The following is a 72,089-nucleotide window of genomic DNA, read 5'->3' on the forward strand; positions in this document are numbered from 1 at the left end:
GTCTTTCATTTCAGCATAAAAACCATTATGCAGCGCAGAAATGCAGCATGTTATGCAGCAGATTTTCAATCATTCACCTCCTTGCAGCAGTTCTGCCACATAGAAAACTTCTGTGGTAATGTCCTAGATGTGTGCTTCTCAAACTTGAAAAACGTACGAGTGTGTGCCTGCGAAATATCTCTTGTACACCCCGACAAGTTTCACCCCCCTCCTATTGTCTCTGTCTCTGTCGCTGCCCAGCATTGCTATGGTGGTGTTGACGATTGTGCAGTCCCGCGATATGCTTTCAAGCGTGGAGATTATGTTGGGCTCCATCACTTTTATTCATCTGCTGAATGGTCTAGTGTTTTTGATGTCAATGATGTTGACGAACAGGTTCGACGTTTTACCGAAATTGTCGGGAGTGGCGTGGAAAAGTACATCCCTTGTTATAAGCCTGTTCATTCCAAATTTCCCCACTGGTTCTCTAAAGAACTTCGAAGTTCCCCTAAACTTAAGGACAGCGCCCACGAAAAGGCCAAGCGTTCTGGGCTTGACAAGTGGAACGCGGAGTTTAGTCGGTATCGCTCACTTTGTAAAAGCCTCTACCGGTGTGACCACCAGCTTTGTATAGAGCCGTTAGAGGCTTCTGCGTCTCAGAAACCGGCTGACTTCTGGAGGTATGTACGCAGCCGTTCTAATGCGTCTAAAGAACACATTAGCCTGCCTAATTCCGATGGGGAACAGGTTGAGGATGTTGCCACGAGCTTTGCTCAGTACTTTCATTCTGTCTTTCAACTGCCAGATGGTCACGACGAACGCCTATCGTTTAATAATATGTCTAATTTTAGTACACTTATGTTCCATGAAAAACTTGTCAATGATAGCCTTAAACGGATGAAACCGTCATTTTGCTGTGGTGCAGATGGACTTCCCGCAGCCCTCATGAAGGCTTACGGCAACATTTTTGTGCCTGTCTTAACTTCCATTTATAATAACTGTTTACTTTTCGGCAAATTTCCTCGTGCATGGAAGATTGCTCGAATTTTTCCAATATTTAAGTCTGGTGATAAGTTAGCCGTTACTAACTATCGCCCAATCTCACTCCTTTGTGTCACCTCAAAACTCTTTGAGTCAGCTCTGCACAACGTTCTTGCTGCCTGCGTCAACAACGTTCTATTACCAAATCAGCACGGTTTTTTCTCGGGTCGATCGACGGTTACAAATCTTGCAAGCTTTATGACACAATCTTCGGCTGCAGTTTGTGAAAACGACCAGTTGGATGTTATTTATTTTGACCTCAGTAAGGCGTTTGATGTAGTGAACCATCAATTATTAATTAACAAGCTTACTTCGTCCGGTGTTGACGCAAGCCTTGTTGCTTTGTTGTCCAACTATCTCCTTGACCGGTCCTTTTACGTAGATGTAAACTTCAAAAGGTCTAGTGTTTACACTGCAACGATTGGTGTACCTCAGGGTTCTGTGCTGGGTCTACTATTGTTTTCTATCTTTATCAGTGATGTGTCAACAGTGTTAAACAAAATCGTCATTTCTTCTCTATGCTGATGATGTCAAACTATTTGGGCACATTAGCAGTTTTCAGGACTGCTGTGCCTTGCAGAGGGATGTGTCGAAATTATCGGTCTGGTGCAGCAAAAACTGTCTAATTTTAAACCCAGCTAAAACAAAGGTTCTCACGTACAGCCGGAAAACCCATCGTCTACTGTTTTCCTACAGTATAGAGGGAGCTCCTTTGCAAAGGGTTGAGGAGATTAGGGACCTCGGGGTTCTTTTCGACAGTACCCTCTCTTTTTCTTCTTATATTAGACTCATCACCCGGCTAGCGCTCCGAAGTCTTGGAAATGTGTGCCGGATTACAAAGGAATTCTCTTCTCCAGATCCATTTCTAATGCTATACAATGCAATATGTATCCCCCAGTTAGAATATGCTTCTGTTGCCTGGAACGGCATCTCCAAATCTAGTAGTGAATTAATAGAACGTGTGCAGAAGAAGTTTTTATTCATATTTAAGCACCGTCATCACAATCACAGTTTTCATCCTGATTCTGACTTACCCATAGTTCCTTCCATACCTTCGTCGACCTGCAGACGTATGCGTGCAGACTTTACATTTCTTCACAAAATTGTTCATGATGACCTTTCTTGCGCGGACCTGCTTAACTGTTTAGAGTTTAGTGTTCCACAAAGGCCCACCAGGTCGCATCGGCCTTTCTTGATCGCTGCGCGCAACTTCAATCATTCTCCTGTGCGCAGAATACCGAATTGCTACAACCGCTTCTCTGAACGCCTTGACATCTTTCAAAGTTCCTTTACAATTTACCGTACTGCGCTGTTGAATACAGTATGTTAAACATCTATGATATATCTGTCGTTCGTTTTTCTTTTTTTTTTCATTGCTGAAATTCCGTGTCTCAGCGGTTCTGTTTAACCAATATAGTTGCCTATTTTTGAAACTGTTTACTTATCATGCTTGTCTTATCATTTGTCTCTATACTCTTGTCATTGTTTTTGTCGTCTTACTGTCAAACTTTGTTATCTGCTTGTTGTGTATTCATTACAGTAAGCTGAGCCACAAAGGCATCTTCTTTGTTCTTTTTTACCTGTACCCAGGCTCCGCCTGTGCTTTATTTCTGTAATTTTCGCTACTTCAATTTGTGTGTGTCTTGTCGTTGTTTGTTTCTAGCAATATGTTTCTTGTATTTTGTTTTCATCCGTGCGCCAGCACTCAGGCCTCTGGCTGTTCCTGGGCACGTAAATAAACATGATTGATTGATTGATTATCATTGTTATTATTATTATTATTATTATTATTATTATTATTATTATTATTATTATTATTATTATTATTATGTACGCGGCCGTTCTAAGGAGTCTAAACAACACATTAGCCTGCTTAATTCCGATGGGGAACAGGTTGAGGATGTCGCCACTAGCTTTGCTCAGTACTTTCATTCTGTCTTTCAACTGCCAGATGGTCACGACGAACGCCTATCGTTTAATAATATGTCTAATTTTAGTACACTTATGTTCGATGAAAAACTTGTCAATGATAGCCTTAAACGGATGAAACCGTCATTTTCCTGTGGTGCAGACGGAATTCCAGCAGCCCTCATGAAGGTTTACGGCAACATTTTTGTGCCTGTCTTAACTTCCATTTATAATAACTGTTTACTTGTCGGCAAATTTCCTCGTGCATGGAAGATTGCTCGAATTTTTCCAATATTTAAGTCTGGTGATAAGTCAGCCGTTACCAACTATCGTCCAATCTCACTCCTTTGTGTCGCCTCAAAACTCTTTGAGTCAGCTCTGCACAACGTTCTTGCTGCCTGCGTCAAGAACGTTCTGATACCAAATCAGCACGGCTTTTTCTCGGGTCGATCGACGGTTAAAAATCTTGCAAGCTTCATGACTCAGGCTTCGGCTGCAGTTTGTGAAAACGGCCAGTTGAATGTTATCTATTTTGACCTCAGTAAGACGTTTGATGTAGTGAACCATAAATTATTAATTAACAAGCTTACTATGTGCGGTGTTGATGCAAGCCTTGTTGCCTTGTTGTCCAACTATCTCCTTGACCGGTCCTTTTATGTAGATGTTAACTACAAAAAGTCTAGTGTTTACCCTGCAACAAGTGGTGTACCCCAGGGTTCCGTGCTGGGTCCCTTATTGTTTTCTGTCTTTATCAATGATGTTTCAACAGTGTTAACAATCTCTTCTTTTCTTCTCTATGCTGATGATGTCAAACTATTTAGGCACATTAGCGGTGTTCAGGACTGCTGTGCCTTGCAGAGGGATGTGTCGGAATTATCGGTCTGGTGCAGGAAAAACTGCCTAATTTTAAACCCCACTAAAACAAAGGTTGTCACCTACAGCCGGAAAACCCACCGTCTGCTGTTTTCCTACAGTATTGAGGGAGCTCCTCTGCAAAGGGTTGATGAGATTAGGGACCTAGGGGTGCTTTTCGACAGTACCCTCTCTTTTTCTTCTCATATTAGGCTCATCACCCGGCGAGCGCTCCGAAGTCTTGGAAATGTGTGTCGGATTACAAAGGAATTCTCTTCTCCAGATCCATTTCTAATGCTATACAATGCAATATGTATCACCCAGTTAGAATATGCTTCTGTTGCCTGGAACGGCATCTCCAAATCTAGTAGTGAATTAATAGTACGTGTGCAGAAGAAGTTTTTATCCATATTTAAGCACCGTCATCACAATCACAGTGCGGGTCCTGATTCTGGCTTACCCATAGTTCCTTCCATTCCTTCGTTGACCTGCAGACGTATGCGTGCAGACCTTACATTTCTTCACAAAGTTGTTCATGGTGACCTTTCTTGCGCGGACCTGCTTAACTGTTTAGAGTTTAGTGTTCCACAGAGGCCCACTAGGTCGCATCGCCCTTTCTTGACCGCTGCGCGCAACTCCAATCATTCTCCAGTGCGCAGAATACAGAATTGCTACAACCGCTTCTCTGAACGCCTTGACATCTTTCAAAGCTAGTTTACAATTTACCGTACTGCGCTGTGGAACACAGTATGTTAAACATCTATGATATCTCTGTCGTTCGTTTTTCTTTTTTTTAATGCTGAAATTTGGTTTCTCTGCGGTTCTGTTTAACCAATATAGTTGCCTGTTTTTGAAACTGTTTACTTATCATGCTTGTCTTATCATTTGTCTCTGTACTCTTGTCATTGTTTTTGTCGTCTTACTGTCAAACTTTGTTCTCTGCTTGTTGTGTATTTCATTACAATAAGCTGAGCCACAGAGGCATCTTCTTTTTTCTTTTTTACCTGTACCCAGGCTCCGCCTGTGCTTTATTTTTGTAATTTTCGCTACTTCAATATGTGTGTGTCTTGTCGCTTGTTTGTTTCTTGCAATATGTTTCTTGTATTTTGTTTTCATATAACTATCCGTGCGCCAGCACTCAGGCCTCTGGCTGTTCCTGGGCACGTAAATAAACATGATTGATTGATTGATTATTATTATTATTATTAATATTATTATTATTCCTTTACTTAGTGGTATTTATATCATGCAAACAAAGCATCTCGAAGTTATGCTGAGTAGTCATTGTAAAAATTACGTGATTTTACACCTTTGTTGGAGGCAAAAACGCAAAAAAACAATCTTTATGTGCTAATTTTATTTCTAAAACGTTTGGTGTACCTTCCTTCAGTGCCGTTTTTCTTTTGCTTGCAATATGGACGAGGCGGTATCCTGTTGATGCAGTTTTATATTTGCTGTTTTAGAATATATAGATGTGGCTCGGTGTAAGGAAAGCATTATCAATATGCAATGTTTGTTACGTTCTGGGGCCAAAATGAAGCCGGTATACGCCATGCTTCTGTGGGCCAAAGCTTAAGAGCTCCTGGTTTACTGCGGCACGTGTTCTTGGTGTAAAGCAGAGTTCCCTTTCCGCAGAACTTCCTGTATGCTTGCACGCATTCCACCGGGACGTTGTCGACCAACTCAGTTTTGACCCAGAGAATGCATACTGAAATGAAGGACACATATCATCTGAAATGCTAAAACAGATGTTTTAATGATTACAATCACGTCGTGAATACGGAAATACGCTTGTTGCAAAAATATTTTAGTAAACATCGTTATTTTAGAAGACTCGTCAAACATTGGCTGTTTATCCATCTCTGCTATCTCTTCTTCAAAACTGAGGCTGCACTTATGAACCGTTTTGGCAGGTTAGCGGCGCAGGTCAGTTCCGGGGTATTGTCTCCTCTTTGTCGCGGCCATTAAAATTAGCTTTGCGGAAAATTTAAAAGTCTCGCCAATGAACTGTTGCTTTCCATCCAATGGGAATATGTTTTGGCAGTGTATATTTTTCTTCGCTGCTTTGCCGTCAAAGGATGAAAGTTGTCTCCCGCTCTTTCCAAGTATCACGCTATTCCATTTCTTCAACCGGTCACCCTCATCACCTAGTTTTTGTGCCTTCTATGATAAACGCATTTGAAGTTGGTAAACTGAAATTTTCTAGCATTCGAACTGCTCGCGCGCCGTGCTTTAGCACCTTTTTTATCGAAGCAGCCCGGGCCGACATTTATTGATTGCATAGTTTATTCTGATCTTCTACCTCATCAATATAGTTTTGAGGGGCCATGAAGAGAAAATGGAAGTTTCGGTCATCCGAAAGATAGCCTCGTGATTATACAACCTACCCAGCCTTAAGCTCAATGTATATGCAGCTACTCCGCAACGGAACCTATGACTTACAAGACGACCCCAAAGCCACCGACAGTAGTCAGGCGCTTTAGGGTTGTCTCACACGACAGTGTTAAATTGGCATAGCAGCATTGTCTTACGTGACCCTGTTTATCCAGCATACTCGAAGTTTCAAGAAACGATTACTTTCAACCGTAACAAGAATATGCTAGGTGCTAATCCGGTAATAAGCAAACAGAGCGCAGACAGAGGGCCTGAGTGGTATTGTGACGCCATCTAGAGGAGGAACGGCAAACGAAGCAACATAAGACGTTTCGTCGTGCGATGCAGCCCTAGTCGACATAAGTAACATTCGCTTCAAATATCTGTCCTGGATATGTCCTCGCTGCGGCACGAAAAGCAAAATTTAGCGGGAGACTGGAAATTTTGGTTGAGGATATGTAATTTTTTAAAGAATAAAACATCGTTTGCTCTACTACAAGCGCTTGGAGCACTATACAATATCTATGCTTTTGAATAAAACAAACGCGTTTTTTCATCATGGCCGCTCTAAAGCTTTGTTTCTGCAATTCTGCTTCTAAAAATTAATCCACTGTGCTCCCTATTTCAAAGAACGGTGGTTCTCTCGGTACCGTACCTGTATTCTCACTCAAATACGGCCTTCATTTATTTGCCCTAAATATTGTTGACATTCATGAGCATTACGGCAGTTCCAATAGATTTGACTGCTCTTACCTATATATAGTTCGTGTTCTATCAATCTATCACGATTGTTCCGGCAGGGCAGTTAAATCAGGTGTGAAGTGGCACACACAAATACAGCAATAGAGACGAAATTTGTTGTGTTTAAGAAGCTCAGAAAATACTATCGTATGCAAGAGATAGAGCAGAGATTTCCTCCACAACAACTCTATCCTCACCTAAGTTTAATTTGCTTCTCCTAATTAGCAACTTCTACGTGGCGCTGCAAACGTTCTGCAATTCGCGTCTGTGGTCAGCACGTGGGTGTATACTGTGCGACGACAGTTACGCAAAAATGACCGTTATTCGTGCTTTGCCAAAAGTTCCTAGAAACCTTGTTTAGCGTTTAACTTGAAGGACAAATACATCACAATAAGGATGTTTTCGCATTCGCTATAATAAATTATCAGCCAAAGAAAAATACCACTAAAATAAAGCCGCTAAAATAAAGCTGCTGTTCTGCTCATTCTTTTTTTTCTTTTTTTTCCTGTCATGCCCTGTATCCCCCCCTGTGTACCCTCAAAAAAATGTACCTGAAGACCACAGAACCTGTCGTCTCTGTTGCACAGCTGGTGCTTTCTTATCTTTTTCTTTTCTTTTTTCAGTGTCGCATTTTGTGCCCGATTATGATTGTTGCATACTGGAAATGTTTTCGGCGTATGGGCATAGGTTATGCCGTTTTTCTGGTGATTTTTCTATTGTGTGTTCTGCAAATTATAAACTCTCATTGGTGCGCATTGGGTCGGTAAAGCCAGCTCTTTGGTTGATGTCGCCTTTGGTTGATGTCGCCTTCATATACTATAATGATTGTATCGGTTCACTTTGCCGCGTGTGCACTATTAAATCGTCTTTTCTTTTTTTCGTGTTATCGTCTGCTAAATTCAACTTATATTGCAAACCTCGTCGCAATTCATTGTGCTGCTTTGCTTTGTAACGCGTGAATCAATTTTGTATGATCTGTAACACTTCACCAAAAACCCCCCTTACTCAATGCCCTGTAAAGGGGCCTGTAAGGAATTTTAAATAAATAAATAAATAAATAAATAAATAAATAAATAAATAAATAAATAAATATTACATCAGGATCACCAAGCTGGCGTAAAAAAGACAGCCGTATATACATTTGCTTAGAAAAAATTGTTCCTTTGAAGTTTCATTGGGCTACTGAACTCAAACGTGCGTCAACTCTAAAACTAAAAAAAAATGAGCGCTCCTCGCCCGTAACTGCCTCTCCGGTCTCATCCGCCTACGTCTTAGGCTGTTGTCTTCTTGTCTCGGTCCTCCCATGGTAAGCGTAATAAATGTTTGCCTTTTGCAATTCAGTTTTTTAGGGTTTGCGTTGCTGGCGCAGCCACTCTTGGGACTTCGCGTTACTTTTAATCATCACCCTCGAACCACAAACACGAGGCTAGGGTGCGTGCCAGTTTTGCAGGTTGTTTATACAATGAGGTTTTGGAGCTCTTATTTGCTTTAAAATAAGGCCTAGGTCTGTTTTTTGTTTGGAAAGCTTTTGTTATTAGTTTTGTTAGTTACGTTTTGCCCCGGATATGCCTAATGGTTTGTTTTTGATGAACGATGTTGGCAATTATGAAGAATGCTACCAGACTTCGCAATTCGGAAATGAGTTGCTAGTAACGCCTTTCTCAATGTTTTCTTCTTTTGTGGCAGGGTGATTGAATAGTACAGACAGACAGACAGACAGACAGACAGACAGACAGACAGACAGACAGACAGACAGACAGACAGACAGACAGACAGTCAGAAAAGCGGGTAGGCAGTCAGGCACGCAGGCAGACAAACAGACACACAGACAGAGACACAGACAAGCAGCGAGGGAGGCAGGCAGGTGGGCGGGTGGACAGGATGTGTACATACATACATGCATAGACAGAGAGACAGGCACACAGACAGTCAGACGGACAGACAGACAGGCAGACAAACAGACAGACAGACCGACAGACACTGACAAATACACGGGGCATGCTGGCGGCCCGATGCCCGGGCCAATAGACAGACAGACAGACAGACAGACAGACAGACAGACAGACAGACAGACAGACAGACAAACAGACAGACAGACAGAGAGACAGAGAGACAGACAGACAGACAGACAGACAGACAGACAGACAGACAGACAGACAGACAGGCAGGCAGGCAGGCAGGCAGGCAGGCAGGCAGATGCGGACCGCTTTTAAATAGAGGCAACCGAAAGAATACCATCGTCCTTAAAATTAGCTCACTTCTTCCTCGCAGTCATTTAGACTGCCCACAGGTAAATCGCTCTCTGTTTATCACTTGCTCGGTAGCTGCACTGTCCAACAATGTTAGCAGCGTGTAATAGAGATCCTTTTTAAAGACGATAGACTTTCCTGGGCTTCTTGAACGCAGAAATATTGCCCTGTCCGTATGTCTGTTTTTCTGTCACCCTGTCTGTCTGCCTTTTACTCGATTCAGCCACCCGGCCACAGTAAAACGGAATCTGCGCAATAGTTTTATTTACCCACAGCCAAATCTAAACATGTAAGTCAGGTGTCAATGCTCCTACTTATCTACATTGTTTAACAAGGGCATGACATTACAAAAATATAAGGCAGAAAAGCAATACATTTGTGATAGTCACAGTGTTTGTTTATGAAAAATTTATAGATGCGTGGTTTTTTCAGTAGCAAGTGAAATACTACATCAACTGCAGAAAAACTCTCCGCCGCCTGCTGTTGCCTGCGATACTACAGCTCCTGGCGGCATTTTAAGAAATCAAACGGCAACAGTAACGAAAGGTTCTGCCAGATATGTTCCACGTTCCGCTTGGAACGCTTGTGGAATAGGGCAACCTCGTTGTATAAACGTTAAAATAAGGTGCCTCGATTGGCGCGCGTCTCCGCCGGCCAGTTCTGGCACCGAGGCACCTGACCTGGAACAGTGGAACGCGGTAAATTTAAATTGACTTGAGCAAACCTCTAGCGTGTTATCTTAAGAGGAGCGTGACGGAGAGGAACAGCCTGACAGGTGAGCGGGAAAGAGAAGGTAGGCATTTACTTGGCAGGGGCGCCAGTCGACTACCGTTTTTTGTCGACATTTGCAACAAAAGGAAAAGATGCACAGCATTTTTCGCCTCATGTCACCATATGTGAGCCTGTGAATTTGTGCCCTCTCCGTCAGAGTGCCACGAGTTGTCGTGCGTTGTTTGAATCCTACAAGTTATATGAAAATTCCTTGGTTAAAGGTTGTACGTATTTTGCCAAAATCTAGAAGCTAAAAAGGTACATCAGTCATTTTCCTGCTGAAACAACCATGTTTCAAGCTGAGCTAAGTGAAAAAGCTCAACATGGTTATTCCGCAAACGTTCTCAACGACGCAAGGCACTAGATGTATGTGCTAAAATTTAGGCCAGTTTTCATTTTTAACACGCCAGCGTCTTCGAGTCACACCTGCACAGACTAGCAGGTTGCTGTTACGTGAACGCTTTATAATAAAACAGATAGTGGAGCAGGTTGCCGATTGAGGGCCATGCCATCCTGCACTGTGCACTTCCCCACATTTTATTTTAAGAGTGAGTTCTAATTTTTGATCAAAATGTAGGGTGGATTTGATTGTCAGCTCCGCAATGTCACTATAAATACGAGAAATGGTCTTTAAAACAGCACTACAGAGGAGGAAAGCATCTGAGAGCTGACAATACGTAACTAGTATTTTGACAAATATTGTTAAACCATTCATTTTTAGGGACAAGAATTGCAATTCTGGCGGTGACCTCCTTATGTGACACGGTGAAAGAAGCGGAAGGCCTCTGAACGTTTTAATCATCCTTCTGATTTTGAAACTATATAAGGTGCCAGGGGTGGTATATGATGGTGAAATTTTTCTTTAAAAATACACGGTATTCATTAAACTGAATAATAGTAGCCAAGGAGGTGGAAGGCTACGAAACTGATACCAGATGGCGTGCCGACAGGTAGGATGCAAAAGGAACAGCACCTATGGGCAATGCTATGCCAACATTGCTTTTTATGTACCACGAAAATAAAGTTGCTATCCGTCTTAACTGCGATCGTTAAAGACAACGAAATATTGCCCCCTATTCCAAAACTTTGCGGTTGATCAGATTTTGACGCGTTGTTCCACCGAAAACCCCCAGGAAACATATAATGCTTTAATTATTAGTTGACTTGCGGGCACCCATCAGCGCTGTGGAGTAGTTGCGGTAGTTACAGAAAAAAGATTACTTGCCCAGATTCATGGCTCCTTTTGCTTCGCGAGTTAACCATTCCACATGCATTAAAGGTTTGATTACGCTTCCTATTATATTGAATTTGCTTACTGTTTATAGGAAGCTTAACGGTTCCTAGCCTCATTGAAAGGGGTGGTGGAAACAAACTATCACGGCCAGACTTTTCAATGCTTCTGTCGCCGGTGCAATTGTATCGGTTTACTGGATTTCGAAATTTGTTTGTGCGCAATCGTCCAATGTGAGTAACGACTCGTGGTAACGCTACTGGTGTATCGTGTTCTCAAAATCAGCGCCGTTTTCAAGTACATAGGATAGGCCATAAGGCAAATGTACGCCATAAGGGTAACATGGCTGCTCGCATAATCCACAACTAGCTAGACATGAGCATTGACAGCTGCTTCGTAAGACAATCAAACAGGAGAGAAGAACATAGGAAAACGTTGACCTCAGCTGGAGCTTACAAACATAATGGCTAATAATGTAAAACTACATTAGGTAACATACCTCCCGGACGCTCAATATTTCGTCTAATAAGGCACTAAACGATTCACCTTCGTCCAACTACCAGCGTAGGTTTCATTATTTAAAAATAGTATTTGCTTACCCCTATTCCACGATTTTCGCCTTGTGAAAAATTGAACGAGCCCGTAAACTATTTCTTGTGGTTTGTTACGCATTTATATAGAATTTAGGAATACTCCTGGGTGCGGGGAGCTTCTAGAACCGAAGGGTGTCCCGGGAAATACTTCTCAACCTTCATTGCCGTACCTTTTTGGGAGCTGCTTCATATCACAAAGGACTTGCCATTGCAAAGCAAACGTTTGACAGCAGAACTGTCTATAAAGTTCTGCTGAACGTTCTGCTGAAAGTTCTGCTGAATAAAAAGGCTCGCTGCTTACAGAGTTGCTGGAAGCGGTGGGAAACGTTCTACCTACGAACACGGCGCATCGCAAAAAGAAACGGCGAATCCGCTGAATATCACACATAGCCACAATAAAATATTATCGGTGGCATATTATACCACGGAATTTTTATGTGACTGCGTAGTAAATCCTTCAAGCAACTGTCGTAGATTATTTGTCCACAAATGTTCGGCATTACTCAGCCCCAATGATTTGTCATCTTATTAGAGGAGAGTGTAAAGTGTATATATTTCTTAAAGCGAGAGGTCTGTGCAGCCGTATCTTACTCTTTTCGGCATCTTGACGTTGGAGAATGCAGCAGTTCTTGTCGTCCGAGAATGGCATAGTAGCTATCCAAACTGTGCTCGATTCTGAAACGCAAAGTATATTGCAAGTTTATGAACTTTTGCAAAGTTTCTAATGTCTCAGGAAAAAATTCATCTCTCTACCCTCTGCTGAAATTCATAACACACATTTTGTTATTGTAAGCCATGCACTATGATAACTTTAATGTGTAGTATTCACGGCCGAACACCCCCAGCACTGCCACCGCATAAGGCCCTGAATCCGCAGAAGAATGTAAAATTGAGAAAACTAGCGCATTTACTTAATATAATATTGTAACAGGAGATAATTGCATGAACGGCAGTTTCACCCACCGCGGTGATTCAGAGGCTAAGGCGATGCGCTGCTGAGCCTGAGGTAGCGGGTTTTATTCCCGGCCGCGGCGGCCGCTTTTCTGGTGGAGGCGAAAAGCAAAAACGCCCGTGTGTACGAGATTTCGGCGCACGGTAAAGATCCCCAGGTGTTCAAAATTAATTCGGAGCCCTCCACTACGGCGCGCCTCATCGCCTGCGTTGCGTCGGCGCTTAACCCTACAATTAATCAATGGACAAAGGTTCTGAAAAACAAAAATTAAAAATGAATTATTTCAAGGAACTTAGAAAGTTAAGATATGCATCTTGTGAGCCTCCTCTAAAAAAACACAAGATTGAAAATGCCTGGAAAACAACGCCGGCAATTCGAATACAAAATAGCAAAAAGGAGAAAACTGTGAAACGCCATGTCCTTCCACAAAAATGCACATTTGGCGGGAGCAACACAGTTATTCGTTACAATAGCGTGAATGAAGACAACAGGTCGAACAGAATTTTGATCAACTGAAAATACAGAAAACGGGAAGATTTTTTATGAGCTGCTTATTTGGCGTACATCTAAGCAGGTTAACGCCGAGTGGATATTAAATACTAAATAAAAATATTTTGTTAGAGATTGAAAGTTGCACAGAAGGAGGAAAATATATTAATTTTAATGATAAAATGGCATAATATTAACAAACATAATACGTTTCTTAATTGGTCGCAGAGGTACCAAAGTACAGAATGGTGACATCAGCCTAAGCCAAGCAAGCTTTTCGGGGTGTACCCGACAAGCCTGGGAAGCTTTTCTTTATTGCATCGGGGCACTCCCAATTCCAGGCTGCAGAACTAGTGTTCTGGGGAAGGTTTCGAGTTTGTGTCATTGTTAAAGCGCGTGATCTTTTAATCTGTGGGTGAAATAGGTGCAAAGAAGTAGTGTTTTAAAGTGCAGAGTACATTAGGGGCCAGGCTTGTCTCCGTAGCTCGTCTGCGGTCACAGTATCTAGCCACGGCAACCGCGCGGCGTCACGCTCTCAGAGTCAGCGGCGTCCCTAACACAAACAGAGGCTTCAAACAGATACCTTCATATCCTTCTAATAAAGTTCCCGTCAAAATGTCAATAGGAGACTTTAACAAGAGGTTAATAGAGGCAAAATTGTTCGAAACTCCTCGAATCGCTTGTATGCCTCTGTTACTTAGTGCAAAGAAAACTGCAGGTACATTTAAGGGAAAATATATCTACTAGAGGCAGAGGTAGAGGCAGATACTCTACTAGAGGTAGAGTATCTGCCTCGCGTGCAGAAAGACCGCGGTGCGAATCTTGATGGCGCCAAATTCCCACCGTATTAAAAAATCGTGGGCTGATGGAATTGCAGAAGACGGCTTGGGGTGCAGCCTGATTCAGGCGACCGTTGCCGCTGACGCGCTCCCTCACCAGAGCTGGATTGGTCATCCTGGTGTAGTAACGGCAACAACCTCCCATGGGTACGCCAACTAACCCTCGCCCTCAGTCTGCAGTGGCAGCGAAAAAACTGACCACGCGGAGGTCAGACTTGTGATGCAGCCGAGGGTGCTAAGAATCCCTGGATCCGGACGGGCCGTCATTGGGATATGAGCCTGACAACGGTTAACACGATAACTTTCGTTAGCGAGGAGAGTCTAAAGTTGGTGTTCGAGGAATTAGAGGGCAATAAATGGGACTAGAAACAGAGGTGAAGCCTCTACAGGGCTGAACATGGGACAGGTCTAATGTTACCGTGGTCTAGTGGACAGAAAAAAACGGGGAGTTGGACTTCTACACAATGAAAGCATACCTGGTAATAAAGACGAATACTATACCTTTAACGAAAGGGTAGCCAATCTTGTAAGTAGGCTTAATAAGAGGTGCAAATTCAAGGTGGTACAGGGCTACGCGCCTACATCAGGCCATGACGACAAGCCAGTTGAACGCTTCTCTGAAGATGTGGAATCGGCAATGGCAAAAGTAAAAACACAGTATACCGTAGGTATGGGATACTTCAATGCTAAAGTAGGCAAAAAGCAGGCTGGGGAAAAGACGGTTGGGAACTATGATCTGAGTTGTAGAAATAACCGATGGGACTGACCAGTCGAGTTTGCGAAGGGAATAGGCTATGCATCATGAATATTTTCTTTTGCAAACGGGAGAGCTGGAAGTGCACGTTGAGGAGGTCGAATGAAGAGCATAAAAATAAAATGGACTTCAAACTATGCGATAACCCGGGCGTCTTGCAGAATGTTGAAGTGCTCGGAAGGCTGAAGTGTAGTGACCAGCGTATGGTAACATCTCAAATTAGGCTAGATTTCAGGAGGGACTGTAAAAAGCTAGTACGAAAGAAGCCGATCGATGACACAACAGTAACAAAATGAAAGTTGAAGAATTCAAGATCACGCTGCAGAACAGACATTTAGCTCTAACCGAGGAAGCAGAGCTTACGACACAGGATGCCAGGGGCAATCCTACACGCATTATCATGGAGTGTGCGTTAGAGATAGAGAGAAATACGTTCTTTTTTGGAGACTTAAACGAAAGCACTCTTAGTGTTTGTATGAGTGCTGGAAGCACTGAGCAGGCGTCTAGGCATGGGGAAAATCAGAGGTATGCGCTTAAAAACAAGCAAGGCACTGTCATCACAAATAGGGATAAATAGTTGTAGTGACCGAGGAGTTCTATGGAAATATGTACAGCAGTCGCAAGATCCCCGATAATATCGACCGCGGGAATAGTTCAGAGGAGATAGACATCCCACCAGTAATGACAGAAAAAGAAAGAGGGCTTTGGAAGAAATAAAACGGGCAACGCACGTGGTGAGGGTCAGATAACATCAGACCTCTTGAAGGATTGTAGGCAAAATGTACTTGAAAAACTGGCAATCCTGCAGACCCAATGCCTAAGGACCGCGAGTGTACGAGAATTTAGGAAGAACGCGATCAACATCCTAGTCATCAAGAAAGGTGAAATGAAGGAAGTGAAAAATTACAGGCCGATGAGCTTACTGTCAGTCGTCTACAAGGTACTTACCAAGGCAATCGCTAGCAGAATTTCGGCCACCTTACATTTCAGTCAACCTGAGGAGCAAGCTAGGTATCGGGAAAGCTACTCAACAATGGGCCATATTCACACGATGAAAAAGTAAATAGCGAAATGCGCGGAGTGTACTCAACCATTTTATATAGCCTTTATAGATTATGAGATAACATTTGACTCGGACGAAATCTCAGCAGTCATTCAGTAATTGCGGTATCAGGGTGTAGACGAACATTACGTGAGAATAATAGAGGATATCTACAATGAGTCCACAGCTACCATCGCACTTCATAAGGAGAGCAGTAAAACACCTATAAGGAAGGGCTTCAGACAAGGAGACACAATCTGCCCGATGTTATTCACAGCATGTTTGCGCGAGGTATTGAGGACTTTGGATTGCGAAGCGGTGGGCGCAAGGGTTAATGGAGTAACCTCAGTAACCTCAGATTTGCTGATTACGTTGCCTTGCTAGGTAAGTCGGTGGAGCAACTGCAAAACATGCTTACCGCACTGGACAAGCAGAGTCCAATCGTTGGCCCGAAAATAATATTCAGAAAACTAAACTAATGATGAATTACCTCGGAAGAGCCAAGCGGTCTCAGATAGGTGGCGAGGCAGTGAAAGTGGTAAGCGAATATATTTACTTAGGCAAAGTTGTTACCCCGGATCCCAATCATGAGGCTGAGATAATTAGAAGGATAAGAATGAGGTGGAGTGCATTCGGCAGGAATTCTGAGATAATGAATGGCAGCCTACTATTGTGCCTGAAGACGAAAGCGTATGACAACTGCATCTGCCCGTTGCTCACCTACGAGGCAAAAACTAGGAGGCTCACTAAAGGGGTTCAACCTAAATTGAGAGCGACTGGGGGAGCAATGGAACAGATTATGACACGTGTAACATTAACGCACAAGAATTGAGCGGAGTGGGTCCGATAACAAACACTTGCTAAGGATATTTGATTAGAAACTAAAAAAAAGTAATGGTGTGAATAGGACATGTAATGCAAAGGCAAGATAACCATTGATCATTAAGGGTAACAGAGTGGATCCCTAGAGAAGGCAAGCATGGGAGGGTTTGCCAGAAGGTTAATTGGAGATCTATGGTAGACATCTTTGCCCTTCATAAGCTGTAATTAGGCTGACGATGATGGTGATGGTGACTTATATCTACTTAATCGGAAGTTCCTGGTTCATTTACTTAAGAGTGCACGCTGGGCTGGTTTTTACGACAGTAACCGAAAAAGTGGCTGTGGAAGGAAAATACCGACCCGTTCAAATTGGGGCACAAAGCCTCCAGCACGGGCGGGATAAAAACAAGGACAAAAAGAACAGAGGCCCCGCTCGTGCTGTTCGAGGCAAAACAAGAAAAAAAATATAAAGTACGGGATATGAACTGCACCAGGAAAACGCACACCGGTACTGCGAAGGCGGGAAAATGTAATTCTATTGAACAGTGAGACAGAGAAATGTAGAGCGTGGAGGTTGGTAGCAAAGATGAAAGAACGGCGGCACAGCTCCTTTGGTGAATCACTGCTACGACTAGACAGGTATCATGTTCAGTGGAACTGTTTAAGGTTTAACAGCAGAGCTGTTAAACCTTTGGTTTCCGCTGTATAGCTTTAACAGAAAAAAAATCCTGTGCCCGAGTACGCGGGTTGGATTCCCGCCAGCGGTAGCCGTTTTCCTGATGGAAGAAACATCCCCCCCGCGAGGGGCACGATCAAATGCAGAGCATTTCCGGGGGCGCACTACGTTAAGTAGTTTGCGTTACGTTAATGTTGTTGCACTTGTGGCAACTGCTGACGATAGAGCGCGGCGATGAGTGCGTTCCAGCCTCGCCGACACCAGCCTTTATCACGCCACGATCGCGCCACGCGCGCGCGATGCTGACGTCACGATCATGCCACAGATGTTGTTGATACTGCGACGCGCGCGCCCCCACCTGTTGGGGGCGAACCGACAGCGGAGAGAGCGCGCGATGCGAGCGGAGAGTAGGCGAGGAGGAGCGGGGCTGACCAGAGAGCGCGGCGATGAGGCGTTCCAGCCTCGCCGACACCCGCCTTTATCACGCCACGATCGCGCCGAGAGGGCGCACCTGCGAGCGATGCGGGCTACTACGGACGCCTAGAACGGGTGACATCGTGAGTTAAAGAAATGCTCTGCATTTAAAATACCGAGGAGAACGACCAACCCAACGTGAGCGTTCCCCTCGTGAGTAGGCCCCTTCGTCGGCTGGGCTTGCGGATGGGCTTGCGCCACTTCAGTAGCTCAAAAACTACCAATAAAAAAATACCGACCGCCATGAGTGTGCCCCCCGTGAGGAGAGCCTGCTGTCGGCTGGCTTGACCTTTGAGAACACTCTGCCCAGCCCTTGTTGCGTGATCTCTCGTGTGTTCATCTTTTCGCCAGTTCACGTGCGTTCGCGACTGATGTGTGGAGTACAGACGCCTATTTCGCGAAGTGTATTGCCGCGGGTTCAGCGCCTGTTGTGCGGTCACTTTGGGAGAGACGGGGGAGGCTCTTGAAAAGCCATCCGAGCCTGCCAGCAATGGAGAATTTTCAGCGCCACTTTGGCAATTCCACCTCAGGTGCAACACCCGGGTCTCCGACAAAAGTAGAGAGGCCGTCAACTCTGCTGTTTTTCCAGTAGTACCACTAGTGCAAGCTGCGCCATTATTTTTAAGGTCAAGCTGGCTTTGCAGTAAGAAACTTAACTGGGTATTTGGACACCGTTGCTATCTTTACAATCAAATCTTTGTCGGAGGGAAATATCTTCCGTACTGGGCAGCACAAAGGTGCGCATGGAAGCTTAATAGCATAAAAACCCTCACGTCAATTGTATACTTGAATGGTATGTTGCCCTAGATGTCGTTGTGAACTTTAAGCATAAATTTACCTAGCGGTGGCATGTGAGTGCGGAGTGGTTTCGGCGACGCCATTATCTCCTGGCTATACTATAGACAGCCCTTCAAAACCGTCTGCCACACAAACCTGACGAAAAAAAAAATTGTTTCCACTACTTTACTCACACGGACCATTAGACGAATTCAAAAGAAAATTTAATCCCAGAGGACTCGTTGTGAAAGATATGATAAGCACACTTATCTTTTGTATACTCAGAAAAAAAGATCCGTAAGAGCAAGTGTTGGAAAACTCAAAAGCTGGAAGCATTTTAACCGTCACCTCTTTTAATGTCCTCGCCATCGCAGCGCCAATGATAACTACAAAGAAAGTTACATGCACAAGATCGCTGAAAATCACATATGTACAGTTTTGAAACACCCACTGGAAATCACACTGTATATTTGTTTGCCAAATGAATACCGCTTTGAAGTGCTGTTAAAATTATGCTTCTTTATTTAAGGAACACTGCGGACGGTTTTTCACCATCCTAGCAGGAGAGGGTTACAGAAGGTTCTTAACACAGAGGTCAAAACTAGAAGAAGTCGGAGCGTGCACGCTGTCGGAAGGCAGTTCTTCTTCAATGGTTCGTACAAAAAAAGGGTACTTGAACGTGTTATTTTTAGGAGCATATTGTCTAACAGTTTTTGAATGATTTAACCTTGCTGAGCGCTGGGGAGGTGGCAGTATATAACATTCTTTATTTAAACCGGATTCGTTGTTGTATAGTTTATAAAAGAAGGTTAACCTTGCAATTCTTCGCCGACATTCGAGTGGTTCCAGCCCACATTTATTTAAGATTTCAGAAACGGAGGAGAGGCTCCTAAAATCTGAAACAATAAACCGTGCACTTAGCCGCTGAATCCTTTCCACTTTATCTATGTCTTTCTTTAAGTGTGGGTCCCACGCAAGGGATGCGCATTCCAGCACTGGTCGAATTAGGGTTTTATAGGCTGCAAGTTTCACTTTCCAATCACATGATCCCAACTTCCTTCTTAAGAAGCATAGCTTCTTGTATGCCTTGGCGCAAACGATGTTGATGTGAGCGTCCCAGCTAAGTTTTGTGTTAATAGTCAATCCCAAATATTTTACGCTATTCACAAATTCAATACTCTGGTCAAGGACATGGTATTTTTATTCAAGGGGGGTTTTCTTGTGCGTTACTGTAAGAGCGCAAGTTTTTGAGTAGTTGATAACCATCTGCCACCTGTCACACCAGTCAGCAATTTTACACAAGTTTTCGTTAAGCAATGATTGATGTAAGGGGCTACTGACAGTTATATAAATGATACAGTCATCTGCAAACATTTTCAAAGTCACTCCCGCGTCAATATGGTCACAAATATCATTTACATAGATCAAGAACAAGAGTGGTCCTAAGACCGACTCTTGGGGCACTCCTGACAATACATCAAGGTTTTGTGATTGGCAGCCGCTAATTTCTACAAACTGCGTTCTGTTTTTCAGATATGCAGAAATCCAGTCCACAAGGCGGGGAGCAATCCCTACACGCTGCATTTTTCTTATAAGTAAAGAGTGCGGTACCCTATCAAACGCTTTTGATAGGTCCAGAAATATTGCGTCTATTTGTTTTCTGTCACTGATAGCTTTAGCGAAGTCGTGTATGACTGATACGAGCTGAGTCGTCGTTGATAGCTTTTTTCTAAACCCATGCTGGAAGCTGCCTCATATATTTTTTGATCCAAGAACGAAGTTATCTGGCTGGAGAGGATGTGCTCAAGTATTTTACAGCAACTACTGATTAATGATATTGGCCTGAAGTTCGAAGCGAACAGTTTGCTTCCATCCTTGTGTACTGGGACAATTTTTCCACACAACCAATCCGGAGGTAGGCATCCGTCATCCAAAGATTTATTGAACAAAATATATAAGTAATGCGAAATCATGTCCGCATAACACTTCAAAAAGGCATTGGGGATACCGTCAGGGCCAGAAGACTTCTTTGTATCAAGTTTTAGAAGAAGAAGGCGAATACCATTTACGTTTAAATCTATATCCGGCATTACGTTAGGCGAGAGAGGAGATGGTTCTATCGGATTATTGGTTACACACGGTTGACTGAACACACTGTGAAATGTTCTGTTTAGCTCATTAGCAATTGCGAAAGGATCAGTAACCACGCAGCCGTCAACGTGAAGCTGTTCAACAGACTTTTTGTTTCCGGACAAGTATCCCCAAAACTTTTGCGGTGCGTTTTCCATGAAGTGAACAAGTGTCGTTCCAAAAAAATAATCTCGAGCGGTCTGTATTTTGTGCTTCAGTGTTACTGAGAGGGAAGATATGGCATGGTTATCTTTACGCGCTGCTTTACGTTTTCTTAATATTGTTCTTTTCAACTGTATTATATCGCGTGTTATCCAGGGGTTGCACCGTTTCATTTCCAGCGAACGTCCATTTTCTCTGCTCCCAATGCTCGCGTTGTCGGCATATTGTTTCGAGTGAGCCAGTCACGGCTCCTGGCGAAGGTCTCGGTTTTGCTTCAAAATGGGAAAACATTATGACAGAAAGATTGAAGCCAGCGAATCGAGCGCGCAGATGATGACAGTATAAGCAATTCATCGATCAGTTCAAAAGAAGTCGCATTTCCTCATGATAACTGATCGGTCAGTGGCTGCTCGCATGTCCAAGTGAATGTGTTTTTTTTTTGTTTTTGTTCTGTTTGTTGCCGGGTGCCGACGGGTTGTATATTCTTTCGGTTCATTCCACCGTTGTTTTGCGAATTTTGCCCCATCATATAGATTTCAGCAAATACGTGTATGATATATGACGGGTTTAAAAATGTATGGTAAGTTTAAAGTGCATATTATGCGGCGGCTAAAGCATTGTTTCCAGTTGTTCCGGTGATCCGGATTTAGGACAGTGGTTTACATGATAAGGTATCAGTTTTTGTAGTTTCCAGTTTTGGCGCATTGTGAAACAACCTACTGCACTGATCAAGCTTCTATTTTAAATAGCGTGGTACGACTATGTGTTAAGAGCGTTTATTTGTAAAATGGTTTGCTCAAGGGTGAGTTGGTACATTGTTATACCAAGAAAAAAAGCGCAAAAGACAGGACAAAGAAAGGAACCACCAACCTTCACCACCTGTTTCTGTGGTTCCTCTATTTGACATTCATTTTGCGTTCGTTTTCTCTGCTTATTTGGGTGTCAGTTTTCCGGAACTCTCTAGAGAAGATGTCTTCAGAATCGTGAGTCGTACTGCGGAATACCTGGTTAGACGCAACTTAAGGCTCTTACAGGTGCATTTTAACATTTGTTTGTAACCCTAAAGCAAATGTTAGACAAGTTGCAGAGAAAATAGAGAATTATAAGAAGCCACTTTCAACATTTGTCTAGAACGTTGTGGGCGCAATACAGGCAGCTTTATCCATACAGTGTATTAAAGTGATGTTATTCTGGTTATGTGTAAAAGTGTTATAAGAGAAAATCGCTTACTGTGAGTGGTGCATTTCGCAAGCATTGGTATTCGCTGTGTAAGGATTGGTGTTTGCAAGGATTTGCAAGGATTGGTTTTCGCAAGGTATTTTGGTGTTCGCTGTGCACCGATAACTCTCCAAAGTCGGACCAGTAAACAGCTAAATGGGTCTTAAACAAAATGTAGGGATCTAGTTTATCCTCTAGGATTCCGTCTAGGGATGTAATTATATTTTTCAGGATTATGCTTGTGTTTTTAAACAGTTGGAATGCATCCAATATTTCCGTTTTAGTGGTGGTCTAAAAAACGCGCGAAGAAAAGTAAATAAAGACGAAATATATGTGGTCTGGGGGGATGGCGTCTTGCATACGCGAGCAATAGTTTTTATACAAGCTTCAAAATTTAGGCTACGCTTAGTGATACCACATACTCATTGCAAGGACGTCCTGACTTAAAGAAATTCCAATAAGAAACCCGCTTTATGCCTTTGCAACAAGTGATGAGAGGGCCCCGTTTAGCGCTGAAGGAACATAAAACATGAATATTGCAGGAGTGTGACCGCTATGTCAGCGTAGTTCGTGTACAAGGTATCTAATAGGACAATATTATTGCTGGTATTAATGTGCATGACAGTGTCGTCGATGTACGTAAAAAAATCTTGCTGTTATGCTTCTGAGTCTTGCACTCGCTTGTAAATATCAGTTGAAATTTTAAAAGAATAGAGCCATTGCGGATTCTTTATTTTGCTCTATTCGGACTATTTTATCGGATATTCCTGCGGAGTCTCGCTTACGAACGAAACAGTTCCCAGCTATTATCCTCTGTTATCTAAACATTCTGAACGCGTCCACGCAATGCGAATCGCCATCCTGCCGGATTTTGTGACGCATTTATTACTTTTAGTTGTTTCAGCGAAGGAATTATACCTTTATTGGCTTACACAATACTCATTTCCGCGCAGCCAATGCTCCTTTCTGATTCCTACCCCTCTGCTTTTAGAGTGATGAAGTGACGCTTGTATAATGTTAGTTAGCGGAAGGTTCCGCACTGGCAGCGCCGCCTACCGTCGTTCGGTCAGTTTCCGAAGTGGTTGTGGAAGTCGAAGGCGAGGCGTCCATTCACGCCACTAATGGTTCTCGCTCTCGTCTTTCTGCATCCTTCTTTTGGCGCTTACCTGCCCGAAGTTCGCGTTCCTCAATCGTTTCAGCCTGCCGCCTTGGGGGCTCGTACAAACGTTTCCTGTTTCTCATTACCCAACCGAGCGACGTCTGTAGTACGGCTCCACGTTCCAGTCGGCTGTCAGGGTAGCGGCGAACAACTGCATTCGTCTACGATGGTAGAAAATTTCATTGAAAGTCCTTGGCGAGTGCGGCTTCACGCCTCAAACATTAGTCGTCACGAGACGTGGCTCTCCGAATCGCGGGTACGTCGCTAATCCGAGTTCTCTAACCTGCCACAGGTGACGCTATTTGCCCGCGCTACGACAGCCGGGAGTCACATTCTATCAACTGAAAGTCAAACTCTCAGGCACGGCGAAAACAGGCTGAATAAACCCATATTGCTTTCGGATAAAATGTGCGTGATAAGTGGGCCTTTCGGTGTTCGCTGCTTTTACTGCTCCTTCGGCCGCCTCTGCGTTGTCCACGCCACAATGAGACCGCAGAAGACCTTTCCTTACATTGTCAGGCGTTTGGTTTTGGAGCCGTACTAAGTCGGAAAATATACAACACGATGAGCACGGGCTTATGAAAACGCACCCGCGAACTTACCGAACGGGTCAGGTTCTTTGGTGGGCGTGATACCCCTTTGCACTTCCAGTATTCCGAGTGATATGATTTATTATTACCAACGTACATATTCAAAAGCTTACCAGTGCTGGTGACGACATTATTTTGGTAGACTGAGGATCCTGTTTTTATATAGTCAACCATAGTTCTGAAACAAAGGTAAAAGTAGCATTAGGTTCGGCTAATGGGCACATATATAGATGCAATTATTTTAACTATGGTGAACGTAATTGACTTATTCTACAGAGTAAGAAAGAAACAGGGAATAACGACTCCCATAATTTCATCTGGTACTCATGCTGGAACGTTCCCCGATCTTCTCTCATTCAAATACTTGTGATACAGCACCTGGCAATATTTTCACCCATTACCTAACCCATGTCTGGTGCGCCGCAGCAGCGTGTGTGCGCCACTAGAAAGGATGACTTCATAGTATTCATTTATGGTGACCTACATGTATGATGTGTTTGATGGTGAAACCACACAAAGAGATGTTCATATCGGACCAAAATGCGTCGCTCACGAACAAGTGGTAAGGATGACACGTATAATTTTCATCAAGTGAATTTTCCCGAGCTTTCCCAGCGTGGATAAAGGTCTATACTCAATTGGAGCACGGACCGTGCGCTTCGGTGCCTGCGATAAACAACGTGATGCTTTCGTGCAAGTGTGTACACACGTTTTGCCACCCTTGTCAGTTTTCAGGTGCCACGTGTAGGCTGCGGTTCCTTGTTGCTTGTCGTACTGCGTCAGCTCCACCGTCGCGCACTGCAGATTTACGCCGCAGTACGTATAACTTGATGAATATATAGCCGTCAGCTGGGGGAAGTTTTGTAGCGTCTGTGAAAGTGGAAATAAAGGCATTAAAAAGTAATGGCATGAAAATGCGGTAGATGCGCAGAACACTTTTGAAAGGGTCACGCGAAAGTCTAGTTGGAACTTGTATTGATCTGCGGTAGAACCTTCTGCTGAACGTTGCGGCCGGGCCTGTTACCATTTCCACAGCTGTCCTTCTAGATGTCCTTCCACTCTGTCGCTATCGCAAGAAAACTCCAATTTATTCCCGTCGGAAGATTCAGCTCTCAAACCGGCTCGAAAAGTACGTACGGCAGCTGCCTAACATCTTCCGGCGCATCTATTTCCGTGCACTGGAGTGGGGGCTGCACCGCCATTTCTCTCAACTCTCCTTCCTCACTCGTGCTCCCTGTTTCTGTCCACGATCCTTGGACCGCCCTTGCTTCGAGCCCTGCTTCAACGTTTTTTCCCCACATTTTCTCTTTATGTTTCAACAAACCCCCTTAAAACATACCTATTTAAAGCTTTTGCTGAAAGGGTTGTTTACGTGTCATAATATCTGGACACGAACTCTAAGCAAACGCATATATGTTACGTACCCCGGCACTGTTTGTGTATCGAGAACCCTTTTCTAGACGGGCGAGTAAGCACATTTTTACCACACTACCAAACATTAATTGCATAACACCGTGTTTAATGTGCCTGCAGGCCATGTATTTGTGGTGGGCAGGCACAGGGTGTAGCTGAGACATCTGAATAAACAGGGAAGCAACCAAGATGCCGTGGGCAACCGGTGACTGTCTTTCTGTTTTGCATGCTGCAGTTACGCAAAGAGCAACACCGATCTGAGCGCCATTTGTATTGGCGCTACACAAGTAACAACAATATATTCCGATATGCAATATAGTCTTTCCTTTTTATTTTGTTAATATTGATTAGTTTAGGTTGAGCCATAGATGAATCATAGCTACAGTTTACAAATGGCAGTAAGTACTTGAACATCAGATTTATACTGAAAGTAAGCCGCCAAATTCAACCTGCCTATAAGCGAGGAGCCCAACCTCAGGTTCACACTAGACATTCAAGATCCACAAGTGGTGTCCCGTGCGTTTTTCACGAATGACGCAGAAGACTAGGTAACACTCTGAGTGATGTAGCCCACTTCGACTTCTTCAAGGCGTGGATGTCAGCCTTCGGGCCTGTAATGGCTCACCACAAACACCTAGTGCTTCACTTTACCTGTGCTTGGACGCCTGTACGTTGCCGGATTGTTTATGGCGAGAATGTATAACTTTGAGGAGTTCTAGATGGTTACATCGCCTGGCAAAAGAAGCTGGTCCTCGCTGGCCCAGCTCCTTTCACGGAACGCTAAACAAGATGTCTCCTTTGAACGGGACTTTGTTTTGAAGATGAAGTTTGTTTCCTCTACTTTCCATTCGCTTTTTGCTCCGTGGCAGAAGTGAGTGTATCCCAAGTTGTATGCTTTGTATCGTGCGAGCCGGTTCGTAGTCGCATGAAAGAGATTTGGGTCCTTCAGCCGGCTCCGAAAGAGGTTGAAAACGCGTGCCCAAGGATGTCCAGGTGCCAATGGATGTACAGGAGAAATTTCAATCACAGAAAAACTCCCAACTGAACATCATAAATAAAACCACACAAAACACCAAAACAATAACAAAAGCACTAGGCGACGATAGAGCTACTCTGTACAGTTAAAAGATACAACGATGTCTGATAAAGTTCCTACAAAAAGTGTCTTAACTATGCGTCCCCAGTATGCGTTGACGTGCAAATGTTGTGTGGCCTTCCTGACGGGTCTTTCGCGTTGCGCCACTTTTGGTACGAGGCGTAGACGAACCGTCAGTGGTGTGAGGTTAGTGCTCGCTGCTTACTTCCGCCATAGCCAGAAGTAAGCAGCGAGAGTCAGCACGAGGTTAGTTCGAGAGTCAGCGTTGTGGTTGCCGTCGAACCGTGAGTCGACGGCGCAATGAAGCTACGCGCAGGCACTCGACCCATCGCGGCCCCAGCCGCGAAGGAGAGTGGAGCCGATGCGTTGTCAGCCCGCTCCCGCCTTGGCTTGGGTTGCGACGACGGTGTCCCGTCAGCGCCACCTCTTGGTCCCTCGTTCCGGACCGTGCTTTCTAGTTTCTCTTGGCCGTTCATCTTTGTTCTTTATTCCGCCCCCTCTCCTGGTGCGCCTCCTTCAAGTACCCTCTGGACTCTGTCCCGGCACTTGCGTTTTTATCTCTCTTATTGGCCAAACGCCTTCGATATTTGACCCTGTAGCTATTTAAATGCGGGACGCTCCTTGATTGGGCCGCATTTCGGCGCTAAATGCCAATCGGAGGTCATTCTTGTCGTTTTAATAGGTTGTGGAGCATGCTTTTCGAGAGATTGCCCCATAATCGTGTCAGGTGTGCACCATTAAAAACACAAATTAACACTGGCTCAGCGCATACAGTCAGCGTTTTTTCGAACAACGTGTTCAAAGTATGAAAACGCGATTGAACCTTTCATCAATTGAGTTCGCTTGCGTGTAACACACCCCACTCGGACGGCAGCCCTGTTTTGCGGGTCCGCTCAAACTCTTTACGACCACTGGGGCTTGTTTGACTGACAGCTTTGTCTGGGTAGGCTTCTCGGGCAAGTAAGGGCAGGTAAACACGTTGTAATTTTACTTCTGGTTACGTCGTTTCAATCCCTGACTTCTTTTAGAAACGCGGCGTTATGGCTAGTGGAACTGGATTGTTGATGAAATAAATAAACCTTATTGTGTTTTTCAGTTTTCACAGCAGGTTTGTATGGTCGGGGTGCTCTCCAGGGGGGCCTTTTTGTTTCATCACGCCGCGGGCATTTGCCTCAAGCTTGAGATGCTCCATCAGAGCACGTTGTTTCTGCTCTTCCTAGCTGGTCAGCACCTGCTCCAACAGCGCTGCACAGGGATGTTGCATATGTGGTGTTAGTAGAGATTTCGTGCATTCCCGCAAGGCGTGGTATAGTGTCGGTACATTTCCGCGCCAGGAATAGAATTGCTTGTATTTGGTTGGTGGCACACTTTTACTCAGGAGCTACATATTGGGCTAAAAAATTATTCGGCGCTAAAACAGGGACGAAGAAACACGTAACACACAACACAGTGCCGAACTTCCAACTAGAATTTATTGAAAAAATGATGCTGCTTATATACACAAAACTAAAATACTGAAAGCATTTTGACTTCAAAATGCATCACATTTCTAGAAAGGCCACTTCTTTATCTGTCAGCGATATGGACGGAGTACTAACGCAGTTATCCCCTGCCTGTCTGATGAAAAGAGCTTCAAGAATTTCGCGCTCAAGCTTTCCTCTTGCTTTCCCCAAAAAGTTTGTCCTATCTACCAGGGGGCTACACTTGCATCTCTTGCAGTGCTCAGATAGGTGGCCACCAGCATTATTTGCAACTGTCCAGTTGTGCTCCCTCGCCGTCTCATTGAAGCACTTTCCAGTTTTCCCTATGGACGGTTTTTTGCAGTTCAGGGGAATTTCGTAAACTTCCCCCCTGCTGCAGTCTGTGTAGCAAACAGTGTTGTTTATTGCACGCTGTCCGCCACACAGTTTTAAGCATAATGTACCAATTCTCCCACGTCAAGCTTTTGTTACTAGATATTGGGATAAACGTTATTTTGAATTTGTCTCCATGAAACCGCATCTACTTTGGCCCATTCCACGCCAGCCATCTTCGACCCAACAGACGCGCTTCCACCCCATCTTGCTCGTGCGGTGGGCAAGGAAGACTTAGACTCTCAACGGGGAGCCGTCCAGTTCGCGATGGAGGCCCTTCAACGCCAGCAGTCATAGATGCTGCCTCCCCTACAGGAGGCTGGTATCTGCGACTAATTTAGCCGGCCAATAAAGATGTTCTCTCTCTCTACTTTAAAATTCACGGTTATTCTGTTTGTTGATTTACGGGTGGGCTTCAAAAGCGCTGGTGAAGTCCTTATATCACGATTGCAATTCCAGGCTGAGCGTCATGCACTGTGAAAATGAATTGGTCCGTAAAAAGCTGTATAATCCCAAAACGCCGTGTGCTCCGCAGTGGGTTGTCCGTCACTGTCAACCCGTTGAGCAGCGTGAATTATAGAAGCTATATCTGCACGTGCTTTTGAGAAGGATTCAACGACGTATTGTATTGTTTGCGACACTACAAATTTTTCCATTGCGGATAGAGTGCTTCAGCTGATCAGTCTTCACGCGGAATGTTCGAGTAGGCATGCAGCCGCACTTCCTATGCAACCACACGACGGGAGTAACGTTAGTGCGGTTAGTGTTACTGTGGGGAAGGCAAAGCCCGCAGGGTTTACTCCAGTACTGGTAGAGCTATTGGTCAACGACGAAGATTCTGATATCAGTCGATGTTGGATGTTCTCAGCTACGCGATGGTGAAACTTGCTGTAGAACTAAATCGTACCTTGTTTTGGCTCCTGGCGCACTTAGATATGTCAATCCAGTTAAAATAATCCGGAGCCCTCCACTACGGCGCACCTCATCGCCTGCGTTGCGTCGGCGCGTTAAACCGTGCAATCAACCAATGTCAATCCAGACAACAACTTCAATGCCATCAGTGCCATGTAATGTCCTGACCTTAATTGCACCTGTCACCGAAGGCGATGACCGGGGAATTGGTATTGAACTATGTAACTGTCGAGTACCGGTGTGAGGCATCGAAAACTTGCCGAATTGCGTTTTATGGCCTTCGCTTAATTCAACAGTAACCGGCATGGTCGCCACAACGTCGTCATCGCCCCACGCAACAAGGCTCAAGGTGCGAAAAGCTAAATGGACACGAATGGCTTGCTGTTTTTCACAGTGAACTCTTCAATTGCCATTTCCTTACTCTTTCGTTTCGTAGCAATGTTTACGCGGCAAATGTTTTTGGTTTAAAAATTACGATAGAGAATACGAGACAATCTCCTTAAAATCAACATTTTTGGAATGACCGCGGCATTTGGCCGAAATCCTCAAAAGGAAAAGTCGCGTACATGAGTGGTTAAGGAGCCATGAAGACGAAATGCAAGTTTCGTTCATTCAAAAGATTGCCTCGTTAGAACCATGCTGTCATCACTTTTAACGTAAACTTCGCTCAAATGAGCTGTATAATTAGGAAAAAATGTAATGGCCATGTGACCCACTAGCTCATTTCCCCCAACAAACCAGCCAGCTCTGCGATAGGCGGAGGCTGCTAAAAGCAAACGCAAATAAGGCACAACTGATAAGCTTGCCGAACGAGTTATGTGCGCTTAAAATGTAGGGCACATTCTTTTTATATCACTAAGAATGATGAGACAAACAGTGGAAGTTACCAAAGCACCCGTAAACACAGAAGTTCCGATGCGTACTGCTGTTGTTACTGCGCGCACTATGCTTGGTTGAGATGCCCAGCACTACGGGGCTTTGGGGTTGTATCAGACGACCCTGGCCGATTGGCGCAAGCGACGATGTGTTAGGTGACCGTATTTTTCGAGCGCGCACCATGTTTCCCAAAGTGATTATTGTCGCCATGAACACAACAAGCCAGGTTTAAATACGTTCACAATCAAACCAAAGGCAGAAGACGCCTTGCCGTGGTGTGGTGGCTCCATCTAGGTTGACTAACAGTAAGCAATTCTCCGCTCCCACCATACAGTTAAAGGGACACTGAAGTGATTTGTAAACAATGCGGGATTACGAGCACAAATTGTAGTCCGGAGTCCCTAGGCCATGTTTCGACCACTCTGAGCGCGTTTACGTGAATTTATTTAGTAGAAAAATCCATTCGAAAATGCTGTCCTCCTCTCTGCACTCTCGCCCGTTTTCTTTGGCGTTTTCGTGTGACGTCAGCAGGAGAGGAGCTGGCAATTGGCTGCGCTACTGCACGGCTCGCCGACGTTCCGAGACCAAGTCATTCGGCCCAACGTTTAGTCCGCCGGCCGCCGACGGGTCTTGGCAATTCACTCGATCAGTTGAAACTAAGCCACAACACGTTTGTGAATGGAAGAATGTGCCTTTCTTTACTTCGTTAGTTTGTAGTCTGTATCTAGCTCCAAGTCAAGGTCGCTTCACACAAGCGCTGCACAATCGCACATGCGACGCTACGCTGACTGGTACGCCAATAGGAAAATATAAGGCCTCTTGAAGGGGTAGAAGAGTCAGCGAAGTCAATATAGGTACCAAGAAAATAAAATCAACTGATATTTTTACCGTACAGCGTAAACTAGGGTGCGGGAAGCACTTTTTTGCGCTGGGCGAACAAGCACAGCGGTCAGCAGCACGACTACGCATCTGCGAACGCTTTTCCGTCTAAGAAATGCAATTGCTAGACGTGAGATATTGTGGAAACTCGGGGGACGCTTACTGCACGAGCGAAATACAACAAATAGTCACCTAAGCTGCTTGAAATACTAAAAATAAATAAAAGTTTAAACTGGTTATACATTATATACCTTATATTTCCATAGTCGGCTGCGCTCTCGGCCGTGGCCGTGTGGTCTGGAGCGCTAGGGATATTATCATCGCAAGTGTTTTGCCCGTCACAAGTTCGAATCCCCGCGGGTACAAGCTTTTTTTAAATGCAGAGCATCTCATTCACTCGCCTTGTCCCTCCGGCGTCGTCGTCGTCGGCGTTGTCCGCCCCTCCCCCATTCTCCTCGCCGCGCCATCTGCGCTCTCCGCCGCTCACCCCCTTTCCTCTCCGATAGCGAACACTCTCTCGCGAGGGGCATTGGATTCGATTGGCTTGGCTTGGCTTGGCTTGGAGTTGAACTGGAGTGGATTAAAGTGGATTGTGTTGGATTGTGTTGCGTCATAGCCGCGGCACATTGCGTCATAGCCGCGGCAGACGCGCTGGGGCCGGCGCATGTGCAGTACTCTCTCTTCCGCGGTTTCCTCTCCTTCGGGCGCGCTGCGCATATAGCCGGTGTGCCGTGCTCCGGCGAAGTAACATCCACGCTTGGCTCAAACACCTAGATTCCACGCCGCTTTACAAGTACGCCAACGTCGTCATCGACTGGGACCGGCTTACGCAGTCCCCTCAACGTTATGCGCGCTATAAAACGCGGTCCCTTCGCCGCTCCGCCTATGCGCCGCGTGTACACAGGGGTTCCCGCGAGGTCAGGTGGGAGTTTTTTTTTATGAGGTAAGTTTTTTGTTTTTCGCCGATGTTTTCTATACTGGGTTCACCTTTTTTTGGGCCGCAACGTTCACTGCTCCACGAACTAGCCCGCAGAACTCGCACAGCCTGGCACTGGCGCGCTAGCGAGTTCTCGTTGGCGTGCTGTTGCCATAAGCACCGATTGCTTGCGGGCAGTGGGCACAGGCCAGAATCAACAGACCCTTGGCCTGGTGCGAACCCGCTTTTTACGATACAGACATGAGTGAGGCAAGCTCCAAATATTGGGGAAAAGCGCATGCATTTGAGCGTCTGCGGGGACGCGGAGGGCGTTCATGCACTGCGTAGGCCTCGGCTAGTGAATGCTACGATTCCAAGCCGTCCTGGGAGGCTTATCTTATGCATTTTACAGCCGACAACATGGTAGAAGCGCCGTACTACGAGTACTGGATATTGAGAATGCTCATCCAACGACGCCATCGGATGTCAAACATGTTGTTTTGCAGAACCGAAACCGAAACCTGTTTGACTGCTAACCTTGGGCATCGCCCCATCACGGTGCCCCCTCCTCCCAACGTCAAAGCTTAGTTGGTGTGGCCGCCGGTAACCGCGCATGGTAGTTTTCCTTCTTTCGCGCTTCGTAAAATAATTACCGATTTGTCAACAGCATAAACGATGAAAAGTGTGCTAATTTGAGCCAGTCTACGCAGTGCAAGCAAAAACGGGAGCTTGACAAATTCACTTCAGTGTCCCTTTAATACCACTAACTCTAAACGAAAAACTGCCCGGCCAGCCAGTGCATTGAAACCATGCGAAACACGACGGAAGCATTGATGCCACCCTCACAGCATTGCCCGCTGCCTTTTTGCCCACTAGAGTTGGCCGCAGTAGTGGGTATTCACCTAGCAACCACAGAATTACACCATGGCCGCCTCCGTTGCAGTGTATGCGCCGTGACAACTGTGGTGTGTGAAAACGTAGTGAGAAGTTTTTCTCGTGGTAGGTAGCGAGCTTATGTGCCATGCTAATGCTGGATGCAGTGTTGAATTCTCTGCAAGTTTGAAAGGTAGCTCGTGGATTAGCGTGTACTTCATACGCCCGGAGAGGTAGCTTTTGCGGATGCGTAACGGGAGTTCAGTCGTCGCTTCGGGGTACAGCGGACATGTTTTTTGGAGCTCGTCTGCTTCGGAGGGGGCTTCATTTCTGTGGCTCGTTGTACGCGCGGGCCCTTGCCCTCGATTTGGATGTCGCCTCCGGCTTTCGCTCCGTTGGTGTGGGCGGTCGAGCGCCAGCTCTGCCGTTCCCCCCCCCGCCCCCAGAACCCGTCTGTCTGCCGCACTCCAATCCAGCGAACTCCGAAACGGTCGGGACCGCCGCAGACTTCGCTCCTCGTCCCAGCAAGCTCGCCTCCGCGTTTCACCGTTCCCTTGGAGGCTTCTCGTCTCCAAGACGCAGCATTGCGCCAGCCAACAGTGTTCGTTGTGTGTTGTGTGCGACGGAATTGACCACAGTGGAACTACTCTTCTCTACTCTTTCCTCACCTTTCTAATCTTTACTTTTCTCTCACCTATCCTATTTCCCCTACTATTCCCGCTTCCGCAATGTGTTAAATTCAGGTGGGCTCCCGTGAGAGCTCAATAATATCCCCAGTCTATTTCTTTTCCTTTTTCCTTTAAAAACAAATCACTTCTCCTTGATTGCTTTTTTCCCCTGATTTTTTTTCCTGGTTGCTTCTCCCGTGTTCGCGCATGTGCTGTTTCTGTATATATTTTTTTGTGTGTGCTAAAACAATTCAGTTGATATCCAGCGCTAGTCCTGTGTAGTCTTTTCTTGGTCGCCCCATCCCTACAGTGCAGTTTGAACATGTTTCACATGCCTCCCCCCACCCCACCTCGATGCGTCAACGGATTGTCTTCGCGATCTGTTGAGGTGCTCTTTACAACAGTTTGCTTTTCCAGCGAATAAAAGTTCGAACCGGACAGTGCGTCCAAGAAATGCATGTGAATGGAAGTCGTTTTTTTTCACTGCACTTTATGCTAAACAATCATGCTTTCTGAGATAGTGCAAGTGCCTGTGTATGAGGCCCCTGCAGCAGGTGTGCCAAGTTTTTGTCTTCAATTTAAATGCTTTTAGGTAGGGGCCCTTGCATTAGCTTAGATTCAATAACCTTGAAATACCCAAGCCTAATATTACTACGTTATCTACATCAAGAAACTCACTCAAGACATTTTTCCTTTTTCTAGGTAAGATAAGAAGATTGGGCATTGGTTGTATGCTTGGGGATGTCACACAAGATATATTTTTAATGTTGCCAGCTTGCAATAGGTCGCAATTATTCTACTTAACAGCAGCTTAAACAAAATCTCAATAAAAGCACACCAGAGACTAAAAGGATATCATGCAAAACATGCAGTACCATTCTGGTTTGGTGCTAACTGGAGCTATCGGTACTCACAAACACATAGAAAGTAGTGCAAGTGATCATTAGTATCACCCCAGGGATCCCAGCCCTTTAAAACTCCATGTCCCGTTCTTTCAGAATGAGGAAAAAGGAAAACAATATGGCAGAATTACTTGCTCCAGCAAAGTCATGGCGGGTTTAAAGCTTTAAAGCCATTATATAGATAGGGCTAGAAGCCAAAAACCTGTAGGAAGGAAAGCCAATCTCAATATAATAAACATTTTGCTGTAGAGAAGAGCAGAAGAGCTGAATAAACTAGTACAAATAGAGGCACCCAAAATGAAATGAAAGACAGCATGAACAAAACAAGTGCAATTCTAAGGGTCAGTTTGCCACAAGAGCTTGCCAGAAAGGAGAAGCTCCACTTCAGGAAAAAATAAAAATTATGTACACTATTTACATCAAGCACAAAGCAAATCTTTTATATTTCAGTTGTAGACACGGTGCAGTGGAAGCAATCAAATCAGTTCTCGTCTTGAAGAAGCAGATTAAAATGCATAAAAGGGAGAAACACACAGATATTCTGTAGAGCGTCACCAGCATGCAGCGTCCTTCGCTTCCAAAGTTTATTGTTTTTCATGCTTATCTTGGGCCGTTTTTTTGCCTGTGGTGTTGTCTTTGTACTTGCCATTTCCACGTACTGTTTTTTTTTCATTTTTCTCCTGAATTTTCTATCCTTTATTTTATACCAGTCCTTTCTTTTTCTTTCAAGCCCCTTATTCCCATTTTGATGTGTAGCGAAGCCAACCGGACAGTTCTCATTCTTTTCTTGAGTAACCTCTCTACCTTTCTTCTACTGTTCCTTCCTTTCAACTCACGCACTAGGCCATCTCAGACTCGCTTTTAGCAATACAAACTGCCCGAAAGGACTGGTGGTGCTAAATTTGATGAGAATTGCTCGTAGATATTGGCCCATTGCCTTTTCTGTGTTTCTTTTCGCTTTTTCTCGCAGCCAAAGAGTAATGTGTTATGCGTGCTTTCCGTATGAAAAGTGACGTAGTGATTTATGGGTACAGGATTTTATTGGGTTTTACTGGCACAAATAACTTCTCATTCTCAAACATAACCTGATGAAGAATAAGAAGGCACGGTTATCAATGTCAAATTTGTCTGTGTTTCGTTGCCACAATTGCAACGCAGACCATGTTCTGTGGTGTTAAGAACATAATGCGTAGAGGCTGACGCCATTATCACGCCCCCGTTATTTTTGTTGAAAATTAGAATGCTAGTGACTTCAGCCAGAATAAGCATTAGCCGAAACTTTCATAATCAGCTACAGCATTACTGGCAACCAACTCTGGTAGTGCAGCTTCGTCATTTGCTGTGAGCACGCTGGGATGGATGCGTGGAAATTCGACAAGCTTCATCACCGGTTTGACGTTGGCATAAATAGAAAGGAGTGTGCTACGCGTATCGGGCTGCGAGGCGGCTGGTTTATTATGCCTTCCTGCTAACGAATGTATACAGCTGAAGAACGTCTCCAGGTGCCCTGGCTGAACCGATATGCGCAGATGTTGTGGGCACAAATAAAAAAAATTCAGTTTAATTTATTATCGGCTATCCTAATGACTGCTACGTGCAATACATACTAAGTCTGAATACTGTACACTGGTGAATGCTGATTCTTCCATGCTACGCAATTTGATTCACTTTCTATAGTAATATTTGGCAGCGGTTCCAACATCAACCACAATGATATAACTGATAAGGCGCAATAACTAATTTATAGGTACACTCAAATTTATTTATTTGTGAAGGGATACATATATTCTTGGTAGGCTTCGCCTTGACGAATACACGACAGGGCCTTCGCCGCTTGAGAATGCACGTATGTACGTTAGCACAAAAGGCTTCGAAGGTAGGTTCTTAGGCAGACAGAATTCTGGCCAAAACCGCAGGAATTTACTTCTGCGCCTCCTCCTCTGCGCAGGTATTTACGTGGGCCATATAAGAGTGGAAGTACAAGTCCACGCAAAAAAAAAAAAATGTGAGTTCGCTGATACATCGAGCATCGGTATGGTGTGATGCAAATCCTAAACAGGAGTGCGTACGGGTGCACGATATCTTTTAAAATTTTGGATTGTGTGTTTCAGTGATGGAAGAACATGTATCAATCGAAAACTTGTGCCTTTTTGCTTCGCCTTGTCCTTTAGAAACCATGTTATTGGGCCAATGAAATAATAATTATTATTACTATTATTTGGCGCTTGTTTCAATCCTCACTCAAAGAAAACAGCGCTTAGGAAGAGTGTGACATCATACGTAAACAAGAATACCAGTTTTACGCTAGACATCATAAAATTCCCGCACAGGGCACCTTGAGTAATCTTGGTGACGGTGTTGGCGACACCGCAGACCCCGAGCCCCCGAACATAAGCTGGATCTAGCCGTGGCGATGTGTTTATAGGTGGAGGGTGAGAAACCACGAGCGGTGGCCGTCGGAGCCCAGGTCAAGCTCCGGCGCAAAGGCTCCCTGTCGGTTTACCAGGCAGGGAGCTCCGGAAAGAAAGAAATATCAAGAAAATCAGAGAATTAATGTGTAGCATTCTTATGCCGTCTGTCTTTAGTGTGAGTTTTCTCCAGCAAAACGTTTTTCTTTTTCTAAATCCAGTCGGACCATTTACCTGCAATTACGGTATTATAACGATTAAAGCGGAAACTTTCTCGAAATCTGCCTTATTGAGGAAATGCAGAGGGCTACATTGTTCGCCATTTTGAGTAATTATTTTGTGTTCTTCTTGATTTTTTTTAGTTCAAAATTTCGTTTAACCAATTATGTTCATTTGCGCTAGTAAAACCATTGCAGCTGAAACTTTCGTGCCCCACACGGGGCACCTTGGACAATCTTGGTGACGGTGTTGGCGACACCGCAGACCCCGAGCCCCCAAACATAAGCTGGATCTAGCCGTGGCGATGTGTTTATAGGTGGAGGGTGAGAAACCACGAGCGGTGGCCGTCGGAGCCCAGGTCAAGCTCCGGCGCAAAGGCTCCCTGTCGGTTTACCAGGCAGGGAGCTCCGGAAAGAAAGAAATATCAAGAAAATCAGAGAATTAATGTGTAGCATTCTTATGCCGTCTGTCTTTAGTGTGAGTTTTCTCCAGCAAAACGTTTTTCTTTTTCTAAATCCAGTCGGACCATTTACCTGCAATTACGGTATTATAACGATTAAAGCGGAAACTTTCTCGAAATCTGCCTTATTGAGGAAATGCAGAGGGCTACATTGTTCGCCATTTTGAGTAATTATTTTGTGTTCTTCTTGATTTTTTTAGTTCAAAATTTCGTTTAACCAATTATGTTCATTTGCGCTAGTAAAACCATTGCAGCTGAAACTTTCGTGCCCCACACGGGGCACCTTGGACAATCTTGGTGACGGTGTTGGCGACACCGCAGACCCCGAGCCCCCAAACATAAGCTGGATCTAGCCGTGGCGATGTGTTTATAGGTGGAGGGTGAGAAACCACGAGCGGTGGCCGTCGGAGCCCAGGTCAAGCTCCGGCGCAAAGGCTCCCTGTCGGTTTACCAGGCAGGGAGCTCCGGAAAGAAAGAAATATCAAGAAAATCAGAGAATTAATGTGTAGCATTCTTATGCCGTCTGTCTTTAGTGTGAGTTTTCTCCAGCAAAACGTTTTTCTTTTTCTAAATCCAGTCGGACCATTTACCTGCAATTACGGTATTATAACGATTAAAGCGGAAACTTTCTCGAAATCTGCCTTATTGAGGAAATGCAGAGGGCTACATTGTTCGCCATTTTGAGTAATTATTTTGTGTTCTTCTTGATTTTTTTTAGTTCAAAATTTCGTTTAACCAATTATGTTCATTTGCGCTAGTAAAACCATTGCAGCTGAAACTTTCGTTGCAGCTGAAACCTTGGACAATCTTGGTGACGGTGTTGGCGACACCGCAGACCCCGAGCCCCCAAACATAAGCTGGATCTAGCCGTGGCGATGTGTTGTGTGGTGAAGTGTAGAAACCGCAAACGGTGGCCGTCGGAACCCAGGTCAAGCTCCGGTGGATGGGCTCGCTGTCTGTTTACCAGGCAGGGAGCTCCGGGACCTCTTCAGCTATCACGGTAACCCGAGAGAAGGAAGTACCCCGGTACCCCGCTTTTATACTATAGCATATGGTATTTACAACCCCCCAACACCTAAACGTGAACCGTGCTTGGAAAGTGGCCGCACCGAAGTTTGTTTTCCTGCTTTGCCTTCTATCTCATTCCCAAAGCCAGATAACTACCCTCGTTTTTTGATCATTGAATCTGGGGACAAATCGAAGCCGGTTTCCTCTCAATCGGTGATTCTCGTTTGGAAATTCCTTGAAGGTATCATCAGCGAAACATACCACGCCAAAAAGCTCAGAACTGGTGAAGTGCTAGTTGAAGTAAACACTCAGCAGCAATCGACAATCCTCCTGAAACAAGCCCAAATGGCAGATCTGGAGATCAGGGTCACACGCCACTGCAGTCTCAACAGCTCTAAGGGTGTGATCTCTGAGGCAGATCTCATTCTCGAAACCGATGCCGACGTTTTGTAAGGCTTAGAAGATCATGGCGTCGCGGCTGTAAAGCGCATATCGATACGACGCGATGACAAACAGGTAGCAACCAAACACATTATCCTGACCTTCCATCGATCCACCCTTCCCGAATCTATAAATGTCGGTTATATACATTGTTCTGTCCGCCCGTACACCCCGAACCCACGGCGCTGCTTCAAGTGCCAACGGTTCGGGCATGGCACAAACGCTTGCCCTGGGCGACTTACCTGCGCTAAGTGCGGTCAGCATGACCATCCTTCAGAAAACTGTGAATCCGAAACGTTCACCTGTGCCAACAGCGAAGGCCCCATGCAGCGTACTCGCGAAAATGTGAAAAGTTCAAACAGGAGAAGGAGATTATCAATGTTAAGATCACCGAGAACATCACCTACCCAGAGGCGCAAAGGAGGTTCGCCTCTTTCCCTCTGATGAGTTACGGCGACGCAGCTCGCCGGGGGGCGGAGCGGCGTCTGGTTTGGGGGGGGACCCAGTTCCGCGAGTCGGACTTGGTCCTGGCTTCCCCCTCCCCCTCCCCACCGGGCTGCCTCGGGCAGCCCAACCCGCCTCCGCACCGCTCGCTAAGCCCGCAGCGGCTGTGGTGGCAACCATGTCGGTTGGGGATGCTGCTGCATCCACAGCTTCCTCTCCACCGGCCCAAAGCATACCCGAGGGCACGGAGGAGATGGAGACGGAGGCAGCCGACGCGACCCAGCCCTCCTCCTCACTGCCTGTGCCACCTGTGGTGCTCCCCACGCCCTCGGCACTGGCAGCGGAGGCAAAGGACACCCGAAAGGGTACCAAGTCCAGGGGGCCCAGTCCGCTGTGCACCCGCTTGCCTTCAAATGACTACATGGACGTCGAGCCGTTCCGGCATGCACCACAGCGGAAGGAACGGGCTGGGACGTCCAGGTCAGTAGAGCAGGTCAAAAACCCCTTCCAAGAGTTCAAGCCCCAAAAGCCGACACATAAACACGCACATATTCCAGTCGCTCTAACCTTATAATGGGACGAGAACATATTATGCAATGGAACTGCAGAGGCCTTCTTAAAACATTGATGATGTCTATGAGATGAGTTACTGCATTTCAATCAGCCAAGTGTAAAGCGTCTCCAAGAAACCCATTTAACCTGCAGGCACACAAATTTCTTGAATAGTTACACGGTATTTAGGAGGGACAGAGATAGTGGTGGCCATCATTGCCCCAAAATCCTTGGCGTGCCGCACTGTCCAAATATAGACAATCTAGTGGCTGTGGCCATTCGAACCATAACCTTTAATAGGCTTATAACACTATGCTCTCTTTGCATCCCTCCTGACTTCCAGCTCTCGAGCTCAGATTTCGCGCGTCTTGTAGGTCAGTTACCGGAACCGTCCATTCTAATTGGCGACCTTCATGGCCATAATTGTCTTTGGGGCTCTTCTCGTACCGATGCCCCAGGTCGCCTGATAGAAAAATTCCTAACATCTTCGGGAGCATGCCTGTTCAACAAAAAAGAGCCTACATACCATAACTCAGCATACAATACATACTCAGATCTTGACTTGGCTATTGGTTCTGCAATTCTCTTTTCATGTCTTGAGTGGGGTGTGGGCACGGACCCATATGGTAGTGACCACTTCCCCACCTCAGTAACATATATAGGTAAAGGCCCAAGCAGTCCATCTTCCCAGAACAGGTACAATGAAGCAAGAGCAAACTGGAACACATTTACAGAGACATCCAAACTACACCACAGATCCCTAACACACCTACACGTAGGTGAAGCCGCCCAACTCCTCACGGCACACATCCTCCTCTCCGCCGAAAAGTCCATTCCCCACGCCTCTGGTGCCCGGCGCAACCAGAGCAGGCCGTGGTGGAATAAGGACTGTTGGGGGTCGTGAGAGTTCCAGAACAAGGCGTGGGGTATCCTTCGTCGGTACCCCACGTCTGGAAATCTCCTTTTGTTCGAAAGGGCAAAAACGTTAGGAAAACGTGTGCGCCGTGAGGCAAATGAGATAATTGGCGTTCCTTCATAACATCAATAAACTCGTACGCCGATACACGAAAAGTATAGACAAGAATACGCGAACTCAAAAGACAACAAACACGCAGCCTGCCTCTGGTCAGCACAACAGGGGGCACACTCGAAGACGAGGCTGACGCACTCGAACAACACTTTCAACACGTGTCCAGCTCCGCACACTACACAAACATTTTCATGAAACACAAATAATTGGCCGAAAAGAAGCCTATACTAGATAACAATAGGTCATCAGCTTCTTGTAACTCAGACTTTTCCTTGCATGAGCTGAGGGCTGCTCTGAGCACGCGTAAACTCTCAGCTCCAGGCCGAGACATCATTACATATACAATGATAAAACACCTACACGCAGACACACTTAAAACACTTCTATATCTATATAATAAAATATGACTTTCGTGGCATATTCCACACCCTTGGAGGGAGGCCGTAGTAGTGGCTTTCTTGAAAGAGGGAACGGACCCGTCGTACTAGTCAAGCTACCGTCCTAAAGCCCTGACAAGCTGCCCGTTCAAGGTTCTTGAGAAGATGATAAATCGCAGGCTCGTGTACTTTCTTGAGTACAATGGTTTTCTCGAGAGCTGCCAGGCAGGCCTCAGGGTGGGGCGATCCACGAACGATCAACTCGTAGCTCTTGAATTGTATATAAAGGGTGCCTTCGTTCATAAACAGTATTGTGTAACGGTGTTTTTCGACGTCGAGAAGGCCTACACACCGCTTGGCGTTACGGGATCCCTTTAGGGATCCCGTAACGCTTTTTTCAGAAAGAACGTTTCGTACTTTTCAGAAAGAACGTTTCGAGTTAGAGTCGGTAGTGAAGTCTCAAGGGTTCACGTGCAGGAAAATCGCGTGCCCCAAGGTGGTGTGTTGAGCTGCACTATCTTCATAGTAAAGATGAACTCTCTTGGGAAGGCATTGCCACCTACAATCTCTTATTCTATGTATGTAGACGACGTTCAGATTTCCTTTAAATCGTGTAAGATGTCAATATGCGAACGTCAAGTCCTGCTGGGCGTCAAGAAACTTGGCGGCTGGGCTGACAAGAATGGTTTTAAACTGAATCCCGGAAACAGATATTGTGTTCTGGAGGAAGTGCGGGTCCACCAAGACGCAGACATCACTCTTGAGAACGTGCCGATTCCTGTGAACAAGCAGCACAAGTTCTAGGTATTTTATTCGATGAAAAGCTTACATTCATTCCTGATATAAAACAGCTCAATTACAAATGTTTATTAACAATGAAGATTCTTAAGGTCCTCTCATACCAATCTTATGGGGTGAACAAACCACTCCTGCTGCGCCTTTACACAGCCTTGGTGGGATCTGGGCTTGACTACGGCAGTGTCGCGTCTGGGTCAGCGACAAAAACAGCCCTTAAAATGCTCGACCCAGTGCTGCATCTTGGCCTTCGCCTCTCATACGGCGCTTTCCGCACTAGTCCTGTCGAGAGTCTGTATGTCGAGTGTGACATAAGGTGCCTAGAGCATCAGCGGGAGTATATTGACTTACTGTATGCACCTGAGATCGTGTCTCTCACCAACCATCCTTTTAATCCTATCATGAACGATACATTGAATTTATTACTCTTTTTGTACAGGCCTTTTATTTTTTACCTTTCTCTCTCAGAGTAAGGGAGGAGGCTTCTGCTTTCAAGGTCCTTCTGTCAGACACACACAAGACACTCATGCATAATTTCATTCCACCATGGCATCTACGTCCGATATCATCGACCTGACATTCAAAATAATAGACAAAATAGGGTACCCAGGAGTGCGATTTTGCAGCACTTCCTGTTCCTGCACGACAAGTACAGGTGCTCAAAATTCTTCAGCGACGCGTCCAAAGCTGTTTCTACAGCCTCTTGTGCAGCGCGCGGACTAAGTTTTAGTGTTACTGAAACAATCAATTTTCATAGCAGTATTCACAAGGCAGAAGCGTATGGCATCTTACTCGTTTCAAATCACATCATCGAACATAAAATTCCCAAGTCCATCGTGTACACAGGCTCTCTAAGCGTTGTGCAGGAACTGTCACCAGGAAGGTCGTCTAAAAACTATGTAATCAGTGCTCGTTTCGAGGTACCAATGACTGCGTATGCGTCATATTTAGAAATAACTATATGCTGGGTACTAGGTCACTGTGGGATCCCTGGCAATGAGGCCGCCGATCAAATGGCTGGTGCTGCTGCTCTCATGACCACAGTTGACATAACAACAGTACCTTACACCGACCTAAAGACACACATCAGACGACAACTTCGTAACACATGGCAATTAAACTGGAATGAACAAACAGACAACAAACAAGATGTAATAAAACCACAATTGGGACGCTGCACAACTGAATTACACAACAGATACTCTGAAGTCACCCTGGCTAGGCTGCAGATAGGCCACACACATGTAACGCACTCCCACCTGCTCACTGGATCTTCGCGACCCACGTGTAGCAGGTGTGGAAGGGACGTATCCATAGCCCACGTACTAATCACATGCAAAGCACTTGACACAAGACGAAACAAACATTTCTATGAATTATACGGACGACACATTCCAGTGCACTCATCATACTTTTTAGCCGACGAACCAATGTTTTCTAGGCAACGTGTTCTTAAGTTTTTACCTGAGGTAAAGTTTCCGCAGCTCTTGTCATATGACGTGCAATCATCCTGGGCCTATACACCAGCCATCTCCATTGTCTTTAGTTTTGCATCACTTTTACTTCTACTCACACGTTTTAGTATTTACAGTCTCATCAACCATTAAGTAACTTCTTCTCTGGTGCTCTTTGCGCTTAGTCGGCCTTGCTCCATTAAACACCAACCATCATCATCACACATCGTAAAATCGTTCAGACGTTTGTTGGTTTTTAATTTACGAATCATAATCACTGAAAGGAAGCCGATCTGACCAGCGATGTCTCACGTAACATGACATGACCGGCTGACGGCGAGTTCAAATCGGCAGCAGCCACTCCCAGGCATGTAGAAATCATATCTTTGAAGATAGGTGGCGGTGGCTTTATTCGTATCGTCGGCAGCGTGGAAGGGTGCACGGTTTTTCCGCAAGCGTCGAAATGACACAGTAGACGACAACATGGTGTGATAGTATGTAGCTTTATAAATTTCTTTCACGTGACTCACGCTTCTCACAAAATACTGAAACTGAATTTTATGCCTCAGACCCCATTTGTTTTCGCTTACTACTTCATTTATTTTTGTTTATCAAACAAGAATGCATTGAAAAAATTTATAAAATCACACAATGCGTAGTAAATGTACGCCTAAGTTTAGTTTAGGGCCCTTTATTTCTGCCTGATCTCTGGAAAAATGGTAATGATATCCTCAACTATTCATCTGGCAACAACAGCGTGGCATCATGGCGGCACCCGTGTTTAGACACTTTTGAGAGCCAGCTTTACCCGCCTGGTTCCAACGGCCGGACACGACTCGGTAGGAGGAGAGTCGAGACCGGACGTGCCGCTCTCCACCAAGTTCAGCTGAAAGACTTGCTCTTATGATGTCATTGCAACCGTCGTTCAAACACATGTTTCGACGCGAGAATCAAAATTTTAGCATGCACTAATTAATGTCGCAGTGAATGAAGCGACTTTTGCTTCTGTACAAGCGCTGTGGCACTTATAAAACAAAAAATCTTTCGAATAAAACAAACTTGCATTTTTTCTTCATGGCTTCTTAAAGTACGTATTCGTACGTGATACCTGTTAAAAATCAATTACTTTCTTAACTAATCTTAGCATGTTTGTTCCTGATAAGAAATAAAAATATCTTTAATCCTACACTACAAAGGATGGTTATCATTAAATGGAGTTCATATAACCAACTCTTACTTTAAAAGTACCACCCTTACTTCCAGAAAACAGTGGGCAGTAAATGCTAGAACCAGCCCGAAAATTAATTTCTTAAAAGCTGAAATTAGTTTAACGGCCTTCGTTCGCTTTTTGTGCAGAAACAGAGAGAGGACAAATCACTTTATGAAGCCTCGGGTTTGTTCAGGGTAGCGGTGTGGCCACTGGTTCCAGGGGCGCAACGACGTTGGCATCACGAGATACGAAGTATCGTGACATTGGGCTCCGAGCTGCCCACATCTCCTTTCCGCTGCTCTTCCTTAACTATGGAGTGAGAGGGATCTTGAGGACCCGCCATCATAGAATGGATCGGCGCGGCTGGGGAACCCAAGACGCCATGTTACAGATCAAGACGGAGGTCGAGACGGAGGTCACGTGATTGTGGGACTGGACCTGGAAAGTCATTTGAACAAGGTGAAGCACTCGGCCATGATGTCGCAACTACGTTCGCGACTTCCTCTCGGGATGCACGGCGAAGATCCAGGGGGAGACCATTCTCTCGATGAGCGGAAGATAGAAAGCGTGAGCACTCCCCGGGGCTTGGTGATATCGCCGCTGCTAATCAAACTTGTCATGATCGGAGTCTCGAGACGCTTGGAAGCCATGCCCGAGGTCAGTTACACCGTATACGCGGATGACATCACGCTGTGGGTGTCGGGCAGATGCGACGGCCACGTTGAGTCTTCCCTGCAACAAGCGGTGGACGCCATAGAAGACGAGTTCAGGGGCACGGGCCTGATTTGTTCACCGAACAAGTCGGAGTTACTGATAATCCCGACGAAATCCAGACTCAAGCAGGACAGCGACATCAGCCTGCGCACGAGCAACGGGCAGACGATCCCGAAGGTGGCCAAGATCAGAACGCTGGAGATCCAGATCGAGCGGAACCGCTGGAACAACAACACGGTCACCCGACTGGTAGACGAAATAGCCGCCGCGACGCTGCCGATCAAGCGAGTGGCGAACAGAAGATCTGGGATGAGGGAGGACAGCCTGCCAGATTGATCCACTTCTTCGCGATAAGTAACGTCACCTACGCGGCGTCCTTCCACAACTGGTCGCGTCAGGAGCGTAACAAGGCAGCCCTAGGCAGGCTCGACAGCGCGAGCACGGAGAAGCTCTTCATGCTGGCAATACATACCACGCTGGAGGAGATCACGGAAGCCCAGCGGGTCGGCCAGATAGAGCGTCTCAGGGGTTTGAGAAAGGGCAGGACCATTCTCGCCCGGCTGGGAATGGAGATGCCGTCCGACCCTCGGGGCCTCGGCAAGCAGGAAGAGCGCGACGTCTCGGCGGCAGTCCAAAATGCCGTCCGAGTGAACGCGTTACCGAAGAACACGGATCCGATACACAATGCGGACAGGAGAGCGGCCAGAGAGAAGGCTGTGTTGGAACAGCATCTGAACGTTCCGGGCACCGTATTCGCCGACGTCGTGCAGTACGGCGACCACCAGTGCTTCGCGGTGGTGGTGATAGACGGGGAGACGGGAGTCACGGAGAACACCCCGAGCATCGTCACGAGAGACACGCAGCGAGTGGAAGAGCTGGCCATCGCCCCGGCCACCACGGACCCAGAGATGACGGCGGTGCTTAGCGACTCAAAGTGTGCGGTACGCAATTTAGCCAAGGGTAGGCTGTGCTGTGGAGCAGTGCGGGTGCTCGAGCGGGTGGACATCGACGGACGGAAGGCGACAATCAACTTTATACGAGAAGCAAACTTGTTCGTGTACCTGTGAAACATGCACCGTTATGCCGCAGGGCAAACTTTCGAATAAAAAAAAAGTGGTTTCCCGCCTACGCGGGGAACGAGGTATGGGAACTCTCCACCAACCACAACGAGACGGCGAACGTAGTCACGCGAAGATTAGCTGGGTGCAGTGCAGCAGTGGACCCGTCTGCATAGTGGTGAACCGAGACGAAGGACAGGTACAACACCATTCAGCGTATCAGCAAATATTACACAAACAACGGGAGTGTGCTGGCACCGCCACACCCCGAGCTAACCAGGAAGGAAGTATCTACGTTCAGACAGCTGCAGCCGAATTCGCTGATGACCCCGGTCGTCATGAAACACATGTAGCCTGAACTCTATACGGACGACACGTGCGTGTTGTGTGACAATGCTAGGGCCACGACTGCCCATTTGCTGTGGGACTGTGAAGTATGACCGAATGAAGTGGCAACCAGGACAGACCCACCTCCGTGGATCCAAGAAGCAGTGCACAGCTACGACAGGGACACCCATCAGTCGTCCAGCAGGTCCAGGCGGTCCTCAAAAAGCACCACCGGAGCGAAAACTGCGGGGCGACGCCCTCCCTTACGTGTCAGGGGCATCCATTCCCGTAGCGACAAGCAAAGGAATGGTCCGAATAGGGGTGACGTCGGGATCGACGAGTGGCTACGTCGGGGCGCAGTGAACAAAGTGTGTCTGTTGCAGGCATTCTATAAAGTCTTCATTCCATTCTATTCCCACAAAGTTGACAGTGGCGAGGAGAATTGCGAGGTATGAGTGCAGTGCAAAAGTGTGCGGCAGACCAAGGAGTTCGTCTGCAGGAGTCGCCATAAACATTCCTGATTGTTGGTTACGTCATGGTGGTCAGGATGATATTGGCGGTGAGTGAGGCGGTAACAGGTAGTTATATCGGGGTACGGGATCAAATGATCTTTGACTGAACTGGTGCCGTAGTAGGCGACGAGGCTGGAACCGACATGGATAGTAAGTCCTCTTGCTGCGTTGTGTGCTGCCTCATTGTCCCCCTAACCGATGTGCCCCGCAATCCAGATGTCCAGTGAGGTCGAGGGATTTTAATCGAAAATTTTTGATGCCAGAGGTGCTATGTACCCACTGGTGGAATTTTGTATGGCCATTTTTAAATTCGTAAATATAAGCATGGGTGACGGCCGAGTCGTTAGTGCGAGCACAATTGCAGCCTCTCTGCCACTGCCGGGGCGGTGCTGCACACGGTTACTGAGTTTGAGGGGATATTAACGATTGCGAGGGCAAAGGTGTCGAGGTGGCGATATTTTGCCGCATGTACATACAGGATGTCGTGTTTAATGGGGAATTCGGTGTTGAGTACCCGCGGCCGTTGTTCCCTTGTAACTTTGTGGCATGTGGGGGGCACGCTCCTTGAAATAGAGCGGATGTGGCGGTAGTCGCAAACAGGCGGGGGGGGGGATAGCCAATTCAAAACAGGCAGGGCATTGATACCAAGACGCACCAGTATATGTTGGCCAGCGGCAGAAGTTGAGAGGTGAGGGAGCTGATTGATATGATGCGCCGTGCCAGCTCTTGGGCGGTATTATGAAACCCGAAGCACTCAGTCCTGGCAGTAGATGTACTCAAAGAGATTTGTAGCAAACCTTTGTAAGCCTTTCGAATAAGTCAGTTAGTTTTTGTCATTTCTGCGCTCCAAACGCGAAGGTGCGGGAGAGAATATGTTATACTACTTGGAATTAAGACCTCGATATGGTGGATTCCCACCGTCTCCGTTAGACCATTGTGGCGTGAAGTAATTCGTCGGAGGACTCCGAGTGTTTGATATATTTAGGGGCGTTCTATATTTAGTGTTTGATAGATTGATACATTTAGATGTACATTTACAGTTGCTGTGATCATGCGGAATGACAAGACCAAGGAACTTGGGGGTGTGCCCCTCTGGGATCAGGTGTTCATTCAAGTAAAATTTGATGTCAGGAGAATTTGGAGCAGCCAATGGGGCTGGTAAGAAGAGCAGCTCCGCTTTGCCGCAGAACACTGCATGCCCGCCGGGTATGCTTCGTCCTTCCCCACACGTGCAGCTTGCCTTAACGTGTCTTCAATGAATGCATCGCTACGACCAGTGACCCATTCCGCAATATCGTCAACTTATAGGCTAACGTGAACGTGCCGGATTGTCTCAACTTTCTTAATGTATTCAGAAGAGCCAAATTAAATAATAAAGGCTATAAAACGGTCCCTTGTGGAGTCCCTATTGAAGGAAGAGTTAGTGTGAGATCAAATGACCCCTATTTGAACGAATGCTCTACGCTCCGTTAGGAACTTCCGCATGAATTTGTAAGTACGATCACCAGGGGAGATTAATTGTACGGCTCGCAAAATGGCGGCGTGGGTAACCGGGTAAAACGCTTTGGTGAGACCGACTTCCAGAATAGCAGCATTGTGGAGCCGGGATGGAGGGCTGAAATTCTGCAGGAAAGCTGCAGAGGGAGTCCCTGAGTGTACAGTCCGCGACGCCAAACAATAATCGAGTGCGGAAGACCTTTGGTTTAGTTGAGTTAGAGCGTGAGGCCGGCGGGAATAATGGGCTCCAGGATATTACAAATACATTGAGGTGAGAAAAATGAGTCTGAGAGGATCAGGTTTGTTTTTAAGGTTAAGGCCTGGCGACCATTAGGACATTAAATGATGAATTGAATCGTAATGGCCTCGCCTATCTCCATTACGACACCTCTGGAGGTCGATATACTCTTAGAGGTAAACGGGTTGTAACCTCAGTCGCCCGTCCAACCTTGGTGCTGGAGTGCGCAGCCGTGTGCATTCGTACCTTCTCGGTTCGCCCGCGCGGTTGGGGCGGAAAGACGTAACCCGCTTGCCCGTAACACGGGGCTGTTATAATCGTTTCACATGCGGAACAATGCTAATCCCTCAAGCCTCAAGCATGGCCTACAAGCGGCGCACTGCCTCAAGCCTGGCCTACAAGCGGCGCACTGCTGTCATGCCAACGTCAATATATGCATCAAAATTAATTAATCATGGCTGTTATTCTTGTTACTAAAAATAAGTAGTGGGAAATGCACTTACACAGCAGAAAGCGTGCACGAATAAAGTGTTTACTAAAAACGGTATTGCAACGGCTATTTACCAAAAAATAAAACTGACATCTACCGGTGCACTTATAATTACGATTTATACAAGTAGGTGACTATATGATAGCCAAATTATAAAAAAAAAGTGGCGTCGGGAGCATCGGGCATCATGCTCTGGCATGATGCCCGTAACAGAAGAGGCTAGTTGCTTTCGCAGCATTTGTCTTACGCTCGTATTCTCTAGGACCCGTTGACTAAATCTATCAATGTTTAATTACGAAGAAGACATGCAATTGTTGTTATTTTCTTTTGAAGCTGCGATAGACCAACTGCCATGATTTTTTAAATATTACTAAAGCTGTCGTTCTGATAACATTAATGAGTATCTCGAGTAAGAACTTCGGTACCGGGTGGTTTATGGATGCTGCCCGCCATGACGGCTCAGTGCCTAGGTCGTTATGCTTCCGAGCCTAAGGACACGGCTTCGTTCCCGGCAGCGGTGGCTGCTTTTGTGATGGAGGTGAAATGCGAAACACCCGTGGTTACAGATTTCGGCGGACGTTAAAGACCACCGGGGGTGGGAAAATAATACGGAGCCCTCTACTACGTCGCGCCTCATAGACCACTTGTAGCTTCGTTGCGTTAAACCCCACAATCAAATAATTATGGATACTGCCAATCACAAAATATTAGCACTATATTCCCTATTTCCCATTACGGCGCTCGACCATGTCACTATTATAACTCTGCCCTGAATTAAAAAAAACGCCTTCAATGATTATTTGCTTTAACATCATTGCAATAGACTAACTGGCCACAAAGCTACATCGTTACTAGCAAATTGCTACATGTACATCCTGCTAGATGGTTTCAACTATAAAGGAGCCAGTTTTATGCCTATTCATGTGGGCTCGAAGTTCAGTGTCGATAGAAAGATACATGCTGTGCTTTTAATAATCAGAATTTGATCGTACGAAAAGAGTTGTTCTAGAATAGCTGCCGGCGCTTCCATCATTGAGACGTGCGGATATTTGAGTGCTAACTACGCTTGCCAGCCAAAAAGGTGAAACGGTAAGTGAAAAATCTATATAGCGTTTAAAATAAAAAAGAAGGATTTATACAAACATGAGGGATGTACCTTGAAAATCTCAACGTCACCACATTCCGTCGCCGCTGCTGGGAAAAGCACAACGCACAACATAAAATACGGTGAATTTTTCACAGAAAGTGCCATATCTGTGATGTGTAGGTGCTTGCTTGCTCACTACCGTTCACAAAAACACCGTGACTGTCGGTGGAACCGCTGCACCAGCTTTTTGTTATATACCATGCCATGCCGTGGCTTAATTGCTTAAACAAACTGCGCCGATGCCGGAAGCGAGTTTATTTCGGCCGGAAGCGAGTTTATTTCAGGACGGGTTTGCACCTAACGTCATCAGTACTCTGTTTTTACATTTATAGCCTTTGATATCCTGTGAACCGATGAGCACTCGGACGTGAAACACGTGTTAAGGTAAATGTCCGTTTGTTTCCTGCCAGTTTTGAGAGGCAGGTGCCCATTACATCAATTTTTATATATTACACCCTCCCTTTTGATGCACAACATAAGCTTTAGGTAAACTTAAACAAGCAGAGGCAAAAACTTTGCTTATTTCACGCCGGCGAGTATGTAGGGGAGTGCAGCTTGTTGTTGAGGTAGTGGGGTAGTTGGTGCATCATTTCGAGGGTTAGAATAACTGCGCGTAAAAGACAAGGCAATTATAAAAGGACAGGACGGGCGCACACTTGCACCCGTCCTGTCCCTTTTTATTTTCCTGTCATTTACGAGCAATCTAGGGGAGACTGGTGAAGCCTTCAATCCTGAGTTTTGTTTTTTGCTTGACATTTACTTGTCAAACATACCCTCAGCTGATGTTTTCTACCCAGCCTCTACAAACGTTAATTTATGTAATTATAGTGTAGAAAAAACCTGGAATAGTGTCGATGTCTTTAAACAGAAGTGATAAAGATGACACAATATATCTAGTGGAGACTAGGACCGAGAACAGCTTGTTTTGCTCCGCCAAGGAGTGAACATTCCATCTGAACGTGCGTTATTTAGCAAGTAGAACAGCCAAGCTAGCCACGAAAATCCGAAATTCCGAAAATCCGAAAAACCACAATCCGAAATAAATAATCAGCTTTGTCTTCAAGATTGTATTCACGCCATTACCTAACAAATTTTACCTTAGCAGGACTCTCGTTAGAGTTAGTTGGTTCAGGCTTGTTAGAAATAGTAACAGCAGGAATCAAACTGGACGGAATATGAGATAAACCGTAACCCACAGACGACGAAAAAACTACCTATTCACCAAGCTTCATGAATAACGAATCCCATTTAAGGATTTGATATTTTATAAAGCGGGACACGTATGGCGTGCTTATGCATTTGTCTTCGCTTGGTAAATCTAATAGGCCTCTATAGTATCGCTGTTGGTTTTTTCTGAGGCACGCTTCAAATTTGTGCACGGGTTACTTTAACAATAAAACTTGTCGAAGAGTTAGCTTTTTCTCTAGCCGTCCGTAGCCTCCTAGAAATTTTTTTGAGTGGTTTTTACATACATTTACTTGTGCACCTTAAATTTTACCTACTGCATGTTAATTACACAATCATTTTCCTGTGCCGTTGAGTTGCGAGCCATTATTTGTACACAATTTTTATCCCATCATGATTATAATCATATTTATGCCACTGCAGAACAAATACGCCTCTGGTAACGTCCGACTGCTCGTCGCTTCCTCAGCCTAAATACGCTGTTTGCACCACTATTCAATTTTTCGCCCTTCAGTCTTGCTGTCGTTCGTCTTGTTGTCTTGTCTTGTTATCGTGTATTGTGCTTGTCGTATATGCTGAATATTCACAAGGGTAAGCCATGGCGACTACGTCGAGAAATACAAAACATAACAACATCATTAGTCCTATTCCCGAACCAAAAGGTAAAACACACGAAGCCTGATGGCAAATAAATGCATTACAACTAAGATCCGCGTCACTTGTTGACCTCCACTTTCGCCTGAGAAACTTCAGGGTCCGCACAACGGTCACGAGCGCACTCACAGGTACGCTCACCAGCATCTGCCCGCATGACTTCCTGCATTTCAGCCGAAATAACCTTCTGTAGCCTTTTCCTAGACCTGCGAACTTTATTTCTGGCCATAGGCATCCTTTGAGCTCCTGAAGGTGCGCTTTGCTGTTTGGTGTTTAGCCCAAACCTCGCCTATTGAATTCAGTAATTGCAACATTTGTTTGAAAAAACGTTTAACGTCCCACTCTTCCTGCCGAAGACGAACCAGCTACAAGTTTAAAGAATGTGATGTAACTAGAAAGTAGGGGCATCCGCGGCCGCTCTTAAGCAATTTTCTTTACCGGCCGACCTCGTGTGCGCGATACAGGTACACCAGCTTTATCTGGGTAACTTCTCGACCATTCCCCGCGAGTCAACTTTGTGGCCCCGCGGGTGTGATACGTGCAAGCTTCTCTTCAAAAAGCGCCGGGCCATTTGCGTGAAGCACAGCTCCAAATGAGCAAGAGCACGTCACTTTAAATATCTTCGGGGTTCCCTCGTCGCGCTTGTTCGCCGTGAACACAAACCAGCTCTACCCACGGTTGCACGACAGCACCACGTGTTGATTTTGTGAATTCCTACAAACGTACGGATACATTTAAAGGGTCCTCCCCTGAAACATTTCTTGCCCTATCGTACAATGGGACAGTATAACTTAACACTAAAAGCGCTGCGACGCTTAGAAAACAACCCATAAAAGCACCAAGTTACTTGTGCGATTGTCCTCAGGCAGCCAAGCCGATCAGGTGGCAGTGCATGATTTTATCTGGCAGAAAGTAACAGGACACATCTCGCGAAGACACAGTTCAGAAAGTTATTACAGCGTCTTGAGCGTACTTTTTTCGGACACCAGCCTGCTAACGCAATAAAAGACGAATACAGCGAAAACAAATCACGCGAGCTGTTATTTTATTGCATATTAATCTGCCCGTAATTATGCAAGCGCCTGGAATGGTGGCGTCTTCTACATTAGGCAGGGATTATTTGAAAGCTTGCAATAGGCGACACTAATAGTATATATGAAAAAAATGAATTAGGGTTTCACTTTCAAATTGTTTTCCTGACCGCGGAACAATACCTATAAGGAATGGAGTTGCAAATGAATAACTGCAGATTAGTGGGTAAAGTGTGCCAAATCTTTTGTACCGTTCTAGGTGTCTTCGCCATGTTGGGCGACACATAATTTACTTGTGGGATTCACATTAAAAGCAGCCTAAATATGATTCCTTGTATTTCATATTGTAACGATGGTTACTGATGAGGACTGGAAAAGGTTTATTTACAAGGCGAACTTGTGCCCAGAAATGATGCGCTGCTCGTAGACTCAGAGCTGGAACGTCGTCTACCTCCTCTTTTACCTCTAGTGCCACCCGTCTTCTTCTTCCTTGCCTTTCACTTGTTCGCTGATGCGTGACGTCAGTGTCCAGTCAACGCGTAATACTCAAACATGTTTCATTACTCCCCCCTCCCGGTAGGCATCGACCAGATGCCGTTAGCACTCCGGCCACGAGGGATGAAAAGAAGTTCACGGAACAAACGGACGGGGGAGGAAACGCAGGTTCACAAGACGAGGACGGGAACAAGGAAAAAATATATATGCATGCAGAGCAGGTCAACTGGTAGTGTCAAATGTCCGGGAATGGTACTGTTTAAGGCGCACCACGTGAACGACTTCATCATGTGGCCGCCCTCGAGGGGAAATAGGTGCCTCGCTCTCTGGTAGAACCTCGTAGTTGACGTCTGACACACGGCGGATAACTTTATAGGGCCCGAAGTAGCGCCGAAGTAGCTTCTCTGAAAGCCCACGGCGGCGATTAGGCGTCCATACCCAAACGAGATCTTCGGGTCGGTATTCCACGAGTCGTAGGCGCAAGTTGTATTGTCGAGCGTCCGTTTCCTGTTGCTTGCGAATGCAGAATCTAGCGAGTTGACGGGCCTCTTCCGCTCTCTGCTTGATGTCACTTTTGGTGCCGGTTATCATGCCGTTGTCGACAGGGAGCATTGCGTCGAGGGTTGTCGTGACTGGGCGGCCAAACACAAGCTCTAACGGCGTAAATCGTGTCGTTTCCTGCACAGCTGCATTATAAGCGAATGTCGCATACGGGAGAATTTCATCCCATGTCTTGTGATTCAGGTACACATACATAGACAACATGTCAGCTAAGGTTCGGTTAAGACGCTCTGTAAGGCCATTTTTTTGGGGGTGATAGGCGGTCGTTTTGCGGTGAGTAGTGTGCGTTAGGCGTAAGACTTCTTGCAGGAAGTCGGCTGTGAAAGAGGTACATCTGTCGGTCAATACGATGGCAGGCGCACCATGTCGGAGGACGATGTTGCTCAGGAAAAAATTAGCGGCCTCTGCAGCGGTTCCACGGGGAAGGGCCTTTGTCTCGGCATAGCGCGTTAAGTAGTCCGTGGCCACGACTATGCAGTTATTCCCCGAGGCTGACGTCGGGAAGGGGCCAAGTATATCCATTCCGGTTTGCCAAAACGGCGCGTCTGGGGAGTCTAGCGGATGGAGTAGGCCTGCTGGTTTTGCCGGAGGTGACTTCCGGCGCTGGCATTCACGGCATGTTCTTACGTACTGTTTGACCGATTCCAGCAGTTTTGGCCACTAGTACTTCTTGCGAATTCGGGCAAACGTGCGGGTGACGCCTAAGTGCCCAGCCGTAGGTTCGTCATGGTACTCTTGCAAAATTTCCCTACGCAGTGCTGATGGTGCGACGAGCAGGAATTTCTCGTAACTGCCGTCGTAACTCCGCTTATAGAGCACGTTGTCACGTAGACAGTACAAAGCTATTCCCCTGCGGAAGACTCGGGGCGGCACAACGGTGTCATCTCGCAGGTATTCGATAAGCGGTCGCAGCTTGGCGTCGGCCAGCTGGCAGTCAGCCATATCCGTGTTCTGGATGATCCCGATGAAGGGTAAGCCCTCGTCCCCTTCGGAGGAACCCGCGGAAGCTGGTGCCCGTGACAAACAGGCAGCATCGCTGTGCTTGCTTCCGGACTTGTATACGACCGTGACGTCGTACTCTTGCAGCCTTAAACTCCAACGAGCTAGTCGCCCCGATGGGTCCTTCAAGCTCGCGAGCCAGCAGAGGGCATGGTGGTCGCTCACTGCTTTGAATGGCCTGCCGTACAAATATGGACGAAATTTGCTGATTGCCCAGATGACGACGAAGTCTTCCTTCTCGGTCGCCGAATAATTTGTTTCCGATTTGGAAAGGGCGCGACTCGCATAAGCTATAACTTTTTCTACTCCAGCTTGCCACTGGACAAGGATAGCACCGATTCCCACGTTGCTGGCATCTGTACGAATTTCCGTATCGGCGGCATCATCGAAGTGGGCTAAAACTGGCGCAGTTTGAAGGCGGCTACGCAGCGTGTGAAATGCCTCCTGCTGGTCTATTCCCCAGGGAAATGGAACGTCATCTTTTGTAAGTCGCGTGAGGGGTTCCGCAATTCTTGAGAAGCCTTCCACAAAGCGCCCGTAGTAGGCACAAAGTCCCAAGAAGCGTCGCACGGCGTTCTTATCGGTAGGTCGAGGAAAAGAAGCGACGGCAGTCGTCTTCTCGGGGTCCGGCTGAACGCCGGCCGTACTTACAACATGACCGAGAAATTTAAGCTTCTCGAAGCCCAGGTGACACTTCTGAGGCTTGATGGCTAAATCTGCAGAGCGGATGGCCTCTAGAACATATCTCAGCCGTGACAGCTGTTCTTCAAACGAGCTAGAGAAGACAACGACGTCGTGGAGGTATACCAGACACGTCTGCCATTTTACCCCACCGAGAACGGTATCATCATGCGCTGGAAGGTAGCCGGCGCAGAGCATAGGCCGAAAGGAAGCACCTTGAATTCATAGAGGCCGTCCGGTGTCACGAATGCCGTCTTCTCACGGTCCCGTTCATCAACTTCAATTGGCCAATATCCAGATTTCAGGTCCAAGGAAGAGAAAAATTTGGCGTCGCACAGGCAGTCTACTGTGTCATCAATTCTTAGGAGTGGATACACGGCGCGTTTTGTCACGCTGTTCAATCTGCGGTAATCGACAGAGAAACGGAGCGTGTTGCCCTTTTTCCGGACGAGCACGACGGGTGAGGCCCATTCACTTTTAGACGGCTGAATAACGTCATCATTCAGCATCTCCTTAACGTTGGGGCACCCTGTATGGATGCTGATGAACAGGCCGGGCGGATTCCTCCGTTATGATGCGATGTTTCGCCACGCCAGTCTGGCGAACCTTAGACGTCATGGCGAAGCAATCAGAAAAATCGCGCACCAGACTCATCAAAGCATACTTTTGAGTGGCTGAGAGGTTTGGGTTAATTTCGACCGGTAGCATGACGTCAGCTGTCACTGAATCCGGTGGCGCCATTCCCAGTGTAGCTGGATGCGTGACGTCGGCGGCCTCTTTGATGAACGCGATAGTGGTGTTCTTCGCGAGATGTCGATGCTCATTACAGAAATTAGTAAGCAAAATCGACGGGGACCCATTTTTCAGTTCTACAAGTCCCCTCGCTATGCAGATACCCTTATCCAGGAGTAACCTTATGTTTCCTTCGGCTATTCCTTCACAGTCATGGAATGCGTCATTCTTTACCTTGACGAGCACGCTAGTGCGAGCGGGAAGCGTGACACTGTCGTCAGCGATGCGTAAAGCCGTGTCGCGTTGGTCTTCGATGCCACCTCCAATGACTTGTTTTGTGGAGAAGCTGATCGTGAATTTCTCCAAGCCAATAACCGCGCCGTTTCCTTGTAAGAAGTCCATACCAAGAATTAAACTTTTTGAGCAATCGGGGAGCACGATGAAGGTGCCGATGTATGTGAATCCATGGATCGTGATTCGCGCCATGCACCTACCCGCAGGGGTGATCAAATGGCCTCCGGCAGTACGGATCTGCAAGCCAGCCCGGAGAGTGAGCACCCTCTTCAGCTCTGTTGCCAACGTCTGGCTCATAACGGAATGGTCCGCACCAGTGTCGGCCAACGCAGTCATCTCGCACCCGTCAATTTCTAAAAATACGTCGCATGTCACATGTTCAGTGGCGCAGCTCCCGATATACGTTTGGCCAGCCGAATCTCGCAGTTGTCGTCGTCTTCCCAATGGAGGATCTTGATTAATGTCGACGCCAGCGGCCTCACCTCCCGGGATCGCTGATATCAGTTTCCCCGTGTTCCAGGGCTGCGCGATAAACAGTCGGTGGAATTCGGGGCAAAGCGTGGGCTCAGGGATCGGCGTTGCATAGGGGATGGCGAGCGGAACTCAGAGCGTCGTGACGTGAAGGCTTCATGGCGTTCGGTGCGAATCCTCGCAACCCGGCACGACGGTAGGGACATGCGCGGAAGACATGTCCTTCTTCTCCGCAGTGGAAATAAAGTGGCCTGTGGTCGGGAGTGCGCCAGAGGTCACTTTTGCGTGGGGGCCTTTCCCGCGGGTACGGTAGGTTGCTACGAGGCCTTGGGTTGAATAGCGGCTTGGGCGCAATGCTGGCGGCGGTTGGGGGTGCGCCGTAATAGGGCTGCCGTACGGCGGCTGCGTACGAACACCGCGGTTCTTCAGGCAGCGGTTCCTCCGTTGGCTCAGGAATTCGCACCGCTTGCTTCACTTCTTCCCTTATGATCTCAGCGATGGACACTGTCGGAGGTGAAGCTTGGTTGGCACGGAGCGCCTGGAGCTCTTCTCGCACGATTTTTCTCACCAGTTCGCGAAGGTCGTCGAAGTTGTTCCCCAGCTCTGTCATGCAGTTTGCGGTGGAGATGGTGGCATCAGCTCGGTAGTACTGCCGTGACCTCAGCTGAAGTGCCCATTCTATTGGAGTGGCCTCCGCAATAAACTCGGAGGTCGTTTGCGGAGGGTTCCTCACGAGCCCGTCAAAAATCCTCTGCTTTACACCACGCATTAGGTGCCGCACCTTCATGTCATCTGCCATGGATGAGTCTGCGCGTCGAAACAAGCGCGCCATGTCTTTTGCGTACATGGTGACGGACTCGTTGGGACGTTGGATCCTCGCGTGTAGTGCAGCCTCAGCTTACTCTTTGCGGTCGACGCTAAAGTAGGTCTTAAGTAGCCACTGACGGAACTCCTGCCATGTAGACATGTCGGCTTCGTTGTTCTAGAACCACGTTCGGGCCGATTCCTCCAGGGAGTAATAAACGGTGTGCAGCTTGCGCTGTTCATTCCAGCCGTTGAAGTTGGCGGTACGCTCAGACTGTTCCAGCCAGTCCTTCGCATCTTCAAAGGGTTCCCCGTAGAAAGGCTCAGGTGTGTGAGGTTGCTGGAAGATGTACTGAAGAATCGCTTCATTCGGAGATTTCGGTGTTGCGCTGGCATCCCGTCGAGTCATCTTGGGTGTCCGACCGAGCAACGGCTGGCACTCCACTCCGCAGGTAGTCCTTGCAGGCGGCGACGGGCGCGCTCGCGAACAGGAGTGATCGGGATGTCTTGACGGGTGCTAGGCGCGTCCGTAAGACCAGGTATCATTTACCCCGCACCTCTACCACTTCTGTAACGATGGTTACGAATGAGGTCTGAAAAAGGTTTATTTACAAGGTGAACGTGTGCCCAGAAAATGATGCGCTGCTCGTAGACTCAGAGCTGGAACGTCGTCTACCTCTTCTTTAACCTCTAGTGCCACTCGTCTTCTTCTTCCTTGCCTTTCACTTGTTCGCTGATGCGGGACGTCGGTGTAGAGTCAACGCGCAATATTCAAACATGTTTCAATATGTTGCCTCTCTTACAGCTGCTTCGAACTCTGTTGTTGCCGTTATTATGTTGTCATTTAGCCTGTCTACACTATCCTCTTTCTCCTCGCTTAGAAGCGCAAGTTTGTTTGCGGAGTAACTTCATATTTAAGCGCGCTGTCTCTGACTCACTTTATCCTGGGGTTCCTACAGTTTACGTGTCTCCTTCTTTCTATTTTCAGGCTCTCTCCTAATTTGGATCTAACCACCCCATGATTACTGCTGAGAATCTGGCCTCGCGGTTCTACGTCCTCCATAATTCCTAGATTGTCGCTACAAATGAAGCAAATTTCATGATTTTTTAAGCCGTCGGGGCTTTTCCATGTCCATTTTCTGTTTTTTTTTTGCGGGAAAACGGGGCATTACATTCCGGCCATTCCTCTGCGCAAATCCCAGGAGTGCATCTCCTTGACTGTTCTGACTGCTTATTCCAAAGTTTCCCACCGACCTTTCTCCTATTGGTTTCTTACCTACTTTCGCAATGAAATCTCCCATCACAATCGTGAACTGTCTTTTCCCTTCTTCATTCACATCGAAAAGTTGTCAAAGCCTTTGAAAACGCAGCTATACGCAGATGAAATCGCAAGCGTAGTTGGCACCCTCCTGATATCAAAGAGCAGTAATACCTTTCATATACAACTGCGAGAATGTGGATTTTTTTGTTAGGCTTGGTGGCACCACAATTACAGAACCAAGTTTGAATATTCTGCTATAAAGCGCGACACAATATCAAAAATTCCCCGCATTTCCCCGAGGGGAAGAATGTGAAAGTGCGAATGCACGAGTTGAATTTGCGCGGTTCGGTAATGTTCGCGAAAGAGAGATCACACACACACACACACAACTACAAAGAAAGAAAGATGCATTTACTCACAGACACCTATTTGTGTTGTCGTTGTACTTGGTTGCTAGAGCGGATCTCAGCTTTGAAATTTCGTGTCAGTACTCCTTTAAGCAGGTGCATTAGCCCTTCTCACGCCCGATTCTTGGCCAATCCCCCACGTGGGTATGTGCCATGTCAGCGGCCAGGCTGCGCGCGCCCAACTCCACGTGCGCGGACATCGCCGGTGGACGCAGGTTCAGGGTCGCTTAAGAAGTGCATTGCACTTAAAATTTGGTCGTTGGAACTGCTGTAGAAAGGAAATCACACGTACGGGATTGAAGATGCTGAAAAGCATTTTAAACAGAAATACCACCTTTAGTTTTGTGCGCTTTTATGTGCCAATGTATCAAGTAGCCTCACAGCCTCAATGCATCAAGTAGCCTCATAAGCTTTCTCTCAATCACTCTATCACGTCCTACAAATAGGCTTCAGAATTTATTCGTTCATGGGTAAAAAATGCAAATTAAGCAATTATGCGCCATTCTCTGTACATCGCTTTCTCCCATTTGAATTATGTGCTTCACGTGTGACATTGATGCCTTACTTGATGGTTGTATTACTACTCACAGTGAAAAGTCGTGCATTTTGTAAATTTTATTACAATTTATCTTTGCAGGAAAATTTTTGCTATTCTGTGATCAGTATTTTCCTTGTTATTTTCTAGTGTGTATGAGATGCTGTATGACGAGAAGATACTATTGATCCTGTTTCTGTTAACCTTGCATTTCTATATCTGAAACTTGGTTGTGCCCTAATATCCTATCCAGTGACTATTTTCCTCAAAATACTATCTATATCGTAATGATCGTGCCTTAAAGGGATGCAAACAAAAGGGGGGCGGGGTCCTTCTCGCCGTTAACAAATCTCTCCCGAATGTGCTACGTAGCGACATTGAAAACGCAGATGAGTCTTTATGGGCCGAAATTCTTCTCTCTAAAACTGAAAAACTTCTAGTTGGTGTTTTTTTTACAGTCCTCCTGATGTAGTTCCTGACGCGTTCAATAAGTTAGTCTCCTTCATTGAACAGGTGCTCACTACTCATTGCGACCTCCTTGGAGACTTTAACGCTCCTGGCGTTCAGCGGAGCCACCTCACCTGTTCTCACTACAACCACCACTTTCAACAGAAAGGTAATAGGTTACTAAATTTTTCGTCTCTCACTTCCGTGGCACAGCGTAATCACACAAAAAACTGCAGTGGAAACATTCTGGACCTGTGCTTTTCAAACTTCGATGGGGTTAGTGTGTCGAGCTCAGATTGTTCTTTAGTAATACCCGACAAATATCATCCTCCTCTTTCCATTTCCTGTTACCTTTCTGCAATGCTCTACCGTTATAAGTTCCAGCAATGCGCAACCTCGCTACACTTTCGCCCGGGGAGATTACATTGGGCTGTATGGCTACTTTTCTGCTGCTCCTTGGTCAACAGTCATTGACCACTCTGATGTCAATGAACACGTTGACCGTTTTACTGACATTTTGCTTTTGGATATGAAGAAATAAATCCCGGAATATTTACCAAAGAAGTTCTAGTTCCCACACGGGTTTTCTTCTGAATTTCGGGATGCCCTGAAACTCAAAGAACGTGCGCACAGAAAGATGAAGCGCTGTTGTGCGAATCAGTTCGCTCAGGAGTTCCGGCGCCTACGTGCCCTATGCAAAATATTGCACAAGCGTGATCATGCTTTGTACCTGACGTCAGTAGAAGCTAAAGCAACTCATCAGCGGGGAGCCTTCTGGAAGTACATTCATTCTAGATCTAGTACAACGAAAGAATCTATTCGTCTACTGGATTCAAACGGTGATGAGGTTGCAAATGCGGCCGAATGCTTTGCTCGTCAGTTTTCTTCTTTTTTTGGGCTTAGCCGTGGTAGTGATTACGGCAGCGTCTCTTGTCACAAGGACGCTAACTCCGGTTGTTTCCAACTGGATGAGAACATCGTGCGGACCAGCATCAAGTCGCAAAAGTCCTCGTTTTCTTCTGGGCCAGATGGTATTCCTGCTGCAATTCTAAAAACGTATGCAAATATATTCGTTCCTGTGTTCACGTTAATACCTAATAACTGTCTCCGGTCCGGCACGTTCCCTCGCTCATAGAAAATCTCTCGTGTATTCCCTGTTTTCAAGTCAGGCCCAAAAAGCTGACGCCATGAAATATAGGCCAGTCTCGCTCCTTTGTTCTGCCCCTAAAATATTAGAGTTATCTCTTCATACGGTCCTGTCTTTCTCACTTAAACACATCCTCATTTCTAATCAACATGGCTTCATGCATGGTCGCTCAACTTCCACAAACCTCGCATGCTTCATAAAGCAGGCTGTCCCAGCAGTCGTTGGTAGAAGCCAGCTTGATGCTGTCTACTGTGACATGAGCAAGGCCTTTGGTGTAGTCAACCACTCGTTATTGCTTGCCAAGCTCATTCTGTTATATGTTCACTTTTCTTTGCTGGGTCTTATACGTTGCTATCTCCAGGAGTGATATTGCTATGTAAGTGTTAACGGTCAAATATTATTTAGGTACACAGCAACCAGTGGTGTACCCCAGGGCTCCGTTCTGGGTCCCCTTCTTTTTTCTATTTTCATTAACTTCTTCTTCTTCTTTTTTGCTTCTGCCATTGTTGCTTCTGCCATTGCTTCTGCCATTCAAAATTCTTCTTTTTCGTTGTATGCTGATGATATGAAAATCTTTAGACAAGTGCGCAATGTTCACGACTGTAAATTTCTTCATACTGATATCGTGTCATTCCATTGTTGGTGCACCAAAAACGACCTAATCTTGAACCCATCAAAAACGAAAGTTCTCTCCTATAGTAGAAAAACTCAACTGCTGCAATACTCCTATCAAATAGCAAGCACTGCACTGCCAAGGGTGACCGAAATTCAGGACTTGGGAGTACTATTTGATTCTGTTCTGACTTTCTCTTCCCACGTTACACAAATTACCGGACGCTCTCTTCGATGTCTGGGTGCTGTTTGCAGGTATTCTAGAAAGTTTAAAAGTCCTCTTCCTTTCTTAAAGTTGTATTCGGCTCTATGTTTACCTCTTGTCAAATACGGTTATGTTGTTTGGAATGGAACTGGCAAGTCCAATAGTAACCGTATCGAAAGGGTTCAAAATAAGTTCCTTTCTATCTTTAAGCACCGTTTCCGTCATGTACAAGAAGGCGCAAACGGGAGCATGTCTTGTCTCAAAAGTATTCCTTCCCTTTGGTGTCGACGAATGCAAGCTGATGTTATCTTTTTTTATAAACTTCTTCATTGTGATATTTTGTGTGATGACTTGGTTGCACTTCATTTATGTGCCGTATTTATGTGCCGTATTTATTTTATTCAAATCATCTTCTTGCTTGTTTGTTTTTCACTTTTCCTGGCTTCGCGTTGCTTGAATTTCTGTAGGTTTGAGTGTCAGCGCTTGTAACGCTGAACTTCGTTTTTCCCTTTTAAAACTTCCTTACATTTTGTTACAAAACCTAACCTTCATTTAATGTGTATAATCTACCCCCGTCATGTTCATTGAGTATTTGCTTGTGTATTTTCAAATTTTCACATGCGTTCAACGTTTTGCTGGTCGCGTGTCAAGTCTTCTAACACTAGGCTTCCTTTTTTTGCTGTTTTGCTTTCTGGGTTCACTGTAACTATTTTTACTTTATTGTTTCTCCCATACATATGGTTTCTTGTGTTGTGTTGTCTTGATTTTAGTTCGTTTTTATGAATGTTTGTATATGGTGTACCAGTACTAAGACCCAAGGGTCGTTCCTGGGCCACGAAAATAAAGGTGGATTGATTGATTGATTATCATTCCTGTACTTAGTGGTATTTATACCAAACAAATCGTCTTGAAGTTATGCTGAGTAGTCCTTGTAAAAAAATGACGTGATTTTACACGTTTGTTAGAGGCAAAAACGCAGAAAACAATCTTTATGTGCTAATTTTATTTCTGAAGGGTTTGGTCTACCATCGTTGAGTGCCGTTTTTCTTTTGCTTGCAACATGGAGGAGGCGGTATCCTGTTGATGCAGTTGTATATTTGCTGTTTGAAATTATATAGATATGGCTCGGTGTAAGGAAAGCATTATCAATGTGCTATGGTTGGTACGTTCTGGGGCCAAAATACAGTGGGTATACGCCATGCTTCTGTGGGCCAAAGTTTAAGAACTCCTGGTTTACTGCTGCACGTGTTCTTGGTGTAAAGGAGAATTCCCTTTCCGCAGAACTTCCTGTATGCTTGAATGCATTCCACCGGGACGTTGTCGACAAACTCACTTTTGGCCCAGAGAATGCATACTGAAATGAAGGACACATATAATCTTAAATGCTAAAACAAATGTTTGAATGCTTACAATCACGTCGTGAATACGGAAATACGTTTGTTGCAAAAATATATGAGTAAACATCGTTGTTTCACAAGAAGACTCGTCAAAATTCGGCTGTTTCTGCATCGTTGCTATCTCTTCTTCAAAACTGAGGCTTCACTTATGAACCGTTTTGGCAGGCTAGCTGCGCAGGGCAGTTCCGGGGGATTGTCTCCTGTTTGTCGCCGCCAGTAAAATAAGCTTTGCGGAAAATTCAAAAGTCTCGCAAATGGTCTGTTGCTTTCCATCCAACATGAATATGTTTGGCAGTGTATATTTTTTTTTGCTGCTTTGCCGTCAAAAGATGATAGTTGACTCGCGCTCTTTCCCAGTATCACTCTATTTTATTTCTTCAACCGATCACCCTCGTCCTCTAGTTTTTGTGTCTTCTATGATAAACGCATTTGTAGTTTGTAAACTCAAATGTTCTAGCATTCGCACTGCTCGCGCGCCGTCCATTAGCACTCTCGATTTTTTTTATTGAAGCAGCCCGGGCCGACATTTATTGATTGTATAGTTTATTCTGATCTTCTCCCTCATCAATATCGTTTTGAGGGCCATGAAGAGGAAATGGAAGTTTGGGTCATCCGAAAGATAGCCCCGTTACTATAGCACCTACACCGCTTTAAGCTCACACTACTAAATAAGCTGTATAAATAGGAAAAAGACAATGTATATTCAGCTACTCCGCAACAGAACCTACAGTGGACTAGACGACCCCAAAGCGACCGACAGCAGTCCGACGCTTTCAGGTTGTCTCGCACGACAGTGCTAAATTGGTATAGCAGCATTGTCTTACGTGACCCTGTTTATCAAGCATACTCGAGGTTTCACAAAACGAATACTATCAACCGTAACAAAAATATGCCAGGTGCAAATCCAGTAAAAAGCAACCAGAGGGCGGACAGCGGTCCTGAGTGTTATTGTGACGCCATCTAGAGGACAACGGTAAACGAAGCAACATTAGACGTTTCTTCGTGCGATGCAGCGCTAGTTGGCATACGTAACATTCGCTTCAAATATCTGTCCTGGATACGTCCTCGCTGCGTCATGAAACGCACGATTTAGCGGGAGACTGGAAATTTTGGTTGATGATATGTAATGTCTTAGAGAATAAAGCATCGTTTGCTCTAGTACAAGTGCTTGGAGCACTGTACATCACCTATGCTTTTGAATAAAACAAACGCGTTTTTTCATCATGGCCGCTCTAAAGCTTTGTTTCTGCAATTCTGTTTCTAAAAAAATATTCCACTGTGCTCCCTATTTTAAAGATTGGTGGTTCTATCGATACCGTACCTGTATTGTCACTCAAATACGGCCTTCATTTATTTGCCCTAAATACTGTTGACATTCGTGAGCATTACGGCAGTTCCAATAGATTTGAGTGCTCTTGCCTATTATAGTTCGTGTTCTATCAATCTATCGTGATTGTTCTGGCAGGGCAGTTAAATCAGGTGTGAAGAGGCACACACACAAATACAGCAATAAAGACGAAATTTGTTGTGTTTAAAGGAGCCATGAAGAGAAAACACAAGTTTGGTTCATTCGAAAGGTTGCCTCGTTAGAACCATAACGGCACCCCTTATAACGCAAACTTCGCTCAAATAAGCTACATAATTAGGAAAAAAAGAAATGTCCATGCGACCCACCAGCTCATTTTCCGCAACAGAACCTATGATGTCACTCGAGAATGCTCTGCGATTGGCGGAGGCCGGCAAAAGCGAACGCAATAGGCAGGGCTTACCAGTTTGCATAGTGAGCTATATGCCAGTTAAACATACTGCACATTCCTTTTATGACACTAAGAACGGTGGTGCAAACGGTTGAAGTTCCGAATAAACACGCAAGCGTGTACGCCAGTGCGTACGAAACTACCGCCAGCCGAACTCGACATCTCGCCGTCGCCATCGTCGCGCAGACGAATTTTCGGGTTCGAGGCTCTTCGGGGCCAACGAACCGTTCCAGCACGCACAGCCGAGACCTTGCTTCGTATCGTAATCCCTTCACAGGAGGTTGGCCGTTATATCGCCAACCAGCAAAGGTAAAAATAGAAACGAGGGGAGTAAGGAACAGCAAGCAGCGACGAGATAGTGACAGTCGTCGCAGTTTCGGAATGGTGTTGGCTTGCTGCTATTGTTGGAGCTCGTTTCCAGTTTACAACCACTGAAAACTTCAGTTTGTTCGAGTACTTTACAATGAAATTTCGTTGCTACGTTTTGAAATGCCCATGTAGTACGGGCAAATCGTCGAGGGAGTGTGAGATCCCCGCCGGTGAGGAGATCTCCTTTCATGTGCTGCCCAACGACGAACCTCGCCGAAGCAAGTGGCTACGTTTCGTGAACTTTGCAAACGGAGGAGAAAGAGAGCTAAAGGAAGTACGACTGTGCTCGCTTCATTTCTGAGGAAGTGATTACGGCAGGAACCCTTACGTTAGCTCACTCCTGGGACATGCTGGCGCTCGTCGCCGACTTCGTCAAAGCGCTCTGACCTTGGGGGAACAAAATGCCGTACACATCGCGCATTGACGCTCGTATCTTTCTGGTGGAAGCAGAGAGCTCGCGTGAACGGCTTTCCATACACGACACCGGCCAACTGGCATAAGCGATACTGCTACTGAAATTGAACTATTATTAACCGTAATAAAAATACGGCACATACGTACCAGTCTGTATTCGTCCGTCGCGACGGGGCTGACGAGGCAGCGGTGCCGACGGCAGGGCGTTCGTCTGTTGTGGCTATCGAGGAATGGTCGCTTTCCCGTCCACCGCGTATCCCACAACTCCTGCCGCTCGTGCACTTAGAAGCATTTAGCGTTCAAGTGTTGTGAGGTTGTTAAATGCAAGCCCTAGCTCCTCGGCGAGAGTTTTGTTCCCCGGATCAGGTGATTCCATGACTAGGGCTGCGGGTGCACTAGATTTTACTAGTATTTTTAAAATGGCCGCCGTCTCGGTTTCGGTACGAGTTTCGGTTCCTGTCTGACTCCCGCATGTGGGTGCTATATGGAGTCGACATACTTGTTGTATATTTGTCTCTTTGGTTTCGGTTACGCGATCACTGCCGCAGGTGGCGCCAGTGTTGTTTAGGTATATAAGCATGCGCAACTTGGAATAAAGGTCTTTTGTTCCGATGGGCAATCAAGTTGTCTAGTCGTTCATTCATCGGCGGCACACGCCGCCACTACATTGGTGACGAGGATGCTCGTTTAGGAGGGGGCGTGATTTTCGTAATTTTCGCCAACTGTTTTCTCCGCGATGAGTGTTTCCGTACTGGCACCGCCGCCCCCGTTCCTGCCCACGTCTGGCCGTCCTGCTGTACCCTGGCCGCAATGGATCCGCATCTTCGAGAATTTTCTGCTCGCATCGGGTGCTTCGGAGTGCGCGCCGGACCGTCGCAAGGCTCTTCTACTGCACAGCCTCGGTGTCGAAGGCCAGCGCATATTTCACACTCTGCCGCTTCCATCCTTGGCCAACGCTAAGCCCGGTGAGCAATCAACTACTGATACAGAATCAGGAGTTATCAAGGACACTACTCAGACAAAGCATGAAGCGTCGTCGTACGATATCGCTGTCGCAGCGCTGCATGCGCACTTCACGACAACAATCAATGTTGTGGTCGAACGGCACCGTTTCGGTAGGCGCGTGCAGCAAGTCGGTGAAGCAATCAATGAGTACGTTACCGCGTTACGTGAGCTTTCAGCTACGTGCTCTTTTCCTTCTCAAGAAGATTCCTTGCGTGACCAGTTCGTTGCGGGTGTATCATCTCGCAATTTGCGCGAGCGGTTGCTTCTTGAAGGGTCTTCCCTCTCGTTCGCTCGAGCTGTACTTATAGCGACGCAGTTCGAACAGGCAACCAATGACCTCCAAGAATTTTCCACTGCAGATGTGCAGCGCATAAATGCTCGTGCAAACACTCCGCCTACTTCCGCCGGTCCCTCGAAGCGTTTTCGCAACCAGCAGGCACATGGTTACCGCTGCGGTTCCCCTCGGCACAACGCAGCTTCATTCCGCTGCCCAGCCAAAAACAAGCGGTGTCATGGTTGCGGTATTATGTGTCATTTTCGCTCGGTCTGCAACAGAAACGCCGCTCCGGTTCGTGAACTAGACGGCGAAAATTCGATAACTGAAGAAGTATTAAGCATTCTGGCTGTGACGACATCCACTCGTCCCGCAATCTACGTATCAGTAGCAGTTGGTGAAACGAAGTTAACTTTCCTCGTGGATTCAGGGTCGTCAGTTTCGATTTTGTCGCATGACCTATTTAGGCAGCATTTTGAAGGACAGACGCTTTCAGCTGCTCGAACTAGACTACTGAATTATTCGAAGAAACCAATTCCAGTGCGTGGTTGCTTCTTTGCTGATGTCACGTACAATAACTGCACAACAGTTCTTCTTTTTTATGTCGTTGAACAAGGCACCTCGCTTTTGGGTATTGATGCAATCAGGGCGCTCGGTCTGCAGATTGATGGCTCGTCACTACAGTGCCTTGAAACGACAGCGGTGCGTACTAACGCTCGAACGGAGCACACCGCAGTCAAGGCAGGGGCGGAGGAGTCCATTCACCTTCCATCAGAATTAGTTGAAGAGTTTGGTGCTATTTTCGGTCCAGGACTTGGCATCGCGAAGGGTTTTGTTCACCGCGTCAAGACACGGTCCACAGTTCAGCCAGTTGCTTCAAAACTCAGGCGCCTTCCGCTCTCACTCCGACCACGAGTCTCGGAAGAACTCCGCCGCTTGGAAAAAATGGACGTGATAGAGCGAATAGAGGCATCAGAGTGGGTGTCCCCCATTGTCGTGGTGGAAAAGAAAGATGGAGGTATCCGCATTTGTGTAGATCTTCGACAGGTAAACAAAGCCGTCGTAGCAGATAGCTTTCCCCTCCCTCATACAGAAGAGCTATTGCATAGTCTAGTGGGGGCAACCCACTTTTCCAAGCTTGACCTTGCATCAGCTTACCATCAGGTCCTGCTTCACCCCGAGAGCCGCGATTTAACGGCTTTTATAACACACGACGGCCTCTTCCGTTTTAAGCGCGTGTGTTTTTGGCTCGCTTCAGCACCATCTGCTTTTCAAAGTATGATGTCGAAAATTCTGCAGGGTTGCAGCGGCGTCCTGTTCTATATCGATGACATCATTGTGTTTGGGAAGGGGAGAGAGGAGCACATGGCGAATCTTACCGCAGTTCTGAGGCGCATAAAAGAGGCAGGACTCAAACTGAACACAAAATGCGTCATCGATACGCCGGAGCTGGCGTTCTTGGGCCACAGGATCACTGCAAACGGTATTGTGCCGTTGAAGGAAAAGGTTGCTTCCATCCGAGACACTCCAGCGCCCACTGATCCGGCCAGCCTTCGATTATTTCTGGGATTGGTCGAATATTATTCTAGGTTTATTCCCAACTTCGCTGACATGGTTGAACCAATGCGTGTCCTGCTAAGAAAGGTGCAGCGATTCGTTTGGTCTGACGAGATAGACGCTAGTTTCAGAAAGACCAAAGACGCGCTGGCATCTAGCACTATACTGAGAATGTTCGATGCATCTCTTCCAGTCTTAGCCTCTTCAGACCCAAGAATGCGGAAATAGAAAAATCTTTCATAACACACTTTTATTCGATTCAATATCCATAGATATAAACACAAAAAAAATTACAGTAGCAAAAAAGCAAACGAAAGTAATAGAATTTGATGGTACCCATTTGGGTACTCTGGGTTTCAGTGCATGTGGAATGCAAGAGCCAATATTTTCGAAATTCTACAATGCTTCGAAAATGCTACAAAAATGCTACAACACACTTTTATTTGGTTCATTGTCCATAGAAATAAGTGCAAAAAAATTACAATAGCAGAAAAGCAAACGAAAGTTATAAAATTTGATGGTACCCATTTGGGTACTCTGGGTCTTCTTACCCGGTGGACGCATTCGAGCGCTCGCGCCGCTGAAAGCCATTTTCGCCGCCTCGCTCTTCAGAGATTCCTGGACACATCGCGCCACCTAGGGGGGCTTAGTGAAAGCAAGGCCTGCTTTTGGCGGGGAGGCAACTTTTGACACGCAAATTTTGAATGGGGGAAAACTATTGACTTTATGGTTGTGGTACCCATTTGGGTACCCCGGGACTGAGGAGGTTAGTGTCGACGGACACATCAGAGTGCGGACTTGGAGCGGTCCTACAGCAGGTGGACGGACATAAACTGCACACTGTCGCTTTCGCGTCTCGAGTTCTTTCGCCAGCTGAGAGGAAATATTCGGTAGGAGAACGGGAAGCGTTGGCCTGTGTTTGGGCGTGCGAGCGGTGGCACGTGTACTTGTGGGGACGCCCCTTCACGTTGCTCACTGATCATCAAGCCTTGGTGGCATTGCTTTCAACACAAGGAACAGGAAGGCGCCCCTTGCGGGTAGCGCGATGGACAGAACGCCTACTACGGTACAACTATACCGTCGAGTACCGCAAGGGGTCGCAAAACCAAGTGGCGGACGCACTCTCACGCTTGCCCGCGTCGTCTTTCCCGGAAGAAGAAACGCTGTTTGACGAGGTTGTATCAGTTCTCGAAATTCCTTCCTGCATTACCAGAGAACAGTTTGAGCAGTCCCAGTTGCAAGATAGCACACTGCAACAAAGCAAAATCTATGTGCAATCGTCGTGGCCGGAACACAAATCCTTATCGGCCGAGCTTCAACCTTTCTTCCAAGTGCGTGACGAACTTTCTGTGGTAGACAATCTGATCTTGCGTGGCGAACGGCTTGTGGTTCCCACGTCACTCACGCAGCAGGTAATCGCTGCAGCACATGAGTCGCATCCCGGAGTGGTGCGAACAAAAGCGCGGCTGCGAGAAAAGTATTGGTGGCCGGGCATGGACCGCCAAGTCGAGCTAGCTATTCAGAGGTGCAGCATATGCCAGGAAGCAGACAAAAGTACAAAAGTCAGAGCTGCACCATTGCAACCGGTCCCATTTCCAGATCAGCCGTGGCAGAAGCTGGGCATGGACATTGTCGGTCCATTTGAGCGGGCGCCTTACGATTGCAGATATGCAATCACGCTGGTCGACTATCATTCCAAGTGGCCCGAAGTACACTTCTGTGGTGACACAACAACCAGCGCAGTAACGCGGTTTTTGGTGTCTGTGTTCGCGCGCGAAGGCTACCCAGATGAGATTATTTGCGATAACGGCCCACAGTTTGTATCCCGGGAATTCCAGGCGTTTCTGCAAGATCGCGGCATTCGCTTGAAGCATTCGTCCGTGTACCACCCACAAGCAAACGGCCAAGTGGAGAGATTTAATAGAGTACTAAAAAGCTTCATTCAAGTGGCGGTTCTTGAGCAGCGACCCTTGCGCCAGGCGGTAACAGAGTACCTGGGTGTCTACCGATGCACACCGCATGCTACAACGGCAAAAGCTCCAGCGCTTCTGCTACACGGACGGCTGCCAAGAACTCGGTTGGATGTCGTCGGGCATCCGTCGGGCACCTTCTTTGACGATCCTGGGTTGGAACTCCGGCGTTTACAGGAGCGGGTGAAGCAAAAACAACAGGACAGCAAACGATACACGGATGTTCGGAGGGCT

The 72,089-nt window shown here is 46.3% G+C and overlaps 2 long non-coding RNA genes across 2 annotated transcripts in view; both read right to left on the reverse strand.

The window, feature by feature from the left end:
* Window positions 1-5,157: 5,157 nt before the first annotated feature.
* Window positions 5,158-50,742, reverse strand: LOC144152666 (uncharacterized). The gene is made up of 5 exons (XR_013319205.1): window positions 50,601-50,742; window positions 24,532-24,692; window positions 23,936-24,000; window positions 12,330-12,413; window positions 5,158-5,488 (listed from the first exon to the last, which is right to left on the reverse strand). It is a non-coding gene; the product is annotated as an uncharacterized LOC144152666 (long non-coding RNA).
* A 13,370-nt stretch (window positions 50,743-64,112) lies between these two features.
* Window positions 64,113-72,089, reverse strand: part of LOC144152598 (uncharacterized) — a 26,232-nt gene continuing 18,255 nt past the window's right edge. Inside the window, exon 4 of the long non-coding RNA XR_013319190.1 lies at window positions 64,113-64,466. This is a non-coding gene — a long non-coding RNA (uncharacterized LOC144152598). The remainder of the gene's footprint in view (window positions 64,467-72,089) is intronic.

This window comes from Haemaphysalis longicornis, unplaced genomic scaffold (genome assembly GCF_048455015.1).
Source record: "Haemaphysalis longicornis isolate Haplotype H1 unplaced genomic scaffold, Haemaphysalis longicornis Haplotype H1 scaffold_9, whole genome shotgun sequence".
NCBI classification, from domain to species: domain Eukaryota; kingdom Metazoa; phylum Arthropoda; class Arachnida; order Ixodida; family Ixodidae; genus Haemaphysalis; species Haemaphysalis longicornis.